This window comes from Lithobates pipiens, unplaced genomic scaffold (genome assembly GCF_037356315.1).
Source record: "Lithobates pipiens isolate NorthernLeopardFrog02 unplaced genomic scaffold, aLitPip1_a1.2 Scaffold_22, whole genome shotgun sequence".
NCBI classification, from domain to species: Eukaryota; Metazoa; Chordata; class Amphibia; order Anura; family Ranidae; genus Lithobates; species Lithobates pipiens.
The window spans coordinates 326,661,195-326,733,283 of NW_027507784.1; the positions used below are offsets into that span (position 1 = coordinate 326,661,195).

The following is a 72,089-nucleotide window of genomic DNA, read 5'->3' on the forward strand; positions in this document are numbered from 1 at the left end:
CCAGAAAAGGAGGATTGGGGCTGCTCTGTACAAAACAGAGAGGAGGCAAGTATGACATTTTATTTTAACCACTTAAGGACCACCCCACACCCCATGAACATATACTGCGTCTAGGCGGCCCTTAAGCACAAAATCACATACCTGTACGTGATTGCTCTGGGGCACACACACGTGCCGCTGGAACCCCGCTCTCAGGGCAGCCATCAGAAATTTTTGGGCCCCTTACATGGCCTGGGGCCACCTCTCTTCCCCCGCCTGGGCCTGACCACTAACATTCCCCACGGCCTGCCCATGGGCCATCTCACCAAATCCATACTCAGCCCCCCCCCCCCACACACACACACTTTTACGCACTTGGCGGCACCCCCCCCCCTCACTCCTGTATATATGTCAGCCCCCCCTAATATACACAAATCAGTAAACACATATAGCTCTGGCTCCTCCCTGAACACAAACAGCCCCCCCCCCCCCTTACAACCCCTAATTTTTCTTTTTTTTCTTTTACACAACTTTGCAAGACAGAAGAGAAGGCCGGAGCTCTGCTGAACTCTAGACAGATATAAAATACACAACTATTAATACATCATTAAAGCGGAGTTCCACCCAAAATAGAACTTGCTCTTTCCAGGGCACGCCCCTCACAAGGTATCCACGTGCATCTATTTTATGGTTTGTTGCCCAGGTCTCTTATAGGGCATGTCTGGTTTATTTAATGCAGGGGGGTCTCAAACTGGCGGCCCTCCGGCTGTTGCAAAAACTACAAGTCCAATCATGCCTCTGCCTGTTGGAGTCATGCTTGTAACTGTCAGCCTTGCAATGCCTCCTGGGACTTGTAGTTTTACAACAGCTGAAAGACCGCCAGTTTGAGAGCCCTAATTTAGCGTCTGAGGTGCGAATGATAATTTTACGATACAAGCTGTAAGCCTTTCTAAGTATATTTAACAATAAATAGAACCTACACATGATGCACAAGGCTGGAGCGTCTTTTTTTTTTTGCCGTTTGGATCAGAGATCTGACCTTGTACATACACGGCCCTCATCTTTCGGAGAGCTCCCTATGGATTATTCCTCCTAAATATCGGACCTAGTATTCAACCAAGATATCTATCTGAATCAAGTGATCCAACGTCCCCCCGTCACCTTCCTTTTCAGTACGCTCCAGATTTATATCATTGTCACAGGCATGATATGACTTCACAGAATATATACTGTAGGTCTTTCAAGCACAATAGCGCTGCTCTCCAAAAGATCAGGTATAGACAATTAAGGACTTGGCAGAGATATCACAGAATCTGTAAATGCATGAAAGAAAAAAAAAAACCCCATGCACACACCAAAAGATTTTTTTTTTCCACTTTTATTATTCAGATTATGCATAAAATGGACAAAAATCATTTAAAAATGTTCAGATTTTCTCAATTTCAGTATAATTCTTTGTACAGTCAGTAGATGTGTTCCCGCCAATGCTGCAGGGTAAAGACAACCGTCTACTTTAGTGTTATTCATTTAAAATGGGCCTTTTCAATAACAGTGCAAAGATCAGCAACCCAGATAAACCAGATTACCCCGGTCCGTCATGTCAGTGAGAGGGAAATTACGACTGGTTTGCTTTGGGTTACCGCATACCGCAGTTTGTCTTAAAAAAGGAGCAATGGGCAAAATTTTTTAAATAAATACATTAAAAAAAAAAAAAAAAAAAAAAAAAGGGAAGGAGGACATATTATAAAATACGTCACCAACATTAACAGCGGTTTTTATTTCAATCTACCTGCAGATTTGTTTATTACCTTTCGTCAATGCCAACAGACGCGTTATTTTAATTCCCACTTACCATAACTTACCATATAGCTGACCTGGTTGTCAGCTATAGATTATTACTATACTGTAAGATCAATCAGAGAAGAAAAAAAAAGAAAAAAAAAAAAATCGATCATTTATCAAAGTGTGTTTGTATGGCCACCATAGTGTTCAGCTCTCGCCTCTGATAACACTATACAATTTTGAGCAATTGTTACACTTCTGCTATGGGCGCCTTTACTTAATAACTTTTACTTCTTATAAACAAAGTAATAGATCATGTTTTATTTTATTTTTTTGGAAAACCCAAGCTCTCTTTTGGCAATAGTGTCTTGCATTATTTTTTTATTGTTTTTAGTCTCTAGATTTGCATAGAAAAGTTTTTTGATTTTTTTTGGACTTTAATCATTGTTTAAAAAGAAATTTGTATCACTGTAGATAAAAAGTATACATTTTATTGTCCGTTTAAGGACATTAAAGCGGGTTTCCACCCTAAAGTGGAACTTCCACTCATCGGAAAACCCTCCCCCCCTCCGGCGTCACAGTTGGCACCTTTCTAAGACAGGTATTTGCACCCACTTCCGGGCATAGACTCCCACGGGAGTCTATGCTGTTTCCTGTCCCAGTGCGCTGTCTGCTGGGGGACACACACACACACGTACGTGTCCCAGAGACAGCGCGGACCATTCCCATTGTGCTGCGCGACTCGCGCTTGTGCAGTAGGGAACCAGGAAGTGAAGCCACAATGCTTTACTTCCCGATTCCCTCACCGAGAATGGCGGCTGCAGCAGCCGAGAGCCGAGCCGATCGATTGATCGCCCTCGGCTGCCGACATCACTGGACCCTGGGACAGGCGAGTGTCCATTTAGTAAAGTCAGCAGCTGTAGTATTTATAGCTGCTGGCTTTTAATATTTTGTTTCCAGTGGAATCCCTCTTTAAACAAAGTAATAGATTAAAAAAAAAAAAAAAGTTTTTTTTTGCGATACCGTCATGCAAAAAAAATATTTTCTATGCAATTTTATTTATTTTTTTAACTTTAAATGGTGTTACTGTAGATATAAAATATACATTTTATTCTATAATTTTTTTCCTATTTTATAATGACACTAGGATTACATTTCTGGCACAAATTATTACAATGTTATTTATAAATGAAAAAAAAATAAGGGTTTGGCATTTTTGTAACAGCAGAAAAAAAAATATATAATAATAATTTTAAAGCCGGCTATACATGGATCGACTTGGGTGCAACCAGCCCATCAGATTTTTTACATGTGATTAATGCCAGTGGCTATAGCCTCCAGCAGTGATCATTGCATTGATCAATGTATTCTTCCAGTGGCTATAGCCTCCAGCAGTGATCATTGCATTGATCAATGTATTCTTCCAGCGGCTATAGCCTCCAGCAGTGATCATTGCATTGATCAATGTATTCTTCCAGTGGGCAAGACTCCCCGCCGGAAAAATACAAATAGCATTGTGGAAGACTTTCCCTCATAAAACACAGTCTGTTGATGGGGGAATTGAATAATTTTCTTTCCTTCATCTATGGCTTGCCTTAGGCAGCTACAGCAACTTTTCTTTCCCCAAAATGTTGCAGTAACCACCTAAGGCAAGCAATAGATGAAGCGATTTAGTTTTTTTAGTTTTCCCAAAAAGGACTGGTTTTGTTTAAGTGTGGGTGTTAGGGCCGGTTCACACTATTGCAATGTGAGAAACCCGCGAATCAACTGCAGGTTTCCGCATCGGACCCGACACGCACGGCAGTTCACACTGCCATATGCGAACTGCTGGGGAGTGTCATATGTTAAACCACACCCCCATTTCAGCTCACATATCGCACTGCGAACTGACAGTTCGGACATGAATCGGATCATATGTGTGAACACACGTGCGATCCGATTCTGGTCCGAACAGAAAAAGAGACCTGTGCGTGTTTGCACTGAATGCGGTGCGATATCAGCCATACTATCTGTATGGCAGACATTCAATATAATGTGAACAGCAGTGTGCTGCGAATTACACGCGATGTCTGAAATCGCAATAGTGTGAGCCGGCCCTTATAAAGGTTTGTACTAACCCCTGAAACTACAAATTTTCCTGTTACAGGTAATGAAAACAAAACAGATCTACTGGTAGGATCAACAGGTAATACAATGTGATTATGGGGGACTCAACAACTTGTGTTAATGTTACTGACAGACCACATCATATGTCATTTGTTATTTTGCCCGTAGATCCACCTTAATAAGCTCATCCATATAACCATCACCATGGAAGGCAATCGCGGTAGAAGCCCCTCTGCCAGAAAATAGTTACAAAAGGAAAACTGTCATGACAGAAATATGGTGACTGAATTTATGAAAAATACCAGTTGCCTGGCTATTCTGCTGAACCCCTGGCTTTAAAACTCCAGACCTGGGACAAGTATGCTAATCAGCAAAGTCAGACGTTGTTCTGGGTCAGCGATTCAAAGCAGCCAAAGTCAGCATGAAAGCCAGGGAGACCTTGTCTGATCAGGAGAGGAGAGAGTATAGTGTCAGACTTCAGATCTATTCTCTTGGCGGGTTTTCTTTAATAGAGGCCTCTCCTAACAACTTAAAGCGGAAGTAAACCCAAAGATTTAACAGTTTAAAAAAAAAAAAAAAGTTAGCAAAATTTGGGATGTGCCAGAAATGTAACTGTCACATTGGTTGTGCTCGCAACCAAACGGTGAGGCCACCCAGGGGCTGGTGTCATAACTGTCATACTTCATATTCCCATGGCACACATTCCTGGATGAGCTCTCAATTTTAGGTGATGCAGCAATAACCAGCTGGATACTGGTTCAAGTCACAATGAAGATATTTGCCAGCACACCATGGAACGACAAATAGCTTCCAAACAGATAATTTATTGCATGATCACAAGGAGAGTGCAACGTTTTGGAGGACCCCTTCACCAGGCATGTGATGATGAAGGGGTCCTGCGTGACTCTGAAACGTTGCCCTCTCCTTGTGTTGTGATCATGCAATAAATTATCAGTTTGGACGCCATTTATGTCGTTCCATTGTGCGCTGGCAAATATCTTCATGGTATCATAACTGATCACATGTGCAGCACCACTGTAGTTGAAGATTAAACACGAGGCCAAGATGGCAGCTTCCATGTCTGAAAACGATAGGAGGAATTACTTCCACTTGTTAAAAGGTGCACAGGGACCAATTCTCAAAAACTGTTGCTTGCATGCTTCTATATGTAAAATGGAACTTCAATCATGAACCTATTCAGTTTTGGATAGGAGGGAAGGATTGGAACCGTCAGCTTACCATACAGGAAGCCATTGATCTCCCTTCACTTCCTGTCCTGGTAATAGTTAATCGCCATGACAGGAAGTGAAGGCAAACCTCCCAAAATGGGGACAAAGACGGCAACAAAACCCAGTCTTCTTATATGGAACTTCAAATAAAGTTCACCTTTTGTAAACACGTTACACCTATATTCAAGGCGCAACATGTTACAATCGCACTGGCCTCCTGGTCGCTGGTACAATGCTGTAGGCTAGTAAAAAATATAAAAAAACGTATTGGGGGGCGGGGGAGGAGGAGCAGGTAGGTGGGATCCAGAGTTCTAAGACTGAGACTTTCAACCTGAAAATTAGATTTAAATAAGTGTAATTTACATATTCCCCTCTCATGCTCCTCCCCCACCTCTGGCTAGTGGAGTGGAATGGACCAGCCCTTTAAATGTCCGGGCCAATGTCTGCTATGTACCGTACAATATACACTGGGCTGTGTGCAGAATATATAGGTGGGTGTCATAACGATGCAACGACCTTGTAAAATGTGGCGTTTCACTCTGAAAAGTCCCCACAAAAGGAGTCAGCGGTCACTCTGTCCCCATCCAAAAGGACAGAGATCTGAGCCTCAGATTAACATATAAAATACACACAGCAATGCGGACATGCAGGCCGGCACACAGCTGCACACATAAGGCTGGCACAACACACACTGCTGCTGCATGGCACATCAAGCTGGCACTAAACTGACATATATATATACACACACACGTGGCCTGGCACGGCGTAGTGTAGCATCGCTAAAAAAAGGCGACCACAAGTTGGGGACAGGACGCACGGGTCTCTCTGCCGCCCTCTCCTGGAATGTAAATGATTGGAGAAGAAGAGGAGAACTTCCTTTTCTCTTCCCCTCTCTGGAATACCCAAATGTGTTCAATGGGAGGGATGGACAGGAAAATTTGTTCGCTCGTCTCATTTGTGAAAAACGACCTGCAAAATAAGAACAAACAGAAAATTACAAAAACAGATTAAAGTGAACCTGTCACTAATTCAACGTGTTTAATATTTCAGATTCAAAAATGGTTTACAAAGTTAATGTTGACAAGACTCAACACTGTCCTATTCCAAAAGGTGTCTGGGGGCCAACTTTCTGTCTGAGAATAAAGACTGCCCTTCTTTACAGATTCCCCCCCTCCCTTCCTTACTTGTGACACTAAAGCCGGCCATAGATGGATTGAATCTCTACTGGTTCAGTGAGGACCAGCCTGAATTTTGATCCATCTATGGGCAGACTGGTTGTACTGAAGTTGATCAATTGGTCTACTTCAGTACAAACCAGCCTGTCTGGGTTTTTATTTTTATTATACAATTGCTGCCATCGGCTATAGCCCCCAGCAGTGGTCATTGTGCTCTGTTGGCAGGGAAGGCTCCCCACTGGCAGAACAGAATAGCGCCGTGGGAGGGATTCAGTGGTGTCGATGGGAAAATCAAGCTGTTTTCTAAGAAAGAAAGAAAGAAAGAAAGAAAGAAAGAAAGAAAGAAAGAAAGAAAGAAAGAAAGAAAGAAAGAAAGAAAGAAAGAAAGAAAGAAAGAAAGAAAGAAAGAAAGAAAGAAAGAAAGAAAGAAAGAAAGAAAGAAAGAAAGAAAGAAAGAAAGAAAGAAAGAAAGAAAGAACGAACATAAAATCAAGTCTATGACTTGCTTTACTCGATGGCCATCGAGTTGCCACTTTATTAGGTACACCAAGCAAAAACGTAATATTGCAGCTTACTAAATAAAATCATGAAAACCTCTTTTTAGAAGGTCCCAGCTCCCACTTCCTCCCGGCGCACCATGGCACCAGAAGGGAGATCACCACCCCCCTCGGCAATCATCTGGGACATGTCACAGGTCCCCTGCGCATTGCCTAACCGCAGTGGACAAAAATTAGGTCTTCAGCCTTGCTAGACAGTGCTGTGTGGCAGAGTTGTGAAAATCTCACAGCTGCAATGACAAAAAAATAAAAATAAAAATCTCCTATAGATGGGGTTCACACCGATGCAGGTTAAAATATGTTTATCAGGTATATATATATATATATATATATATATATATATATATATATATATATATATATATATATATATATATATATATATATATATATATATATATATATATATATATATATATACATATATACACACACACACACACACACACACACACATACATATACACACACATTATATATATATATATATACACACACATACGTGTGTGTGTGTGTGTGTGTGTGTGTGTGTGTGTGTGTTTTAGAAGAACGATATAAGTTTGATTTATTTGAACGGTTGTCATTATTTTTTCTTTCTATTTGTATATATCTGGAGAAGATGTGCTCTGCGTTTTATGAAATAAATAAAAGATTTGAAAAAAGAAACAGTTCAGCTTAACTCGCACGATTTCAACCCATCAATGCAGTCCGACTTCGGGGGCGAGTTGACAGACGTCTGTGAGGGTTCATGTACAGATGTCTATTCAAAAACGGCCCCTAAAGTTGCCAAAAGTAGTACAGGAACTACTTTTGGGAATCGGTGTGGCGCTGCAAATTTGGCGTCGCACTGATTCGGACAGTGCCATTGCTGGGAATAACCACCGATTTGGCATGCGATTTGACATGTCAAATTGGCCCAATGTGAACCTGGGCTTAGATGGATTTCATCTACTCATTTAACCATTTTTCTGGAGTTCAGCATTAAATTGTTTGTAAACCTCTGAAACTGAAAAATGAACAAAGCATATCCTTCTACATAGTTAGTAAGGTTGAATAAAGACGCCAGTCCATCCAGTTCAACCCAAGGGATTCAAACCAGCGACCCTTTTTACTGCTAGGCGAGAGCGATACCCACTACACCACTGTGCCGCCCTTAGTGTGTACTTGCCTCTATCCAAAAAGCACAGAGTGTGATTTCTGTGTCTTCTCTCATTCCCCCACAATCTGCATGAGTCACTTCTGACAGTCTACGGCAGTGATGATGAACCTTGGCACCCCAGTTGGTTTTGGAACTACGATTTCCCATGATGCTCATGCACTCTGCAGTGTACCTGAGCATCATGGGAAATGTGATTCCAAAACATCTGAGGTACTAAGGTTCGCCATCACTGGTCTATAGCATGGAGAGGGAGAGAGGGAGAGAGGGAGAGAGGGAGAGAGGGAGAGAGAGACCAAAGCAAGCAGCGCTGAACAAATCAAATAGATATATATATCTATATGTCGATGTGCACTTTGATTTATCCTCCGCATTTACCATGGTAATCGTTTTCTTTCTAAAATGGACCTGTACCAGACTCCGCAAGAGGTACTAAGGTTCGCCATCACTGGTCTATAGCATGGAGAGGGAGGGAGAGGGAGAGGGAGAGGGAGAGGGAGAGGGAGAGGTAGAGAGAGAGAGAGAGAGACTTCCCTACACTCAGCTCTGTGCGGAGTGCTCTATTCTGTGCATGTGTGACATTAGATCCCACACTCCCTGAAACTCAGAAATTCGGGACTTTGAATGGTTGTGGAGGAGAGAGGGCTGCAAATAAACAGGTACAACTTATGTAGAAGGATTTGCTTCATCTCTAGGTAGCATATTTTCCTGGGTATATGTAAGGGTTTACCACCACTTTAAAAAGCTTATTTTGAAGACTGCAAAATATCCTTTAACTCCAAGAACAGGAAGCTGACACACACACACACACAAACACAGAAAATGGTGAATGTGAGAAACTCTCACCCGTCATTCATCAATGCCAATGGAGCAGGAGTCTGGTCCCAGCGCTGTAGGAAAGGAAGAATGGAAGCAAAAAGTTAGATGTTTGTGCAGTACAGCAAATCACATTGGCAAACACAGATGGAATTAGCTGCAGTAGAACTGTCATCTAATATGCAAATATTATTATGTTTTGCAAATAAAGTCGCTTACCAGTTTTCCCTCTCACATAACTTTCCATTAGTAAATAAAACCCAAGTGGAAGGAAAGAGCCAAACCTCACCAACAGGGACATATACATTTGCACAGGTTTATGGTTAACCACTTCAATACAGGGCACTTAAACACCTTCCTGCCCAGACCAATTTTGAGCTTTCAGCGCTGTCGCACTTTGAATGACAATTGCGCGGTCATGCTATACTGTACCCAAATGAAATTTTTATCATTTTTTTCCCACAAATAGAGCTTTCTTTTGGTGGTATTTGATCACCTCTACGGTTTTTATTTTTTGCGCTACAAATAAAAAAATACCGAAAATTTTGAAAAAAAAAAAAAGGTTTTTTTTGTTTCAGTTTCAAAACTTTGTAAATAAGTACGTTTTCTCCTTCACTGATGGGCACTGATGGGGCTACACTGATGGGCACTGATGTGGCACTGATTAGGCGGCACAGGTGGGCACTCATAGGCGGCACAGGTGGGCACTCATAGGCGGCACAGGTGGGCACTCATAGGCGGCATTGGTGTTATACTGTACTAATGGATGCCAATCAGTGCCAAACAATAATGCATGCCAATCAGTGATGCCCATTGTGGGCACTGATTGGCATCCATTGTGCTGACTGGCATCCCTGGTGGTCTAGGGAGGATTACCTTTTCCCTGGTGGTCTGGTGGCATCCCTGGTGGTCCAGTGTGGGCATCCTCGGGGGGGGGGGGGGCTGTGCTGATAATCGATCAGCACAGACCCCCCCTGTCAGAGGAGCAGCCGATCGGCTCTCCTCTACTCGCGTCTGACAGACGCGAGTGAGGAAAAGCCGATCACCGGCTCATCCCATTTACACTTTACACTTTACTCTTTACCGAGATCGTAGTTGCCGGGTGTCAGACTGACACCCCGCAACAACGATCGCCGCGATGCGCGCCCCCGGGGGCGCGCAGCGGCTCATAATCCTGATCACGTCATATGACGTCCGATCAGGATTATGAAACCACTTTGCCACCGTCAATTCCCTATAGGGCGGGCGGCAAGTGGTTAAATAACAAAGTGGGGGAGGGCTAGGCATGGCTGCAGGTTTTATTTATTTTGGTAATCTTGTTGGGGAGACATCCTCACTTCCTGTGTAGTCACTGGAACAAGAAATTAAATCTCCCCAACAGGGATACAGACAGCAGTAAACCCCCCCCCTAACTCTCTTGCGCCCCCCCCCCCCGAGTTGAGCAGTCTAATTACAACCAGAAGAATGAAGCACAAAAAGAGAACCTGTCACATCCTGGGCATCGTCATCCTTGAGCTCCTGGGATTCAGGACTTTCAATCTGTTCACTGAGCTGAGACTGAGATCGGGACCCTGAGAAATCAGGAAAGAGGAGGATTTTATTAGTTTCCAGGGACGTTCACAGAGATAATAAGGATTGCAATGTGGACTACAGCTTCTCACCTTGATGTGCGGAGACAATCTCTGGAGTGTCAGCGGATGAGATTGTCTGCAAGACAATGAGAGTGTCAGATAACAGTCCTAAAAAGACCCCCTAAGAGGAGGACACAAAACTAAAACACCCACCTCTGTGTGTGAGGGGTCTCGGCTGAGCGATCCAAGCAGGGCCGGCCTCTCGCCATCACACCCTCCAGACATGTCCTCGTCCTCTTCATGGATAGGAGATGATGGTGATCGCAGACCACTGCATTACATAAAACAGGCAGAACATAAAGACCAACTCAAGCCAAAGCCTTTTCTTTAGTTTCAAATAGAGCGGGTTTAGATAACACTCAGGTGTCTACCTTTCTAGTATTAAAGAAAAATCGCAAACCACTGATGGATAAAGTCCAAAGATATTTATTGATCTCAAAAAAAAAGAAAAAATAAATAAAAAAGGAAGAAGGACCATAAAGAAGCCAATGGGTTTCTGTAGACTCTGAAGGACTCCCTTCATCAGGGCTATATATATATATATATATATATATATATATATATATATATATATATATATATATATATATATATATATATATATATATATATATATATATATATATATATATATATAGAGAGAGAGAGAGAGATATTTTTTATTATATATATTTTTATATTAGACTTTTACCATTGGTGTGGTTCTCTCTCTCCCCTATACCTTAGAGCAGTCAGCTAGTGCCACATCAATTTGAGGGGTCTCAAAATTTAAGGAGTCCAAACTTTCCTTCTTAGGGGGGGATCAATCATTTTAGGACCCAGCACCCCCAAGCCACACCCGCCATAGGTTTTTACTTCTGTAAAAGGAAGAAATCAGAAAAGCTTTTTTCCCCCCCTTCAAGAAAAACAGAAATGGAAGGTGCGCACACCACCTAGTGCGCCCCAGAAAGCGCGTTAGCTGTACCCCATGCTCTGTGCATGTCCATGCATTGTTTTTATGGCCTTTCGTTAGTTGCATTTTGCGAGAACCCACTTTTATATAAAAACATTTTATTATTAAAATTATCTTTGGTAATGCACTAGGTGCGCACGCCTTCCATTTCTGTTTTTCTTGTAGTTCCTTTCGGATTACCCCATCTACCCCATCGGATCACCTATATATAGTCTGTTACTCCACACCTTGGAAGACCTATTAGCGCTGGAAGGGATTTTTATTTATTTTTTTAAGCCTTTTTTCCCCTTCTTTATACTTGATGTGATTGTAGCCATATTAGTGCAATTGTGACAGAGAAAACTAAGTACTGTCTGTGATACTTTTATTATTTGCACCAACATACAATTTTTCAGGACAAGCTTGTATGTTAGTGCAAATAATAAAAGTATCACAGACAGTACTCAATTCTCTCTCTTCCTTCTTTATAGTCAGGAAGGGTTAGTGTCAGGCTTCCTAGTAAATCAACCCCTGTGGCAGAAATGTCTCCAGTGGGCACATAATAGGATAATCCTTATTTTAATAGAGCTGTAAGGGCCGGTTCACACAGCGAGCCGCGGCGAGGCGTCTCCGACTTACCTCGCCGCGACTTGCGGGGAGCTCAGCGGCGACTTGCAGAGGACTTCTGCATAGAAGTCAATGCAAGTCGCCCCCGAAGTCGCCCCGAAGTAGTACAGGAACCTTTTTTCTGAGTCGGAGCGACTCGAGTCGCTCCTTTCAGAACGGTTCCATAGTACTGAATGGGGGCGACTTGCGGGAGCGAGGCGAGGCGAGCCGTGTCGCCTCGCCTCGCGTCGCAGTGTGAACCGGCCCTAAATCTTTTAATGTGACCTTTGATCCAGTTGAGAAGGTTTTCATCAATTTCTTTGTGATCGCCGAAGACAAACACTTCAACAAACGCCTGGTGAAGGTTTCTAAACACTTCCCCACTATCCAAAATAAAGTGGTTGTAAACCCCTTTTTAGAATGTGTACCTATAGGTAAGCCCAATTCTAAGCTTACCTATAGGTACTGTAAATATCTCCTGAACGTGCGCCGTTTAGGAGATATTTAACTTGTAGTGTGCGATAATGTCATTGGCGCATTCGCTGTGAACAAATGGTCCTTCCGAGCCGTTTCTTCGCGAGCGAGTGCCGCGATTGTCGGCTCCGGCACACATGCGTGGGATTGACGTTATTGTGGCTCCGGCCAGCCACAGAGCCGGAGTCCGCGGCCCCTGGAAGGAAGAGGGGCGAAGATGGATGCGGCCACCAGCAGGGACAGCGCGGGCTTTGTGTGGAGGCAAGTGCCACATAATATTATGTTTTTACTTTGCAGGGTACAAAAAAGTAGTAAAACCCATCACGGTTTACGTCCTCTTAAAAAAAAACAAAAAAAAAAAACAAACACGTTTTTAGTAAAAAGTACAGGTCCTTTTACACGGGGCAGACTCCGGCTGCAATCCACTTGCTCAGCAGGGGATCTGGCTGCTGATCCTCACTGAGCAGGCGGATGACAGGACTATGTCTGTGTCCTCTCTGCATAAGCGGGACAGACATAGTCCGCTCCTCTCTATGGATGCATCGGATTTGATTCTCAGTCTGGTGAAGTGGGTATGGGGATATAATCAATTGAAAGTCTGATTGTAAAAAGTTTGTAAATCCCCTCCAAAAAAAAAAAAAAAAAAAAAAAAAAAAAAAAACAATAAGTAGAAAAAGTATCCATCCTGAAAAAAATAAAAATAAAAACTTCCCTGTTGAAAATGTTTAAAAGGAACTTTAGACAGAAAATTCCTGCTAAATCACTTCATGCTGCCCCCTCTTGCATGTATAGCTATGTAGAACACACAAAAAAAATAAAAAAAAAAAAATAAAAAAAAAGCCTATACTGTTTAAAATCCACCCTGCACATGCTCAATTTTGCTCAAATTTTTGGCATTGTGCCAAAAATAAGAGCCACTAGAGGCCGATCTGCAGACAGCCTAAAGATTTGCTGCTGCTCAGGGGCTCTGGGCTTCAGCAAAAAGGGCAGCAATTAAGAGAAGACACTAATGTTGGTAGCATAATTAGTAATAAAGGAATGTAGGTTCCTTGCTAAGGAACATTATTATTTTTTTTTTTTTATCTAGTTGTAAAGTTCCACTTTTTATTTTATTTTTTTTAGATTATTAGAAGAAAAGGCCGAAAGCTGACGAGAAGGGCTGAAGGCGGCCGAGAACTACTAGAAGTTTTTTTTACCTTTAATTTCCATCCTAAACTTGGGGTGCGTGTTATACGCCAATTAATACGATATATATATATATATATATATATATATATATATATATATATATATATATATATATATACACACATATACATACACACACACACACACACACACACACACACTCAATAATAAAAAAAAATTTAAAGAGGGATTCCACCTACAAAAAAAAAATTATTAAAAGCCAGCAGCTCGCTCGGGTCTCGGCTGCTGCCGCCATTCTAGGTGAGGGAATCAGGAAGTGAAGCATTGCGGCTTCACTTCCCGGTTCCCTACTGCGCATGCGTGAGTCACGCAGTGCACTAGGAATGGTCCGTGCAGTCTCTGGGACCTGTGTGTGTCCCAGCAGACAGCGCGGCGGGACAGGAAGTGGCATAGGCTCCCGTGGAGTCTTAAACAGTTATCTGCACCCCCCTCCCAGGTGCCAAATGTGACACCGGAGGGGGGGGGGGGGGTTCAGATGAGCGGAAGTTCCACTTTAGGGTGGAACCCCGCTTTAATCACTTTCTTATAGTGGCAATGATCTGCTAGCTGATAAAAACTCTGCAGCATTGCCATCAAAGTGCACATGCTCCAGTTTTGCTCCCAGCATTTTTTCTCCTTCCCAGGAATACACAACGGACAGCGTCTCCTCCGGGGAGCCTCGCAATCATAATACTACAAAGTTTTTTTTCTTGAAATTATGTGATCCCTTTTATTACACTCTGCTCAGGGGGAGAACAGGAATAAGCCACAGTGATGTCACCAGGACATGTTACAAGCCACAGCTTAGACCCATCCACCAACCTGCGCCGTGTAGATCAGAAAAGCCGTCAGATGATCTGAACAAAATAAAACCTGGGCAATGAACACTTCATGGTTTTGATTAAAAAAAAAAAAAAAAAAAAAAAAAAATGAATGATTGTGGGTTTGGAGCAATTCCCAAGATCTGTGGAGATCATTTAGGTTTACCATCCACTTCAATAAAGTGAAATGGATTCTATGGCTGCTGCTACCTCTTTCTTGAACTAATAACCAAGCGAGTTGCAGCTGTTCCTTTTCTCATGTATTTCCCCAGAACGAGCAGCAATAAAAGAGCAGCGCCAACCGCCATACCTGTCAGACGTCTTTATGTGCTTGTTCTTGTTGTGGGAATTGTCGGGGGGCACCCGAGCCGGCAGGCTTTCACTGTACGGTATTTCTTCATAGAGCGGGGCGCTGGAGGGAGGGGCCTGCAGACCGTTCAGAGCCTCCAAAAGAGAGATGGGTTCAAACCCTGGAGGGATGTTATCTGCTCCCTAAAGCCAAAAACAAGACAGGAAAAGGTTCTAAAATGACAAAAACTACTGAACCCCAAGCTGCTGCCAGAAAGGGCCCCACACAGACACACACACACAGGAACAATATTTGAATCCCTGTACACATGCTCGTCAGTGCGTATAAACTATCGCCGACATTACTAATAAAAAAATTTTTTAGTCCCCCCCCCCCCCCCCCCTTTAAAAGTCCATAAATTATATACCATAACCAATCAATATACGCTTATTGGGAATCAGCTTCTAACTTCCGCTTGTTCAATTAAGCTTTAACAAAAAGCCTGGAAGCCGATTGGTTTCTATGCAGAGCTGCACCATATTTTGCACCCTCCAGTTTTAGTAAATCAACGCCAATGCTTGTATAACAGAGGCCCCTCCAATACTGGTCTTGCCAGCATTTGCCTGCAATTCCTACTGCTTGAGCCGCTAAATATACCGCAGTGCTCCTGGGTATGCGGGTGCATGCAACTTCCTCCTATGTGCTAGTGCTTGGGACTAGCAGCCAAATGTTAGACTCGATCATATTTACCCATCAAAGAAAGTGGTGTCACCGATTTACTTTAAAGCCTAATTGGAGTTAAATCTTTTTTCCGCCTCTGACTGCTAGTCTCATGATATTTGATAATGTCACCACTGCACTGTTCACCGTTCTCCTTGCTGGAGATGAAGCTGTACTCGAGGACCTGCAGTGCAAGAATCCCCCTGCTTAATTCATTCTGTGCTTGCTCTACCTTTATTGCTACTTCGTGCAGTACCCTCATAAACAAATCAGGTCATCAGGGGGCAGCTCTGGAATAAGGAAAACAAAACCCCGGCCCTACCAAGTAGGCCACCTCCACATAGATATACAGTGCAGAGCAAGACATGGCAAGTCAGTAGTGGGAAAAGAGCGTCCACAGGGAGACAACTGGCAATACTGGTGACTAGTCATTTGTCCTCCGCTTGTCTTTTTTTTTTTTTTTTTTTTTTGGGCACAGCTTCCACTATCCAGGTTCTCTAAGCAGGTCCTATTCGTTCGTATAATATATACACACACACACACAGTTTTTAAAAAGGGAATGATTTTTATAAACGGTTCCCTTTAATATAAATCAGACAAGGTCTTTGGTGTCTCCTTTTTACTACTCACAGAGTTGTCATCATGGTCCAGGCTCTGGGCCAGCACAGGGCTGAAGGAGATGGGTGGGAGAGGGCCAGGCTTCCGCCGCACAGCTCGGATTTGTAGAAGAGCGCGGAAAGCTGTGCAGTGCAAAAAAGATTAATATATTAGTACAACAAGGATCTGATCAAATACAAGGAGGTACAGCAACACCATACCCACTGAAAATCAGGCGAGATACTCACGCAGCCTGCAGATAGGGCAGTTGTTGGCTTGGTAGCGCAGAGTGTCAGCACACGAGTTACATAGACACAGGTGACGGCATGGTAGGATCAGGGTGTCCCTCAGGTCAGAGAGACACACCACACATTCATTACTATTGTCACTGTTCTCATCTTCGGAGGGCTGTAGGAGCAGAGAAAGAAAGTTATGAAAAAGGAGACACAGTTTACTGTAAGAGGGTTTTCTTTATTTTAATTCAGCAATCTACTTTTTAGTTTTTATCTATAAATACGCAAAGGATTCCAACACACTCCTGGGAGGTACTTCGACAATCCCCTTTCCTGTTGTATACTCCATTTCTTGTACTGCCTCTAATATTTCATTTTCTCCAACAAAACTAAAATATTGTAACAGAAACGATGCAATACATGAGACTGTAGATTTACCTTGGTCTCTTGGTTGTTCTTGTTCTCAATGCCATAGATTTCCTGCAACAGATAACTGACTCGATCCACCTGTAGGAAAACATATAGCTTGTAAACGGGGCTAAACGTCATTGGGATTGCTCACTAAGGGCTCTCACACAGGTGAACTCTGCCTGCCGATTCCCACTGAGCAGGCGGGTGACAGGTCCGTGTCTGCTCCACTTATACAGAGCAGACACAGCCTGCTTGCCTCTATGGGCAGTCGGATGACAAAAAAGGCTAACCGTTTACATCCAAATGACATCTGATCCAATTTGCCAGATGGATGGGCAACAGATACCACATCCATAGTTTTTTTTTACAGGATCTGATCGGATGTCGTGGGTGTAAAAGTGTGGGTGGGTGCTTACAACCTGCAGCTCCATTGGGGGCAATTGATGGTCCAATCGGGTTCACCATTAAAAAAAAAAAAAAAAAAAACACCCCCACACACACAGGTGGAACCAATTGGCTCGTCCGTGTGAAAGAGCTCTAGAGGGGGGGAAAAAAAATAAAAAAATAAAATAAAAAAAAGAAGGAAGAAGGGCACAGAACTTTGTAAAAGCAATCACCCTCATGGTTTATTTCCTGTATTGTTGCATTACCTCTTCCTGTCTCCATGTTGGTCCTTAAAGCAAACCTATAGCTTGTTTTATCTCCCCACCCCCAGTAGTCTTTTCTCTGTTCCCCCACCTTTACATTCAGTGCTTGGGAGCTAAAGAAAATACCCGGAACCTCAAAAAAAAAATAAAAAAAAAAAAATAAACACGCAACAATACAATACACACTGCGCCAGGTAGGTCTGCCACAACAAACACTGAGCTGCTGATCAGGTGCCCAGCCGCCTTGTATCATAGAAGATCAGGAAGGCAAAGATGGATGACCACACACACCGAGGACAGTACAAGTTCCAGCTTCTTTATTACTAATGTTTAAAACATCCATAGAATCACAGCACAAACATAAGGAGCAAATGTTAATGAGTTTTATGCCACGGGTTTGCGTTAATGCATGTCATGAGCTTAGTCATAACATACCACTGACAGGTCCAGAGCAATTTAAATCACATTATACCCAATCAGAGCTTACACTCCATGCAAGAGAAGCTTACTGGTTCTTCCAGCTTTCAGATGTGTCATAAAAGGAGTGACATACCACTCATAGTTTGAGTGATTGGGGTTTTTCTTCCTCTCTCTTGCGGAGTCTGGTACAGGTCCATTTTTAGAAAGAAAACGATTACCATGGTAAATGCGGAGGATAAATCAAAGTGCACATCGACATATAGATATAGATATATATATCTATTTGATTTGTTCAGCGCTGGTTGCTTTGGTTTTTCTCTCTCTCTCTCTCTATATATTATATATATACACATATATACATACACATATATACATACACACACACATATATACATATACATATATTTTGTGTATAATATAGATTTAAAACAAATCTAATCAGACCTATCAGTGGTATGTTATGACCATGCACCCATGACATGAAACGTGTTAACATGTTCTTCTTATATGTGTTCTGTGGATATTTTAAACATTAGCAATAAAGAATCTGGAATTTTTTGTCATCAGTGCAAGGTCATCCATGTGACAGTGTTGGCCCAATCAGCATCGTTACACAAGGAAAGTCAGAGACCTAGAAGTTATAACTCCCGCAAATCATGGCTTACATGCGACTATCCTTTGCTTCCGATGGCTGGCAAGGGAGCATAAAATGCCAAGTAGAAGCTTCAGGGAAACGTGTAAAAGCAACTAACTTGCTAACTTTAGCAACACGTTACACCCGTATTTAGGGTGCGACATGTAAAAATGTTGCCAAGCACCACCACACCCCCAGAGATATGGTGTGTGGATTCTTCACCCCCAGCAGCCATGCCATGCGGGGCTCTGTCTGCACAGCAGGGTTATACATCCACAGAGATCTACAAATGAATGAACTACAAGTCTCATCTGCCACCTCAGCAGACGGATCAGTAGTTCCCAATGGAATACAAGTACGGTGATCAGCGCACTCATAGTCCATTGACACTTCATCCAGCTTTCCAACTGAAAGCCTTGGGGGGGTCTCCTGTGAAAATAAAAATAAATGCACTTTTTTTCCTGCAAAATATGTGCATTCATCTTTTTTTTTTTTTGTTCTTTGTTTTAATGTGAACAGTCTTTAAAATATGATAAACTTCCTCAATGACCAATAGGAAAGGTCAGGAGGTGAGACCAGGCACACCAAAATGAGATCTGGATACAGAAACGTCTGCCTCTTTCTCTGGATCTATGGAGAGTTTTGAGAGGCTGCCTTCCCTGATCCCCATCATGTCATCAGATTGAATGGCTGGGTTAGGAACACATTGGGGGTTATTTACAAAAGGCAAATCCACTTTGCACTACAAGGGCACGTGATATTGCACTTGGAAGTGCAGTCACTAGATCCGAGGAGGACATGCAAGGAAGGAAAAAAAATAAAAAATAAAACACACACACACACACACACACACATAGCATTTTAGCTTGCACAGGATTGGATAATAAAATCAGCAGAGCTTCCCCTCATTTCAGATCTACCTCAGATTTACAATTTCAACTGCACAATGCACTTGTAGTTAGCACTTCTAGTGCAAAGTGGATTTGCCTTTAGTAAATAACCCCCATTGTCTAATGCACCCAGATTTTACATGTCCCATAATCTGTGGGAGCAGACGCCAAATCTTTGGTTAACATAACACACTGAGGTTGTTGTACTAAAACTGGAGAGTGCAAAATCTGTTGCAGCTCAGAAAAGTAACCAATCAGCTTCCAGGTTTTATTCTCAAAGCTTAATTGAACAAACTGAAGTTAGAAGCTGATTGGCTTCCATGGACAGCTGCACCACATTTTGCGCTCTCCAGTTTTAGTAAACCAACCCCAGCGTCTCCCGGTGGTCCAGTGAGGAAACAAGGCCCATCACTCTCTTTGGAGACACCAGTCATCCTAGGTTTGATGGCTGCAGGGCATGCTGGGAATTGTAGTTCCCCCATCTAACCCCATTAAAACTTCAAAATGTGCTTATTTTTGGATTACGGTGACAAAACTAAACAGAACCAAGACCCAAGAGAAGCTTCTACTCACAATCTGCTTCTGCTTCAGAGGCTTCACAGAGTAGCTGCCATCCACATGCTGCAAAGACAAAAACAAAGTGTCATTGCAGGTACAATGCTTTGCAGGATCATATGCAAAAAAATTAATAAATGCACATTTTTTTTGCATTCATTTCTCTGTAAAAGGGGGCTTGACCTTCAAGGGTAGATTAAAGTCTCTTACCTTTTCAAAAGCAGCTAAAAGCACGTGAGCGTGTCCGGACCCCTCTGCAGAAAACACACAGCGTGAGACATCCTTGGCACTTACACAAGGCTTGCTTTAATACGGAGAATGAATCACACACAGGAGGGCACAAATATAAAAAACGAACAGCATTGTAGACATACCTCCTCCCTCCGCAACCACGGCCTGAACGACAAGTGGAATAACCCCTTTATCCAGATCAAAGTTCAACTGAGGAGAACAGAAAATAAACACAGAAATCAGGATGCCAGCTACAACTACTGGATAGCAGGCATAGAACCAACATCATAGAAAATATTAACAGAAGACAAGAGTTCAAAAATATTCTGAGAAGGAAGCAATACTTAAAGGGGACGTAAGGTTTGTTTGTTTTTTTAACTGCTGACAGGTAGGGTTTTATGACAGAAATAACTTTGTATGCCTCTTCTGGCATAATCGCTTCTCCCTGCCTGTATGTATTGAGCCATTTGTATGCAGCTTAGTGTACAATTGTGGCCTGGGTTTGTGCAAAGATGAAGAAACCCCTGTATGCATGCATGGAAGTTCCAAAGCCTTTTTTTTTTTTTTTTTTTTTTTTAAAGAGTCAAGGTTAGAAGCTGATTGGTTTCTATGCAGAAGAGAGCCTGATTTTGCACTGTCCAGCTTTAATAAATGGGGGGGGGGGTCTGATATTGCAGTGCTAGATGCTATCACATGGAAGATAAGTATGCCATTTTGCACTAAAGTGCATAACTAGCACGTTATGGCAAACTGCTCCCAATAACCCAAAATGTATCTTTTGTGGTGGTGGTTTACTTCCGCTTTGAATTAATTAGTTTTAAACCGTGACTGTATAATATATCTTCCCCTTTAGCCCCATTGTACCATGAACAACTGGCAGGTTCTTCAGCTGTATTTTATCCCAAAGATTTACAGTCGCCCGCTCAAAATTTGTGTAGCCTGTTCTATCCTTGCGGCACTTTCCTGAATCTTTGGATCCGGGAGTCTGCCCCGTTCACACTACACGTGCCACGATTCCTTCCTCCCAGCCTCGCTCTCAGAGCTTCATCCGATCCCCTTTTCCCCAAACCAGCAAGTAGGTCACAGTGGCTTCAAGACGACCCCGAATTAGGGCTGCACCAATAATTTGCACAAGTATCTCGCAAATGCTCGTGCAAATGCACCGATACCTGAAACGGATACTTTCAGGCTCGGTTATTTGAGCTGTCAGTGGGGATGAACAAATGTTCCTCTTTTTAACCCCTTATTAACCCTTCATTTGCTTTAATCAGCCTTAATTAACTCATTATTCTCCTTCTCCATTTAACTATTATTTTCCTGCTTTTTTTTTTTTCTCTCATTCGCGTCTATTTTATAAAAACGATAAACAAAATTAAAACTTTTTTTTTAGTTCACTTTGTTAGTGAATATTTTAACATATATTTACACATTTGACATAAAAAAAAAAAAAAAAAGCGCAAAATTAAAAAACAAAAATCTATTAAATTTGTAAATGACTTTTCAATGCTTTGTACCATTGCTGACAGCTGAAGTGTAAACAAAACAGTTGCAGTAGGTATCAGTAATTGGTATCGGCGAGTACAAAAAAATAAAAAGTATTGGTACTCGTAAATCCAAAAAGGTATCGGTGCATCCCTACCCTGAATAGTAGCATAACCAACTGTAGGTGGAAGTAACAGGACTATATAATGTTGTTGCAAGATTGTGCTGCAAAACACGTCACAGTCTGTCCTGGATATGCAATAGATTAAAGCGGATTCAAAGTGTTATTAATATCCCAACTCCAAAAAACACAGCTTACAGTTGGTAAGGGTAATACCAGAAAACATATACAAACACTATACATTCACTTTAAAAAGGACAAAAACAAAGAAAATCTGCTGTACATACTTCTTCATCTTTCCAATCGTTGAAGTCGATTTTAAACACTGGCAGAGAGAATTGCTGGGACAGTCCTCGCTTATAATACACCGTCTGGGACTGCATGGCTGTAGTGCGGGGAGTATACCTGTAGGGGGAGCCAGAGTCTTCATGTTATGCATCACCACAACCTGAAATACTGTCAAATATATATATAATTTTTTTTCCCCCCCTTCATTATAAAAAAGAAGAGGGGATCACAAATTCCCGAACATAGAGGCTGTCTTCCTGTTCTACAGCTTAGAACACAACTGGATACACCTTACTGTATTACACTATCCCATATTCCCATCAGTGGGTGTGTTGTGAAACAAGAGACTTACACAGCCATCCCTCCAGCAAACTCTTCACTGGCCTGACAGTAAACCGTAATCGCAACCCGTGCGTCAGCATCAAAGGTGAACTCCAAACCGTACAAGACTTTTGGCTTCCCGCCATCCTCCAGGGGGCTGTCCGTACCTTCTTTGTACCTGAAAGTACACAAGGATTGACATTAAAACAAACAGAACTAGTGTATGGGAAGGCAGTAGAGTACAGAGGTCTAAGAAGCCTGTTCTAATCTTTACCGGATGAGTCGCAGAGAATCCTTGCGGATGTTCACCAAACTGCGCAAAGTCTTCACCGGTTCATGAGGGGCCGGGGTCAGGTATGGGAACTACAAAGAGAAGATGATGCCAAATACGGTGTGAAGGAAACAAGTCACATCAATGGAGAAGTCCTATGTACTGCAGATCCTGTACATCACCAGAGCCCAAGTACAGGCAGAAGTCAGGAAGACAATGAATAGCTTGTTTTATTCTGGTGAAACACTTTAAAAGCAGACCTAACCTCATGTTCACACAGAGAGACATTAAAAGGTCACGCAAAGATAGGGAAAGAACAGAATAGCTGAAACATTTATCTTTCTAGGAGAAAATGGATCCTTCCCATGGTGGTCACATGGTCAAAGGCATCCCTGTTTGGTCCTGTGATTTATGTTTAGGGAGGAGCAGAGTTCATTTGACTCATTCTCCCCTTCAGTGAAGCTTGTGACCAAAGATCCATGGTATTATTGTTTATCAACTCCAGTCCTCAAGGCGCACCAACAGGTCATGTTTTCAGGTTTTCCATTATTTTGCACAGGTGATTTGATCAGTTTCACTGCCTTAGCAATTACCACAGCTGTTTCATCTGAGGGAAACCCTGAAAACATGACCTGTTGGGGCGCCTTGAGGACTGGAGTTGAGAAACACTGATCTAGAGCAACCTTTCTCAAATTTTTCGACCCTTGAGATAAACTTTCCAGTCTCAGGGAACTTCTAAAAACACGACTAGATATACAACTCAGGATACGCAAGGCCTCATGTACACGGCTGCTGGTAAACGGATGTTCAGAGGCAGTTGGATGCTTTTTTCCGCTGCCCCTGAACTCGTCCAATGTTATCTTATGTGTACATGTACACAGGTTCGTTTAATGTCGTTTTTAGGCAGTTGAGTTTAGAGGCCTTTTTTTGGAAAGCAAAAAAAGGAGGAGTTCAGAAGGTGAGCTTAGATGCATTTCAAGCACCAAGCGCTTCTAAACGCGTCAACTCGCATTTAGTTTAATGGGGTTTTTGATTTTTGGCTATTTTGAAAAAAAACTAAAAATAAAAAACGTTGTATTGCTGAACCACATCACTAAAGAGGGCACCACACAAAAGGTCTAGAGCCACACACACACACACACACACACGTTTTTCCTTCAGATTTACCAAAACCATATAATGAGGTCAAACCTTAGGAGTTTGAATGTGTATGCAATCAGGCAGGCCCTTGCACTACAAGGAAAAAAATTAAAATAAAAATCAGCAGAAAATCTGATAGTGTGTATGGGGCATAATGTCCCGTACACACGATTGGACATTCCGACAACAAAATCCATGGATTTATTTTATTTTTTTCCTGACGGATGTTGACTCAAACTTGTCTTGCATACACACGGTCACACAAAGTTGGTTGGATATTACAAACGTCAAGAACGCGGTTGATGTACAACACTAACGACGAACCAAGAAAAAAAGTTCAATAGCCAGTGCGGCTCTTCTGGCTGATTCGATTCCGAACTTTGTGTTGGAATTGTGTACACAGGATCGGAATTTCCGATCCAGATCTCAAATTTTGTGTGACGGAAATTCTGATGGAAAATGTACGAATGAGCCTGCACACAGTCGGAATTTCAAACAAAAAGCTCCCATCGAACATTTTCCGTTGGAAAATCCAACCGCGTATGGGGCATAATAGTGCAAAGTATTTTAAATATTAGTAATGGTTCACTACAAAACATAGAACATCCAACACATTTCGGGGGTTACATATCCCCCCCCCCCCCTTTCTGTAGAAGAAATGTAAGGGGGAGGTATGACCGGGGAGGGTTTGGAAAAGTTGTATGAAAAACATTGAGATATGAATTACAAATTGTAATAATAGATCTGATTTAACCAAAGTCCTGAACCTTAAATCTACTGAGGGTGGTAGAGACTGAGCAACAGAGTCTATACATCTTTCTTGGCACCAGCAAATTGCTATTCTGGAGGAAGGGGGTCCATAGGTGTTTCCTAGGCATTAAAAGTGAGGACCGCCCTGCTAGTGTATTGTATGTACATCGGCCCCTGTGGCTTATTCCCAGATGGACAAGAAGCACCCCAAACGACACTGGAAGATATCCAAGCCCACTCCAACTGACTCTCCTTTGGGCCTCCATTCTCACAATACTGTTATAGTAGGTGTCCCATTTAACATTCTCTCACAGACTTACCTGGACAGGCCGGTTCCCTAAAAAATTGAGGTCTGTGTTTTCCCCAAACAGGTACCCCTCAGGGTGCGGGGTCTCAAACTTCTCTCCACCCATGAAGAAGTGACTAGCAAAGTAATTTCCTAAAAAGAAGAACAAAAAAATTTAATAAAAAATGTAGACAGCATGCACACCATACTATTAAAAACAAAACACTACACAGTCAGTCTCTAGCTTGGGGCAGGTAGGTGGGACTAATGGCACCAACCCTTGTAACCATCAACCAACTGGTACCCGATGGCAACAACCCCTATAACTGCCTGGTACCGAATTACTTGTGTTTGCCAAGTGGCCATGGAAGTCTCTGCCAGTTAAACCTATTAGGTGTTCACTGGACAACAGTAGGTTTCTAAGAAAAAACCCTTTCAAAATGTTTGTTTTTGCTTGTTTAGCAAAATATAAATATGTCATTTGGGTACAGGGTTGCATGACCGCGCAATTGTCATTCAAAGTGCGACAGCGCTGAAAGCTGAAAATTGGTCTCGGCCAGGAAGGGGGTGAAAGTGTCCAGTATTGGAGGTTAAAATTTCCATTGATTGTTTTATCTTCTTCTGCATTCATCTATCTATATACAGTGCCTTGATAAAAGTATTCATACCTATTGAAATTTCCCAAATTTTGTGATGTTACAACCAAAAACATAAAAGTATTTTATTGGGATCTGATGTGATAGACCAACACAAAGTGACACATAATTGTGACGTGGAAGGAAAATGATAAATGCTTTTCAATGTTTTTAACAAATAAAATATGTGAAATGTGTGGGGTATATTTGTATGGCGCCCCCCTGAGTCAATACTTTGTAGAACCCCCTTTTACTGCAATTACAGCTGCAAGTCTTTTTGGGGGATGTCTCTACCAGCTTTGCACTAGAAAGAGTGGCAATTTTTGCCCATTCTTCTTTGTAAAATAACACAAGCTCTGTCAGATTGGATGTGAACAGAGATTTCCAAGTCTTGCCACAGATTCTCAATTGGATTTAGGTCTGGACTTTGACTGGGCCATTCTAACACATGAATATGCTTTGATCTAAACCATTCCATTGTAGCTCTGGCTGTATGTTTAGGGTTGTTGTCCTGCTGGAAGGTGAACCTCCGCCCCAGTCTCAAGTCTTTTGCAGACTCCAATAGGTTTTCTTCTAAGCTTGTATTTGGCGCCACCCATATTCCCATCAACTCTCACCAGCTTCCCTGTCCCTGCTGAAGGAAAACATCCCCACAACATGATGCTGCCACCACCATGTTTCACGGTGGGGATGGTGTGTTCAGGGTGATGTGTAGTGTTAGTTTTCTGCCACACATAGGCCAAAAAGTTACATTTGTATCTCATCTGTCAAGAGCACCTTCTTCCACATTTGCCATGTCCACCACATGGCTTCTCACAAACTGCAAACAGGACTTCTTATGGCTTTCTTTCAACAATGTCTTTCAACTCACCACTCTTCTTTAAAAGGTCAGATTTGTGGAGAGCACGACTAATAGTTGTCCTGTGGATAGATACTCCCACCTGAGCTGTGGATCTCTGCAGCTCCTCCAGAGTTACAATGGACCTCTTGACTGCTTCTCTGATGAATGCTCTCCTTGCCGGGCCGGTCAGTTTAGGTGGACGGCCATGTCTTGGTAGGTTTGCAGTTGTGCCATAATCTTTCCCATTTTCGGATGATGGATTGAACAGAGCTCCGTGAGATGTTCAAAGCTTGGGAGATTTTTATTTTTTTTTTTATACCTATACCCTAACCCTGCTTTAATCTTCTCCACAACTTTATCCCTGACCTGTCTGGTGTGTTCTTTGGTCTTAATGATGCTGTTTGTTCACTAAGGTTATCTAACAAACCTCTGAGGGGTTCACAGAACAGCTGTATTTATACTGAGATTAAAATTACGCAGTAATTACTTACTAATTAGGTGACTTCTAAAGGCAGTTGGTTCCACTAGATTTTAAGGTGCCTGAATACAAATGCACACCACACTTTTCACATATTTGTAAAAATTTTGAAAACCATTTATCATTTTCCTTCCACTTCATTTCAAGGGGGGTATGAATATTTTTTCAAGGCAATGCATCTATCAGAGATGGGTAACACAATGCTCTTTTCTACCAATGCAACTTCATATTGGCTCTGTACTATTAGAACATGTACAAAAAAAAAAAAGTTCTGATAGAAAGTGGGAAAAAGAAAGATTTAGGCCTGGTTCACACCTATGCAGGTGCATTTTTCAATACACGCTTTTGATCCATTGAAGTGCGTTTTTTGCAAAACGCGCTATTAAAAAAAAAAGAAAAAAAAAACGCATTCGATGTAAACTAGCTTTAAGACCCCTTTCACACCGGGGCGCTTTGCAGGCACTACATCGTTAAAAATAGCGCCTGCAAAACGCTCTCAAAAAGCCGCTGCTGTCTCTCCAATGTAAAAGCCCCGGGGGCTCTCACACTGGAGCGGTGCGCAGGCAGGACACAAAAAAAAGTCCTGCTAGCCGCATCTTTGGAGTGGTGAAGAAGTGGTGTATACACTGCTCATGCCCATTGAAATCAATGGGGCAGCACGGCTATACCGCCGGCATAGCGCTGCTGCAGCAGCACTTTGCGGTGGTTTTAACCCTTTCTGGGCCGCTACTGGGGAGGTAAAAGTGCCCCGCTAGTGGCTGAATAGCGCCGTGAAATTGACGGTAAAGCACCTACTGCCCCAGTGTGAAAGGGACGTTAGGGTTGATCTGCAGATCAATATAAGAGTAGATTGATACAAACTAAGACTGCTGGAGAGCTTGTTCTGTTGAAAAAACAGACTCAGTGGCCGGATCAACAGGTAAAAATAAAAGAAAAGAAAGCCCAAAAATGAAAATGAATGCAGCCGTCACATCGAAGATTTGGCAAGCTGCTTTGGGGTTCAATACCAGTTAAAAAAAAAAAAAAAAACGCAACTGTGAGGATATGCTAAGTGCAAGGCAGATGTACTACACATGCCCACATTTTTTTGGGCATGTGTAGTACATCCAGTGTCCACAACTAGTTAACGTGTACTACCGTGTTTCCCCAAAAATTAGACCGGGCCTTATATTAATTTTGGAAACAAGAGACACAGTACGGCTTATTTTCGGGGTAGGTCTTATCATATAATGTGTATTTGCCAGTTCCTGTGCCCCCCAGTCTTCTATCTCCCTCTCTCCCTCCCTGCCTGTTAGCTCAGAAGTCATTAGCATTGCAAGGTAAAATGCTTGTAAAATCCTATAATCCACTCTATTCGAGTATTATATAATGTACAATGTGTGTGTTTCTGTAATATAAAATGGTATAAAATACCTTCGCTGCAGCGCTGCTCTTTCATGATGCGCTGGAACTCTCTTTCCCGCTCCATGCACTCCCCCCATCCCCCGCTGACAGCCGAAGAGGAATAGAACAGCTGAGCGCCGCTGTAACAGGTGTTTGGCACAATTATATTACAGAAACACTCACATTGTACATTATACAATACCGTAATAGGCTGAATTATAGGATTTTACAACCACTTCAAACTAGGGCTTTTTTTGGGGGGTAGGGATTATATTGCAGCCCTCCTGGGAAAAATAAATAAATCACACTAGGTCTTATTTTCAGGGGAACCTGGTAATTACGAACAATGGGGAGGGGGGGAAAAAAGTGGAGGGGGGGGGAGAAGGACGACCGTGGAGTCCTCACCAGATTTGGGTGGATAGCGGTAAGCAGAGTTGGCCTGGATATCGATGTCTTCCACACCGGCAATTCTTCGGCCCCACACCGCCCCCATTGTCTGAGGAAGGAACACAACAAGCAATAAGTGATACATCCAACTGTACTTTTTTTTTTTTTTGTTAGTGTGTCTTGCATTGAGCAGGATGGTTGCCCAACCTGTGGCCCTCCAACTGTTGCAAAACTACAAGTCCCATGAGGCATTGCAAGCCACTGACAGTTACAAGCATGACTCCCAATGGCAGAGGCATGATGGGACTTGTAGTTCTGCAACCGCTAAAGGGCCACAGGTTGAGCAACCATGTTATGAGATTTCCTCATTTCTTCTCAGAACAAGAGGCGTTGGAAGATCTCTCTACTCAGGGCCAAAAAAAAAAAAAAAAAAAAACAACAATTTAGGTCCCTTTCACACGGGGCGGATCAGTAATGATCCGCCCCGTGATGATCCGCTCGCTTAGCGGGGATCGCTCCGTTGTCCCCGCTGAGCCAGCTGCGGACAGGGCGGTCTCCGCACACTGTGCAGGGACCGCCCTGTCAGCTCTCCGCTCTCCTCTATGGGGATTGGACGAGCACGGACCGTCTGTCCGTGTTCATCCGATCCGCTCTGCAGATGGATAGAAAAATAGGCTTTTCCTCCGTCTGCAGAACCGGACTGTTGCGGAGGCGGACAATAGCGGGTGTCTGCGGATGTGCATCCGCAGACACCCGCTGTCCCATAGGGATGCATGTATGTCCGTATTTCATCCGCAAATGGATGGATGAAATACGGACATACTGTCCGCATGTGTGAAAGGGGCCTAAGTACAGTGATGGAGGGTTAAAAAAATAAATAAACGTTTCTGACTGCTTTTAGGGCCACCTGTGCCTTTCTGCCCTGATGACAACAATTCCTCCCATTTCTTGTACAGTTGTCACAGGGACAGGAAGTCATTAGAAAGTCTTCCCAATGGGGTCGCAGGCAGAAATAAATACATGACACATTTTAAATTTTCACTAAGCTATTCAAAAATAATACAATTATAATTTAATAATAAATATACAGAATTTGTATAGCGCTATCAGTTTGCACAGTGCTTTACAATATAAAAAGGGAGAGATCACAGGTACAATACAAGAGGGTGAGGCGATCCCTGCTCATAAGAGCTTACAATCTCTAGAATTCCTCTAGAGCAGGGGTGTCCAAACTTTTTTCAAAGAGGGCCAGATTTGATGAAGTGAACATGCGTGAAGGGCGATTGTTTTGCCTGACATTCTTTGAACCATTAAAATTCGGTCTGTGTTAGTGCGAGCACAAATACACGGCCCAACAAGAATTCTCTTGCCTTTATGGCTGTGTGTGAGTAAAGAGATGAGATCGGGAGTGTTATTTGGATATACCGTATTTATTGGGTGTATAACACGCACCGTCACGTTAAGAGGGAAGTTTCAGGAAAAAAATAAAATTTAAATAAAAGAACTGTGAAGCAAAATAAGGGTCAGTGCCCATCTGCAGCCTCACAAGTGCCCATCTGCAGACCCACCATTGCCAGGAATGCAGTGCCCACCATTGCCAGGAATGCACTCCCGAGCGCCAAAGATTACCTACAGGAGAATCTCCTTTTTACATGGTGGCCTCTTTAATAGAAAGTCCCGCCTCCTTTGATGAACAGAACAGTCGTCCAATGGCAGCGCTGAAGACGGGACTTCCTATTACAGAGGCCGCCCATACACAGGAAATTCTGCATGTACGGTGCTCTCTGTCCCCTCCAAGGCATATACATCTTTTGTGGCCCTGGCAGATCATCGGGGGGGGGGGCACAGAAGAGATAGAGATATATAATGTACAAATAACCAGGTGGGCCGCTCAAAACCGAAACGCGGGCCACGATTGGCCGCGGGCTGGACTTTGGACGTGCCTGCTCTAGAGGAACTAGTGGTACAAAAAAATAAGGTCATAATTGTGGGGTGTGAGCTGATGGAATGACATTTAATTAAAGGAAAAATGTATAAAAATAATGTAAAATAAAAATAAAATAATGTATGGCCAGCATTAGTTGTTAGGTAGAGGCGGGATAGACTTTGCTGAAGAAAGAGGAGTTTTCAGGGATCTCCTACAGATGGAAAGAGTTGGAGATGGATTGGGGTAGGGTGTTCCAGAGGATGGGAAAGACTCTGAAGAAGTCCTGGAGGAGAGGAGGTGACGAGGAAGCCAGAGATCAGGACATCCTGGTCACATCACACAGGTCTTTTGACCTTTTAAAATCAAAAGAAGATGGTACAATCAGACTGTCTGGTGTATGGCCGGCTTTAGGACCCCAGTCAGGTTGTGGTGGAGTCTTTTTCCCCCATCATTTTCTGCCCCAGTGAACCCTCCCCCCCAGTTACCAGAACAGGAAGTGAGCAGAATCTCCCCAAATGGAAACACAAGGCGCAATTAATTTTCTTTGAGTCCATCTAGAGACATCTCCTGTACCACGTCCCCCAAGTCTCTGACCATCTCCTGTACCACGTCCCCAAGTCTCTGACCATCTCCTGTACCACGTCCCCAAGTCTCTGACCATCTCCTGTACCACGTCCCCAAGTCTCTGACCATCTCCTGTACCACGTCCCCAAGTCTCTGACCATCTCCTGTACCACGTCCCCAAGTCTCTGACCATCTCCTGTACCACGTCCCCAAGTCTCTGACCATCTCCTGTACCACGTCCCCAAGTCTCTGACCATCTCCTGTACCACGTCCCCAAGTCTCTGACCATCTCCTGTACCACGTCCCCAAGTCTCTGACCATCTCCTGTACCACGTCCCCAAGTCTCTGACCATCTCCTGTACCACGTCCCCAAGTCTCTGACCATCTCCTGTACCACGTCCCCAAGTCTCTGACCATCTCCTGTACCACGTCCCCAAGTCTCTGACCATCTCCTGTACCACGTCCCCAAGTCTCTGACCATCTCCTGTACCACGTCCCCAAGTCTCTGACCATCTCCTGTACCACGTCCCCAAGTCTCTGACCATCTCCTGTACCACGTCCCCAAGTCTCTGACCATCTCCTGTACCACGTCCCCAAGTCTCTGACCATCTCCTGTACCACGTCCCCAAGTCTCTGACCATCTCCTGTACCACGTCCCCAAGTCTCTGACCATCTCCTGTACCACGTCCCCAAGTCTCTGACCATCTCCTGTACCACGTCCCCAAGTCTCTGACCATCTCCTGTACCACGTCCCCAAGTCTCTGACCATCTCCTGTACCACGTCCCCAAGTCTCTGACCATCTCCTGTACCACGTCCCCAAGTCTCTGACCATCTCCTGTACCACGTCCCCAAGTCTCTGACCATCTCCTGTACCACGTCCCCAGTCTCTGACCATCTCCTGTACCACGTCCCCAGTCTCTGACCATCTCCTGTACCACGTCCCCAGTCTCTGACCATCTCCTGTACCACGTCCCCAGTCTCTGACCATCTCCTGTACCACGTCCCCAGTCTCTGACCATCTCCTGTACCACGTCCCCAGTCTCTGACCATCTCCTGTACCACGTCCCCAGTCTCTGACCATCTCCTGTACCACGTCCCCAGTCTCTGACCATCTCCTGTACCACGTCCCCAGTCTCTGACCATCTCCTGTACCACGTCCCCAGTCTCTGACCATCTCCTGTACCACGTCCCCAGTCTCTGACCATCTCCTGTACCACGTCCCCAGTCTCTGACCATCTCCTGTACCACGTCCCCAGTCTCTGACCATCTCCTGTACCACGTCCCCAGTCTCTGACCATCTCCTGTACCACACGACCCCAGTCTCTGACCATCTCCTATACCACACGACCCCAGTCTCTGACCATCTCCTGTACCACGTCCCCAGTCTCTGACCATCTCCTGTATAAAAATATATATTTTTTTAAATATGTTTCAGTATCGGTTTTTGGCCTAGTGTATTTTTCGTTTTCGGTATCGGCACCAAAAAACCCATTCGGTGCACCCCTAGTTTACCTGCTTTGATCAGCTGAAGAAAAAAAATAAAAAATAAACAAAACACAACACACACAAACGATCCATCTATGGTTCATATAAAGGGGTTGTAAACCCTCATGGTTTTTCACCTTAATGCATTAAGGTGAAAACCTTCTGTAGTGCTGCAGCCCCCCCCCCCCCCCCCCCCCCGTTTTACATACCTGACACGGATCTTTCTCTGGCCGGGAACGAGCACACCATCTGTAGCTGGTGTCTCATGTCCTGATTGGATATATTGATAGCAGTGCATCCATTGGCTCCCGCAGCTGTCAATCAAAACCAATGACGAGGGGCCGAGTCCTGCATTCTGTGAATGGACACAAATGCGGGACTCGGGAGACCACCAAGGAGAGCGCTTCTACAACGTGGGCACTTGATTCGGGTGAAGGAGCCCCAGCAGGAGGAGGATCGGGTCCACTCTGTGCAAAACGAACTGCACAATGGAGGCAAGTATGACATGGTTGTTAGAAAAAAAAAAAAAAAAAAAACACATACAACATGTATGTGTGCATGTGTATTATTAAAAAAAAAAAAATATTATATATATATATATATATATATATATATATATATATATATATATATATATATATATATATTTTTTTTTTTTTTTTTTTTTTTTTTATTATAAAGTGATTGCAAAAGGTTTGTTTAAAAAAAAAAAAATAATGAACATGTTGTACTTATCTTGCACAGAGCAGCCCGATCCTTCTTTTTCTGGGGTTCCCCGGCGGTGCTCCTGGATCCTTCTCCTCAATGAGTGCCCCCACAGAGAGCAGCATTCCATGGGGGCAATCATGCGGGCATGCTCCTAAGTCCTGCTGCTGCGTCCATTGACACAGACAGCAAGACTCAGATCCACCCCCCCCCCCCCAGCTCCCATATCACTGGATTTGATTGAGACCAATGGCTCCCGCTGCTAACCAATGAGGACAGAGACAGCAGCAGGAGCTGCTCTGCTCATCCCCGCTGCTGGGTCTGACTCAGGTAAGAGACGACGAGAAGAAGAGGAGAAGACAGAGACGACGAGAAGAAGAGGAGAAGACAGAGACGACAAGAAGAAGAGGAGAAGACAGAGACGACGAGAAGAAGAGGAGAAGACAGAGACGACGAGAAGAAGAGGAGAAGACAGAGACGACGAGAAGAAGAGGAGAAGACAGAGACGACGAGAAGAAGAGGAGAAGACAGAGACGACGAGAAGAAGAGAGAGACGAGGAGAAGAGAGATATTTTTCTCCATAATGCATTAAAGCGGTGTTCCAGCCGCAATTATTATTTTTTTAATTCAGCAGCTACAAACTCTGTAACTGCCGACTTTTAATAAGGACACTTACCTGTCCAGGGAACCCACGATGTCGCCACCCCAAGGCTGATCTGTCCATTGGATCGGGTGCCAGCGCCGCCATCTTGGCAAAGGGAAACAGGTAGTGGAGCCTTGCGGCTTCACTGCCCGTTTCCTACTGCACATGCGTGAGTCGCATGTCGCTTTGTGAATGGCCCCATTGTTTTCTGGGACACACACACGCCCCAGAAGACAACGGGGCCATTCACAGAAGAGGAGGAAGCACTGCGGAATAGGCAGATTAGGAAGACTGCCTAGCAACAGGGGTTTCTGGTAAGTAAAAAAAAAAAAATATATATATATATATATATATATATATATATATATATATATATTTTTTTTTTTTTTTTTTTTTTTTGGTTTGAGAATGTTAACGTTACTTTTTATTTTAGGGTGGCAATCCGCTTTAAAGGTGAAAAGCCTTGAGAGACTTTACAACTCCTTAAAGAAAGGATTTCCTCTCCTCACTTCCTGTGCTGTCTCTGGGACAGGAAGTGAGAGGGAAATCTCCCTAATGGGACACAGACAGCAAAACAATACCCATCGTATACTTCATCCATGTGTTGGGTTTACACTACAGATCAAGAATACAAAAATACCACCAAATATACAGAGACTGGATCCTGACCACACATCTCTCAGCATTCCTTCACTACTGGAGAAGTCCGATTATAAAGTCTGATCACCATTATTATAACCCGGGGGCCACCACCTGTGACATCACACCCCCCACCACCTGTGACATCACACCCCCCACCACCTGTGACATCACATCACACCCCACCACCTGTGACATCACATCACATCACATCACACCCCACCTGTGACATCACACCCCCCACCACCTGTGACATCACACCCCCCCACCACCTGTGACATCACACCCCCCCACCACCTGTGACATCACATCACACCCCACCACCTGTGACATCACATCACATCACACCCCACCTGTGACATCACACCCCCCACCACCTGTGACATCACACCCCCCACCACCTGTGACATCACATCACATCACACCCCACCACCTGTGACATCACATCACACCCCACCTGTGACATCACACCCCCCCACCACCTGTGACATCACACCCCCCCACCTGTGACATCACACCCCCCCACCACCTGTGACATCACACCCCCACCACCTGTGACATCACACCCCCACCACCTGTGACATCACCCCCCCCCCCACCACCTGTGACATCACATCACATCACACCCCACCACCTTTGACATCACATCACACCCCACCTGTGACATCACACCCCCCCCACCACCTGTGACATCACACCCCCCCCCACCACCTGTGACATCACACCCCCCCCCACCACCTGTGACATCACACCCCCCCCCCCACCTGTGACATCACACCCCCCCCCCACCTGTGACATCACACCCCCCCCCCACCTGTGACATCACACCCCCCCCACCTGTGACATCACACCCCCCCCCCCCCCACCTGTGACATCACACCCCCCACACCTGTGACATCACACCCCCCCACCTGTGACATCACACCCCCCCCCCACCTGTGACATCACACCCCCCCCACCTGTGACATCACACCCCCCCCCCACCACCTGTGACATCACCCCCCCCCCCCACCACCTGTGACATCACCCCCCCCCCCACCACCTGTGACATCACACCCCCCCCACCACCTGTGACATCACACCCCCCCCCCCACCACCTGTGACATCACACCCCCCCCACCACCTGTGACATCACACCCCCCCCCCCACCACCTGTGACATCACACCCCCCCCACCACCTGTGACATCACCCCCCCCACCACCACCTGTGACATCACACCCCCCCACCACCTGTGACATCACACCCCCCCACCACCTGTGACATCACACCCCCCCACCACCTGTGACATCACACCCCCATCTCAGGGTAACAAAGTAGAATTCCAGTGTAGATAGACTGGAGTGTGGATGAGAAGTAGATTGTTACATTGTATCCCACAGACAGACACACCCCCTATAGATGTACACAGGGGAGGATGGAGTCTCCAGGATTTCATGAATCGGGAAATAGATACATTGTATCACATAGAATGCCAGATCCCCTCCCCCTCAGGAAGTACACAGACATTATATAGATATAGACCGGCCTCACTGTATACGGAAAATAAATTGTTACATTGTATCATATTGTATCCCAGCCCCGCCCCCACACGGGGTACACAGACACTCGCATACAGCTCTACCCCCCTCCCCCTCCGCACACCCGCACAGTCCGCATTCCGGGAGGAATCTACCTACAGCGTCTTGTTGTCTCCCTCCGGCCTCCTTCTTCCCGTCCGCTCCCGGGAATCCTCCACTCCGCCGCACAGCCTGCCGGGAACTGTAGTCCCCACCTCCCCTCCCCCAGCACTCCCACACAGCGCCAGGACTACAATCCCAGCACCCCCCGCGCCAGGCTCCCAGCTGACTGGCCTCAGCATGGAAAACAATGGCGGGACTGTACCAACTGACTAGACGGAGGGGCGGACGTGGAATGGAAGTGATCCGTCCTAAGGCTCTGCTTAACCCTTGCTATGCAAGGTAAAGGAATGTAACATTTTCCTATCTTCTGGTAATAATAATAATATATAATAATATACGAGAACAATAATAATAACAGTAATAATGTATAATAATAATATAATTTCTTTATATTATGATGATTATTATATTATACATTATTATTGTTATTATTATTATTATAAATGAGTATTGTTATTGTTGTTATTATCATTATTATACATTATTATTGTTCTTATTATTATAAATTATTATTGTTATAATTATTATTATTATACATTATTATTATCCTTATATATTATTATTGTTCTTAGTGTTGTTATTATTATACTATTATTATTATTATTATTATACATTATTATTGTTGTTATTAGTATTATTATTAGTATTATTATACATAATTATTGTTATTATATATTATTATTGTTATTATAATTATTATTGATATTATACCGTTGTGCTCATAAGTTTACATACCCTGGCAGAATTTATGATTTCTTGGCCATTTTTTAGAGAATATGAATTATAATAAAAACGTTTCTCACTCATGATTAGTGATTGGCTGAAGCCATTTATTATCTGTCAACTGTTTTTTACTCTTTTTAAATTATAATGACAACAGAAACTACCCAAATGACCCTGATCAAAAGTTTACATACCCCAGTTCTTAATACCGTGTATTGCCCCATTTAACATCAATGACAGCTTGAAGTCTTTTGTGTTATTTGTAGATGAGGCTCTTTATCTTCTTTTATAGTATAAACTATACATATATTTTGCTATTAAATAACATTTCTAATCATATGAAGTTAATACAAGAGTTCCCCCTTTACATCTGAACTAAGGGGGAACACAGTGGCCTCTGGTGTAAAGAGGAACTCTGATATAAGGGGTGCTCTGAGAACCCTGATTTGCCTAATGCCTCGTACACACGACACGACCAGACTTTTTGACAGCAAAGGTCTGACGGAATGAGTCCGTCGGACAGTTCGATCTTGTGTGGGCTCCATTGGACCTTTGCTTGCCAAAAATCCGGCGGACTTTAGAAATAGAACATGTTTTAAATTTTTCCACCGGAACTCCGCCGGACAGAGAAATCCGCTCGTGTGGATGCTAGTCCGACGGACAAAAACCGACGCTAATACAGCTACTGGCTACTGGCTATGAACTTCCTTATTCTAGTCCGGTCGTACGTCATCGCGTTTGAATCCGTCGGATTTTGGTGTGATTGGGTGTGGCCAAGTCCGTTCATTCGGAAAGTCCGTCGGAAAGACCGTCGTACCTAGTCCCTCTAAGCCCTTGTACACACGATCGGACATTCTGCCAACCAAATCCGTCGGATTTTGCCTGTCGGATCTTGTCCGAAACTGTTGCATACACACGGTCGGACTAAGTTGTCGAAAAATCCAATCATTCAGAACGTGATGACGTAATTTCGTTACGATGGGACTACGTTCAGGCTAGTAGTCAATAGCTTTGATGTAGGAATTTGATCTGAGCATGCGTGGCACTTGGTCCGATCAAAATTCTCTACACATGATCGGAGTATGTCCGACCGGCCCAGTTGGTCGGGAAATATTTCCAACATGTTGGAAAATTGGGCCTGACGGATATTCGGACGGAATCAGTCCGATGCATACCACACACATAGTTTCATAGTTAGTAAGGTTGAATAAAGACACCAGTCCATCCAGTTCAACCTGAGTGAGTGTCTACCCCTATCCCTGTACATTGCACACTCACATTGGTCCCTACCCTCAAGGAGCCCACAATCTAAGGTCCCCATTCATATACTAAGGCCAATTTTGGTCAGAGGCCAATTAACCTACCTGCATGTCTTTGGAGTGTGGGAGGAAACCGGAGTACCCGGAGGAAACCCACGCAGGCACAGGGAGAACATGCAAACTCCAGGCAGGTAGTGTTGTGGTTGGGATTTGAACCAGCGACCCTTTTACTGCTAGGTGAGAGTGCTAACCACTACACCACTGTGCCGCCCCAAACACAGTCGGATTATCCGACGACACGGTCCGATAGGACGCATTTTGACGGATTCTCTGACCGTGTGTACCTGTCGTAGGTCCGACGGTCTTTCCGACTGAGTTTCGGCGGAGTTCTGACGGACTTTCCGAATGAATAATAATAATAATAATAAAAAAAATAATAATACCATACAACTACTACTACTAATAAAAACAATAATAATACTAATAATAATATTACATTACAACTGCTGTTACACAACTACTAATAATAATATAATAATTATAATAAAAAAGACTAATAATAATAAAAAAAAAAATATAACTACTACTAATAATTTTACTTAACAAAATTACTACTAATAAATATAGTAATACAAGCATAAACATAATAAGCAATAGGACTATAACTAATAATAAATATAATAAAAACCTTACATGTATATCTTACCAATGAAGTGCTTGTATCCTATAATTATAGTGTATCCATTCATTATAAAATTAATAAAAACTTGTATGTATTCCGCCTCATATTGTTTTCATAACAAAAATAAATAGACTCTAAATTAACATATATACAACATGTATTACAAAAAAAGTTTTTGCACATGTTTGACATCATATAGCTAATAATCCCACAGTATGATTCAGGTTGTTGATGTACAATAGGCTCTGGTCAGGGGAAGTGGAACAATATGGCACAACGCGTTTCGTCGGCCTCCGATCCCACTTCTTCAGGTTCTGTGCATCTATAGATAAATGTCATTATTATTATAGACAATATGATGGGTGTATACAATACATACTGGTAATATGCTCCACCTTTTAGTGAATAGCCATCCAAAACTGGGAACAGGAGCCTGTGGACTTCGACCACACCAAACTTTCCGCTGGGAGGAGAACCCACTGTAAGGACAAAATATAAGGGAGTTTTTTTCTTTACAAGTTGTTCCTCCTCCCAGAGGTATTATTATTATTATAATAATAATAATTATTATTATTATTATTAATAATAATAATAATAATAATAGTATTATTATTAGTATTAATAATTAAAATATAACAGCAGTGGATTTTGTCCCTAAAGTATCCCAGCACAGAGGTGCTGAACATAATGTGTTATTACATTTTATTAGAAGTACTTTTTATTTTAATACAAATACTGCAGAAATGTTATATACTTTAATGACAGATCCAGAAGACAAATCATTTTCATCTTTCACTTTTTCTTCCATCATTGGAATGGTGGATAGGTGGGAGCCAGGTGGCCTGTCAGTCCGGAGGAGTCAGGGGACACACCCCCCACACTGTAGCTGTCCCCCTATGATCTATATATGTATGTTGTAAAGCACTGCGCATACTGTTGGCACTATATAAATTCTGTATAATAATAATAATGTATGTATTGAAGTATGTATGTCTATGTATGTATGTATGTAGTATATATGAGTATGTTAGTGCCGCACACTGGGGGGGTGTGCCAGGCCGACGTCGCCTGCTGTGTCAGCTTTCATTTGAATAGCCAGTTGCCTGCCGTCACACAAGTCTCGCCTTCTGGTTTTCTCCTTTGACAGACAGCACACTTGTCCAATGCGGGGACATGTGCTGTCTATCACAGGTAGAAACCAATCCAGGAGGCGGGACTTGTGTGACGGCGGGTGATGCTGGCAAATTAAAGCTCACACAGCGGGCATGATACCATGATAACATCAGCCTGATAACCCCCCCCCCCTGCCCCCCGTGTGTGAGACCAGGGCAGACCACCCTCACCCCACCCCACCCCCACCTCAGCACCCACCCAAGATCTGTGTGATGATCCGGCTCTCCTTTCTGATCCCCTGCACTGGTGAGGCTGCATAGATGGGCACCGGGCAGGTTGCATTGCTGGGCACCGGTGAGGCTGCCTAGATGGGCACCGGTGAGGCTGCCTAGATGGGCACCGGTGAGGCTGCATTGAAGGGCACTGGTAAGGCTGCCTAGATGGGCACTGGGGAGACTGAATCCTTTATGTAGCATGCTCCTTAGCCCTGCACTTTGTTTTTTCTCTATCTTATCTTCATAACATTTGGTAGTCATATCTCAAAAAAGTATCTTTTTTTTTATCTTTATGCACAAAATGTGAGAAATAAAGTATATATCATACAATCATTCCAAAAACACACACCACATACACTGCATACATCATATAAGGGGAAATATGCTTATAAAATACTTTACCATTTGCTGGTAAAAAAAATGTCCCCGGATTTTATCTTAAAAATCTGTTCTCCTTATTGTATGTATGTCTATGTATGTAGTATGTATGTATGTCTATGTATGTAGTATGTATGCATGTAGTGTGTATGTCTATGTATGTATGTAGTATATATGTATGTATTTATGTTTGTCTATGTATGTATGTATGTAGTATGTATGCATGTCTATGTATGTATGTATATCTATGTAGTATATATGTATGTATTTATGTTTGTCTATGTATGTAGTATGTATGTATGTATGTTTATGTATGTATGCATACCTCCCAACATTGTGAGATGGGAATGAGGGACACCTACGAACAAATGTATGTAAGCATAGGACACGCCCCCTGCCACACCCCCTAAAAAAGGTTAATTAAATCCACAAGGACTTTTTTTTACCACTACTTTTGCTTTATATTCACTTTTAAAATGTACAAATGCAGCAATTTAGAAATCAGATGAAAGGTTTAGCACTGGGAATCACTTTTTGAAAGATAAATAGTGCATTTTATATACAATTATATAGATCAGACCAAAATGAGGGACAAATGAGGAGGAATGAGGGACATTGCTCCAAATCAGGGACAGTCCCTCCAAATCCCAAAGTTGGGAGCTATGTGTATGTGTGTAGTATGTATGTCTTTGTATGTATGTACTATGTCTATGTATGTATAGGATTATTATGGGACATTCGGAACACACCGCATAGCATTCCACAGAGATCCCTCGGTGGTTCCCACACTGTAATGACGTCACCACTGTCCAGGAAACTCCAATACACAGAGCTCTGCCAACCTGGCCTGACCCGTCCATCACCAGGAAGCCACACCCCATCCCTCAACCCTGCTCTGCCATTGGCGAGCGGGATGTTTACCTTATATGGTCTGACACTGCCACAGCTCGGGGGACCATTGGCTGGAAGCGGAGCCGCTGTTGGTGACCTCACAACACAAACAAAGCGGGGCATGCCGGGAGTTGTAGTTCCCAGAGCAGCCGAGCCATGTGAGACGGGGATGTGGGGGTTCTCTGGCTGTGTGTACGGGGGGAGGGGAATCAGTCACGATGGTATTCTCTGCAGGGTGGAAGTAAGATTATTGTGAGGATAGAGATGTCGAAGTGCTTAGATTATTTTATTTTGGGTTCTTCTGCTGCTGCGGGACTACAAATCCCAGCATGTCTGTGTGTGTGCATTATATCTGTACAGCCACAGGGTGCAGAATTATCATCTATATTATTATTACATTCCTATTATCATTATTAAATAAAATATTATTATAAATTAATTATAATATTACATATTTATATATGTGTATTTATACTTATTATTGATAATACAATAACATTATATATCATACTATACCATTATAATGAATTTGATTATTTGATATTCTTGTTTAATACTATAAAGAAATACTTTGTCGGCATGCTGGTATTTGTAGTTCCACAATACACAATAATTGGCTCCATCTGGTTTCCGGGGTCAGTCTGCTTCTAAAAATCTTATCCTGGAAGTTTTTGTCTCCTGGAAATATATTTAATTTCTCTGCTTTATTTCAAATGAAATTTATTATTATTATTATTATTATTGGGGTTTGTCAAACGCTGCCCTTTGCTTTGGAGCTTAGCGTCGCTCAAGCGAATGCGTTAAAACAGAAGATGCAAAAATAAATAAAATCTGCCGCCTTGTGTTTGAGGTGCGCTTTAAATATCCGACTACATTGATTCCAATAATTGCTCCAAATTAGTGTGATCGATCGATCCCTGATAATTGCACCGTGCTCCAAATGTGTGCAATCAACACTGCGTAGTATTGATCGATTCCCAATAATTGCTCCATGCTCCAAATGTGTGCAGTCAACACTGTACATTATCGATCGATCCTTGATAATTTAACCATGCTCCAAATTTGTGCAATCAACTCTGCGTAGTATTAATCGATTCCCAATAATCGCACCTTGCTCCAAATATGTGCAATCAACACTGTGCGTTATCGATCGATCCCTGATAATTTCACAATGCTGAAAATTTGTGCAGTCAACACTGTGTGTTTTCAATCTATCCCTGATAATTGTACCATGCTCCAAATTTGTACGATCAACACTGCTTAGTATTCATCGACTCCCAATAATCGCACCTTGCTCCAAATGTGTGCAATCAACAATGTGCGTTATCGATCGATCCTTGGTAATTGCACCATGCTCCAAATTTGGACGACCAACACTGCGTAGTATTAATCGATTTCCAATAATCGCACGATGCACCAAATATGTGCAATCAACACTGTGCGTTATAGATCGATTCCCTGATAATCGCACCTAGCTCCAAATGTTGGCAATCAACACTATGCATTATCGATCGATTCTTGATAATTGCACCATGCTCCAAATTTGTACGATCAACACTGCGTAGTATTGACTGACTCCCAATAATCGCACCTTGCTCCAAATGTCTGCAATCAACACTGTGCATTATCGATCGATTCCCTGATAATCGCAACTTGCTCCAAATGTGTGCAATCAACACTGTGCGTTATCGATCGATTCCCTGATAATCGCAACTTGCTCCAAATGTGTGCAATCAACACTGTGCGTTATCGATCGATTCCCTGATAATCGCAACTTGCTCCAAATGTGTGCAATCAACACTGTGCGTTATCGATCGATTCTTGATAATTGCACCATGCTCCAAATGTGTGCAAGCAACACCACGTAGTATCGATCGATCCCTAATAATCGCACTACGCTCCTGTGTAAGCGATCACTGCTACATGCAACTATATGTGCAGCGAGCAGTAGCAATTAATCCCTGGCGATTTTAATAACGCCACTACATTGCCAAAAATCGCTGCGTGCGTCCAACCTTACACCGCGTTGGCGTTCGTATGGTAAGTACGCGTTTCTTATTTGGAAATTTCATGCAGAACGCCCGAACAAAATTAGAAGTTCAAGGAAAGCAATGCTGTGCGACTTCTCATTTTGTAGTGCGATGACGTGGAATTTGGTGTTTGCAGTGTGCACAGTGGCAGGTGAACGCAGCACAACAACACGCTGTGACCATCCGAGGCTGACAGCAGCTGTGCTCTTCCCCCATCTCCACAAAAAAAAAAAAAAACTCCATTTCCCATCATGCCTTGCTCCTCCACTCCTCTGTGGGGCTGGAGCTGGTTGATGGGCAGCTTTGCAGGGAGGCAGTGAGTGAGCGGTGTGCGTTTTGTTTATGAATGTCTCTCTACATGTCTACGTGTGAGTGTGTGCGGTCCGGCGGGGGCTCTCACCCGTCTCTATAGGCAATGGGCGTCTGGTGCACGTGTGTGTGTGAGTGCGCACACCGTCCGATCCTCCGCACCAACGTGTTTACATGTTGCAACGTGCAGCACACACACACACACAATGCCTTTATTGTATTTGTTTATGTCTGGAGGTGTGAGTGCTGGAAGTCACCTACTGATTTATTATATATGTATATACAGGACAGGGTACTGGGCACATGGCTTGTGTGGGATCGTGCGTCCAATCGCAACGGAGACTGCGTGTTTTATTGTGAAACATCGATGTGTTGTACCGAACAAGATGGCACCCCTCCTGCTCTGTGTTGTGTCTTTGCTCCTCTTGCTTCCATGTGTTATCTCTGCTAACCGTTTGTTTGTTCTCCACTCGCAGACTGTTAGGTGTCACTGAGCTGTCACTTGCGCTGTTGGTGTGACGTCCGTCGGGATGTCTGGTGACATAGAGCAGTTGAAGCAGCAGCTGCTGGTGTCCCAGTTTGTGCTGACGGCCGGCTGCGCTACGGACCAGGCTGAGCAGCTACTGCGGGCGGCACACTGGCAGTATGAGGTGAGAGGAGAGCGCCGGGCTCTGGGGCCCTGGGATCCCGAGAAAGAAAATGTTCACCTTTCTGTCCTTTAATCCACTCTCACTTACCTTCAACCTATCAACCCTCTACTTTCCCCTCTCTCCCGCTGTCCCTCTACTTTCCCTTCTCCCCCACTGTCCCTCTGCTTTCCCCTCTCCCCCACTGTCCATCTACTTTCCCCTCTCCCCACTGTCCCTCTACTTTCCCCTCTCTACCGCTGTCCCTCTACTTTCCTCTCTCTCCCACTGTCCCTCTGCTTTCCCCTCTCTCCCACTGTTCCTCTGCTTTCCCCTCTCTCCCACTGTCCCTCTGCTTTCCCCTCTCCCCCACTGTCCCTCTGCTTTCCCCTCTCCCCCACTGTCCCTCTCTTTCCCCTCTCCCCCACTGTCCCTCTACTTTCCCCTTTCCCCCGCTCTCCCTCTACTTTCCCCTCTCCCCCTCTGTCCCTCTGCTTTCACCTCTCCCCCACTGTCCCTCTTCTTTCCCCTCTCCCCCACTGTCCCTCTTCTTTCCCCTCTCCCCCACTGTCCCTCTGCTTTCCCCTCTCCCCCACTGTCCCTCTGCTTTCCCCTCTCCCCCACTGTCCCTCTGCTTTCCCTTCTCTCCCACTGTCCCTCTGCTTTCCCTTCTCTCCCACTGTCCCTCTGCTTTCCCTTCTCTCCCACTGTCCCTCTGCTTTCCCTTCTCTCCCACTGTCCCTCTGATTTCCCTTCTCTCCCACTGTCCCTCTGCTTTCCCTTCTCTCCCACTGTCCCTCTGCTTTCCCCTCTCCCTCTGCTTTCCCCTCCCCCCCTCTGTCCCTCTGCTTTCACCTCTCCCCCTCTGTCCCTCTGCTTTCCCCTCTCCCCCACTGTCCCTCTTCTTTCCCCTCTCCCCCACTGTCCCTCTGCTTTCCCCTCTCCCCCACTGTCCCTCTGCTTTCCCCTCTCCCCCACTGTCCCTCTGCTTTCCCCTATCCCCCGCTGTCCTTCTGTTTTCCACTCTCTTCTGCTGTCCTTTCTCTCCCACTGTCCCTCTGCTTTCCCTTCTATCCTGCTGCCCCTCTCTCCCACTGTCCCTCTGCTTTACCCTCTCTCCCACTGTCTCTCTGCTTTCCCCTCTCTCCCGCTGTCCCTCTGCTTTCCCCTCTCTCCTGCTGTCGTTCAGCTTGCCCCTCGGTTGATGTCTCCCTGCTCACCCCTCTCTCCCGCTCTTACCCTGCTCACCACTCTCTTATGCTGTTTCTCTGCTTGCCCCTCTCTCCCGCTGTGTCTCTGCCCATTCCTCTCTTGTTGCCCACTGTCTCCCTGCTTGCCACTCTCTTTCTCACCATCTCCCTCCTCTATCTCACTGTCACTCTGCATGCTTTACTCTCTCTCTTGCAGTCTATCTGCTTGCCTTTCTCCTTTGCTGCTGTCCTGCTCCCCGTTTTCTCTTTTGCTGTCTCCCTATGTGCCCCTCTCTCTTACTGTCACCCTGCTCACCACTCTCCCATTCTATCTCCCTGCTCACTCCTCTCACTTTCTGTCTCCCTGATCACTTCTCTATTTTACTGTCCTTCCCTACCATTCTTCTTACTCCTCTCTCATCACCCTCTGCATTTTTTGTCAATGTTGATACTCAGCCTTTCTTTATCTCTTTATCTGTTGACTTTCTCACCTGTCTCTTACTATTGACCTGCTCTTTCTCTCTCTTAATGTTGACCTGCTTGCCCCTCTCACTTACTGTTGATCTGCTTACCCTTCTCTTTTACTATTGATCTGCTCACACCTCTTTCCAGATGTTGACCTGCTAGCTTCTCTACCTTGGTATAACCTTTTCTCACCCCCTGTCACTTTCTCACCATCACTCACCTTAGCAACTCTTTGTCGATGTTGACGCTTAGCCCTTTCCTGCTGTTGCCCCACGTGATCCCCTTTCTCACTGTCACCCTACTTTTGCTAATTCTGTCTCTTCCCCCATCACCTCATTCTTCATTCGCTCACACTGTACACCTTCACTGCCTCTTTCAGCTCCACTACTTTTCAAATCCTTCTTCTTTCCACTCCTCCAGTAACTCTTTAGCTTTTCTTCGCTCCATTATGGTTTTGTAGCTCCATTGTAGCTCCATAGTTCTAGTGTATGCCCATCATTGTGTTATATCTGTCTCTTCTCTCCACAGACTGCGCTTAGCGCCTTCTTCCAAGAGTCCAGTCACCCCTACATCCCGCACCACCAAATGGTAAGACACCGGGAGGGGTCTATTGTCTAGTTTTGCTGAAAATGTTTATATTTGGACAATCTTCTATTTTCTGTTCTTTGGATCACAAGATTAAAGATTCTGCCAAATGCAATGCCTAGTGAGTGTAATTGGCAGGTATCATCCACCTTACCAACCACTTAGCTTTCACACTGCCGCGCCCATAGCGTTGGCGGTAAAACAGCGCTATTTTTTGCGGCGTTTTACCGTCGGATTTGCAGCGCTTTTACCCCCCGCTACAGGCAGAGAAAGGGTTAAAACCGCCTGCAATATGCTGCAGTGGCGGCGTTTTGCTGGCGGTATAGCCGCGCTGCCCCATTAATTTCAATGGGGAGCAGCGGTGGAGGAGCGGTAAACACACCACTCCTTCACCACTCCAAAGAAGCTGCTGACAGGACTTTTCCTGACTTCCAGCCAGCACAACGCTCCAGTGTGAAAGCCCGAGGGCTTTCACACTGGAATGAATGGAGCAGCAGTTTGAGGGCGGATTGCAGGCGCTATAGCCTGAAGGGATTGCACCCCCATCTGGCAATCCCTTCACTGGCTATTGCACACCCATCAAATAAAATTCAGAATACTGACAGCATAGGAAATCATTCACGACTCTGCTCCCAGCTACTTCACCAACCTTGTTTCAAAATACCAACCAAGCTGTACTCTTTGCTTTTCCCAAGACCTCCTGCATCCACCTCCTCCAATGCTGGCTTTTTGGTCTTCTTCAGAGCCTTTTCCTTCCTGTGGAACTCCCTACCACAGTCTAATCTGTCCAGTTATTCTCTACTCTGTCTGCATTTAGGTGACCTCTGTATTGCAACTGTAATGTCTTGGCCTCCCTTTGTATTGTACAAACTATTAGCACTATATAAATCCAGTTTTATAAAAATAATATACATAACCATTACCATTCAGTAGTGTGGACATGAACATGCTAGAGCTTCTTAAAGTGTTTGTATACCCTTAATCTATTTTATTATGTTTGTCTTCATGCCTCATTGTATTCAGTTTTCTTAAAGCAGAACTAAACTCTCCTCCCCTCTCCGGCCCTGACATCCTCACCCGGTCTTCCTCTGGGTTCAGGATCTTCGGCTATCTTGACTGGTTGGGCCAAAATGACGTAACTTCCATGTATGGACATGGGAGTTCATTCATTCTGGCACTGTGTACATTGAGCTGTGTATGTGCAAATCAGTATACATTGCGAACAGGAAGATAGGTTTGTTTGTTTTTCTTTTTTTGCAGAAGAGACATAGCGTGGCCTCTTTCCATTTGCATTTTTTTTCTTTTTCAAGTCCTCTTTTTTTAATTAAATATTTTTTTGTAAATCTGTTACAAAGTTTCTTACCTGGAGGTCCTGCCAGTAACAGCACTTCCTGTTGCAGGCTAATAACACTAGGCCACTGCCTTACAATTAGCAGTTACTTATTAGTGTTGTCAGTCTCCATGTTCACTCCGATAGTTGTCCATTGGGCTTCCTATCAGGTCCATGCATACCCCCTGCCATGAGAAAAATATGTAGTTTGCCATATTTGACCCCCTTCTGACAATTATAAATACTTGGCTATCATATGAATGTAATACTTTGAGTTTATGCATTTGAACAAGTATTGAATTCACACAACAGCTAGTGCACCAGCATTTTTAGAGGATCAACCATAACAGCCTACATATAACTTTTATTTGTTTTGGACAGAGCACAGAACAGTTAGAAACTCTACTAGGTTATTATTGAAGTGTTTGTACCCATTGGGGATTTCTCCTCCCCTAATTTTCTCCTTCAATGGCAAAGCCAGTAATAAAACATAGAGTGAGAGGATGAAAGGACCTGCATCGTGTATTTACTGCCCTGTTGGGAAGATCTCTTGACTTCCTGTATTCCAGGGACACAAACAGGGCTTATTATAACCCCTAAGGCCCCTCTCAGATGGGTGGACTCCACCAGCGAATCTGTCCGCTGCTCCCTGCTAAGTAGGCTGTGTCCGTGTCCTCTCTGCATCAGTGTCCTCTATGGGCGGTCGAATGAAAACGGACCGCCTGTCCATTTTTTCCATCTGACTGTCATCCAATCCCCCCCCCAGACGAATGGAGAACGGATCCTCCATCTGTCTGTTTTCAGTGCATAGGACTGGATCTGATGTCGGCAGGTGTCAATGGCCACCAGCCGCTCCAAAGAAGGTAATGGGTGATCCGATTGGTCTGCCTCTGTGAAAGGGTCCTAAGGAGGACAGGCCTTAACAGTTACTTGCAACAGTAAACCGGGTACAAGACATGGCCACCCAGGAACAGTCCAAAGGGCAGCAAACACAGTTTGCTTTAGACAGTAGGGTCATAGGAAAAAAACCCGCCAGTTCCTTACTAGGAGGGTGCCCGCTAATGGGTTCCCCAAAACAAACCAGCAGCACATGTAGTATATTAGTGTTCTTTCAGCAGGTAGTCTTTTCACCCAGCAGAAGGCTTCCATGACAAAGAGAAAGAGAGAGCCCTGAGCATCAGTCAGCTCACATATATAAAGGCCTGTGGGCAGCTATGATTATTAATGGGATTTGGTTACTAGGTATGATGCGGACCTAGAAATGGAGGCTTTATCCAAGTCAAAGCTCTACGAAGCTTCTGGGCTCCAGGACCAATAACAGAACTCATTGAGATCTGAGTAAACAAAAACTTTGTTTTCTCTATAACAAACAAATTCAGGTGTAGGTGTGAAACTTGGTGACACCATCCAAAACTGAGTGCCTAACAAACCCTTTCCTAACCAAAGTAAGAAATAAGTTTTGGCAGGAGCTGACCTTTGAAACCCATCTTGCAAAGAAAATAACCGTGACTATGAACATCTCTCTCCCAGACTTATCATTCTGCATTTATCTACCAATAAATTATCACTTTTAAATCTCTTAACACCTATTGTGTTTATCCCTTTTCTTTTAAATCAGAAGTCCTTTTGGGAAAGTGTTTCATTATTTAGGGTCCAAAGTTTTGGCCTCCTTGTGTCCTTTGTTTAGTTTTGCAGAATGTTTTGACTTTATAAAAATTTAAGTGGAACTTCACTCTCCCATTCAACATTGATTGATTCTTTTTAATCCTTATTCTGATAGTGAGCCATCTGTCACAGTTGAGAACAGACCTCACTGCATCCATATTCTGTTTTGCTTTTGACCGATGGCTCGCTATCAGAATTATTGCAGAGGAAACGGGATTACCAAGTCAACTGTTCATGAAATTGTGAATCAGGATTTAAACACAAGAAAGGACACCATTTTGGTAGTGTGGATAACATCCAAAGAGCCACTATGCAGGCTCTGAACACCATCCCACTTGAAGACTTCCTTGGATGCTATGGGAGGCCACTGGGAGAGTTGTGTACACTCGCAAGGTGCATACTTTGAAGGAGACAATGTTCAATTGTAAAATTTTTCTCATTTCTTCCTGAACATACCTCGTATTTTGGATATATTATATGGCAAAACATTTCTGGACACTTGACCACACCTATATGAGTTTGTTGGACACCCAATTCCAAAAACATCAGTATCAATATGGATTCAGCCCTTCTTTGTGACTATAACAGTCAACACTCTTCTAGGAAGGCTTTCCAAATGATTTTGTCTGAGGGATTTTTTGCCAGTTTGGCCAATCAAACATTCATGAGGTCAGGTACCGATGTTGAATTCAAAGACTTGGCTCACATGCAGCATTCTATTTCATCCCAAAGCTGTTCAGTAGGGTTAAGGTCAGGGCCCTGTCAAATCCATTCAAGTTCCTTCACAACAAACTGGTTAAACTATGGGGTTGATTTACTAAACTTGGTTGGAGAGTGCAGAATCTGGTGCAGCTGTGCATGGTAGCCAATCGGCTTCTAACTTCAGCTTATTCAATTAAGCTTTGACAATAAAACATGGAAGCTGAATGGTTTCTATGCAGAGACGCACCAGATTTTGCACTCTCAAGTAGAGCTGCACAATTAATCGTCAAGAATCGTTATCGTGATCTTGACTAAAGTGTTTCACGATTCTTTCTATGCAAAGAATTTTGTCTGCTCTTCTGAAGCCACAGCCATCAAAAGGAAGGAAGAGAAAAACTGAGCAGTCTGCCAAGAATCAAAACATTCTTTATCAGTTGAACTTAAAGTGGTTGTAAACCCTTATAACCAACTTTGACCTACAGGTAAGCCTAGATTAAGGCTTACCTGTAGGTCCAAGAAATATCTCCTAAACCTATATGGTTTAGGAGATATTTACCCGAAGACAGCCACCGCTGTCTACGGCGCATGCGCCGTATACAGCGACGCGCAGGCGCACTGGGGCAGGCCTTTTTCTGACATTTGTTGGTTTCAAGTTAAAATCTTTTTTTTTTTGCTAGAAAATTACTTACAACCCCCAAACGTTTTATATATATATATATATATATATATATATATATATATATATATATATATTTTTTTTTTTGTAGACACCCTAGAGAATAAAATGGTGGTTGTATCAATATTTTATGTCACACTGTATTTGCGCAGTGGTCTTTCAAATAAAAATAAAAAAATAACCAGTAAAGTTAGTCCATTTATTTTTTTTTTTGTATAATGTGAAAGATTTTACGTTGCGAGAATCGTGATCCTTTTTATGCTAAGCAAAAAAATTGTGATTCTCATTTTGGCCAGAATCGTGCAGCTCTACTCTCCAGTTTTAATAATTCAACCCCTATGGAGCTTTTTTATTGCACAGGAGCACAGTCATGCTGGATCAGAAAAGGACCTCCCCCAAACACAAGGTTGTCACAAGGTTGAAAGAACAGAATTGTCCAAAAGGTCTTTGTTGTAGCATTAACACTACCCTTCACTGAAAATGCCCCAGCTCAAACATTTGAAGGGTTGTCCACATACTTTTGGCCATATAGTTGGCCATATATATTTTTTTGCTGTATAGCATAATTCTAATAACCTCATCTTGTGTGATCTAGTTTTGAATTCAGTAGGATGTAGTCTTATAAAAAAAGTACACATATTAAAATAAAGTTTCACGCTTCTTCTTTCAGATGGGCACCCCTGCCAACACTCCCGCCACCCCTCCCAACTTTCCTGATGCTCTGACTATGTTTTCCCGCCTGAAAGCCTCAGAGAGCGGCTACCTCTCCTCACTGGCCACATCCCCGCCCCTCCAGCAGGGCAGCGCCCATTTCTCTCATGATCCTAGAATGCAGCAAACGGGTATGGGCTTCGGCTGCCCCGGAGGTGCGCAGAACTCCAATGGCAATCGAGGGGCAGAGGCAAACCCAGCAGCGGAGGCTGAGAGATGAGAAACGGAGGACCGAAGGACAGCACGAAGGGGGCAGGATGTGGCATGTAGACTTTATATAGCCGGCTGAACTGCCAAAAGCCTTCTAAGTATTGCTCCATACAGGCGCCCGGTGTCTCATCCTTAGCAATACGGCAGTGGCGGAAACCTACTTTCGGATAATCTCCTTTACCTCACTTGCCTGCAGAGCATTGCACCAGCTCCATCTTCCACCCTTACTAACACTCACTACAGAGCTGCCCGGTCTTCAGCCATACCTCATACTGCATCGTATGCTGGTGCAGAGTATTTTCCAGGCTTCGAAGCCTTTGCGGAGCTTACCGAAAGCGGTGTAGGGATGCGTTTGTCTTTGATGTCATTTAACCCCAGGGATCCCCAATTAATACGGACATTCCTGTAGCGGTTTTAAGAGTTGATGACAATAAATATTTTAAACTTTTACACATGACAAAAGGGGAAAGATGTCCTTTTTTATTATTTTGGTGTTTTATTTTTTATTTTTGAGCACTTACCTGGCGTTAGAGGAATCTCTATGCATTAATTCTTCAAGACAGATGATCAGAAAGGGTAATCTGAAATGGGTGCAGGGGCGTACCTACAGGGGTCGCAGGGGTCTCAATTCCGACCCTGTTCCATGCTCCAGAGGGCCTATGTGGCTCAGCCGTACACCTAGATAGGAGGAGCAGCGGGGGCGGCTGCACATAGACAAATCAATCTCTTCATTTTCATCCTGTAGCCGCTGAATTATGGATTCTCCTTATCTTCCTCCTGCAGGCATTCAGTGGCTACAGGAGGAAAATAAAGAGGTTGGGTCCTCTATATGCAGCCACCCCGCCGTTCCTCTTATCCATCTTCTTTTTGCTGCCCAACATTTGCTCTCCTGTCCCCCTAAGCTTGTTCCTGGCCCCCAACCCCGTGCTCTCTCCTGCCCCCCCTCATCCTCCACAGCTCTGAGGGGTTCCCCTCTCCTGCCAGCTGCTGCAGGGGATGTGTCAGGATGCAGGGCGGGGAAGGGCTGGTAAATGTGTCATTTATTGATCCCTTCCTTGTCTGAATGAATAAAGTCAGTGATCCGTATTGATCACTAACTCTGTCCATTCACAGCTGAAACATAATTAACGGTTTACTATGCTTTGGTTTGTGAATGAACAGGATGTTCTCTACAGAGCTATTCCTGTCCATTCATTCTGTGAAGCTGCAGAGATGGAGATTGAGGGCTGTGTCCTCAATCTCTTTTCTCTGTCTCAAAGGTGGAACATCAGAGGTATGTTTAGACCCCAGATATCTCACCAAAGCCCTTCAATGAGGCTCCCAAAACATTGTAAAAAACAAAATAACAAAAGTAAAAAACTACTGACACCAGTGGATAAACTACCAGAGTCACAAAGGTCTCACTTGCGATCTGGTCCTGGTGTCCACCACTGGGCTCAGGGGGAAGGGGCTGGGGGTCAGGGGGGCCCTTTATGGTTTCTTGCATCTGGCCCTGAAGTTTCTAGTTACGCCACTGAATGGGAAGTTAGTGTATCCTGTAACCCAGTCTTTCTCGATCCTTTTAATGCAGAGGAACCCTTAAATAAATTTTTCAGGTATTGGGCAACCCCTGCTAAAATCAGTTAATTTGGTTTCACAGTGCTTCCTGGGATTCTCATACCTGCAATACCTCCAAAACAAAGCAGAACTCAAGGTGAATAAAAGCCTCTCAAAAGGTGCAGGTGCTGTAAGCAAGCATGTCATAGACTTCTATGGAGGCTTTAAAGACGCTTGGAAGTGGGTATAGTTTTTAAAGCAAAGCAAGGCAAACACAACATTCGAGCAGGACTGTTAGACAACCGTTTTTTTAGTAACAGGTGCTTTGACTGGAATTCAAAGTTCTTTAAATAAAAAACATGACCAATGCTACATTTTGAAGCAAGTGCAAAACAAGCCCCTACAGTGATGGTCAGAATGCCACTCTTACAAACAGCTATATGGATCATTGGTTTCATGCTGCTTGCTCTGCCAAGTGGTGTTGGACTCACAATTGTGCAGGTACCATCAAATGGCAAAGTAAACAAGCCAAAGTTCAAAAAAAACCCTAGCAACTTCTGAGGAAACTTTAGGGTTCCACAAAACCCTGGTTGAGTTTGGCTGCTGTAACCAGAATGCTAACAATTTAGACCGCCGCTAGAAGTAGTCTTTACACTAGCCGTCACATTCTCTGTGTTCTTTAGCTGAGAGGTCACTTCACAGAGGCCAATCACATAACATTTTGGTCTCTGCTGGATCTTTGCCAAAATGTTTTGTTACAAGTGTTATCTTCTCCTGTTGCTATTTACAACTGACAATCAACCCTGAAGAAGGAAAAGCAGAAACCTAAAATGTGTCGGCTTACTGTTAGATCTTCAATAAAATGTAAAAGAGACTTTAGCTGTGGGATTTGCCCCCTAAATACAGTGGAGCACTCATGACTGAACGGGCCTTCTCTTCCTTCTCTTCAACACATGAGAGGCCTCCAGACTTTGATACTACTACTTTGTGGCCTAGTACCTGGACCTTAAATTAATACAGCCAGTGCCTCCAAAGATTATTTTTTCACTCTCCTATTAGTAATTAGTCATATTTAACAGGAATTGGTTTGTAATGTTGGATATGTTTCACCGCTCATCCAAGTGGCTTCCACAATTCATGAGTCTCAGGCACATGACTGCTGAGATACATCATATGTGACCTTGTTTTTTATGAAATAATGCTCAACACTGTTTTTGTTGTAAGGGCAGTGTCACAACTTAGTCCGACTCAAAAAACACATATTTAATATGCAACTTCTTAGAGAACCAAGAATTTTCGACTGGTCTGTGGCCTGCTTAAGCACCAGACAGGGGACCAATGAACCAAGGCACTTGTAGAGCTCACAGACTGAATGATTTGCAGCTGGCAGCAAACAAAGCTGTAATGAATTCAAAATCAGGAAAGTAGGTAGGAACTTACTTGAGGGCAGGTTGCCTCCAAAGAGGTCTGTAAGAGGCCTGTAACCTCACCCTTTTGCACCTTTTTAGGGTCTCTTAAGCTTTCACACCCTTTTTTGACCTTGACCAGTTTAGACGCTTTACCTCTGTCATTTGAGCAATCTGAGGAGAGGGAAATTATCCTTTGATACCTTTCCTTGTTAGGATGTTTGTAGCAGTCCAGGGCTCTGTCTACTTAAGGACAAAGAGCCTTCATACCCAGCATTTATACCTGCACGAGTAACTCAGTTACCTTAGTCCAATCACTGTGGTATCATGAAATGTGTTAATGCAGATGTTGATTGTCCAAGCACTTGACGGGAGGTGTGACAACCCTAATATACATAAACCAATGACCATTGTGCTGAGGCGTTTGGGACTTTGTTGATTGTGTTGTACATATACAGTAGCCCCCCCTGCCCCAAAGCACCCATCCCCCCATGTTGAGGTCATGCAGCCTGGTAGGGTTCAGGGGGGGGGCGCTCCCTCGTCCCCTCCCTTTCCTGACCTGCCGGGCTGCAAGCTCAGATAAGGGACTGGTATAGATATTGGGGGGACCCCCACGCCATTTTTTTATTTTTTTTTGCCATGGTGGGTCCCCTCTGAATCCATACTAGACCCAGGGGCCTGGTACGGACCTGGGGGGGGACCCCACGCCATTCTTTTTCATTATTTTTTTTTTTGCTGGCAATTTTTTTTTAATTCAGTGGGAAGTCAGCTGACAGCTGATGACTCATCGGTTGCTGAGGATGCGGCAGCCAGCTTCTCAGCCCTCTCCTTAGCAACCAGCTATATATAGTGTAAAAAAATTGCAAAAAAAAATGCAAAAAGCAAATTGCGTGTCCAAACGCTCAAAAGCAACATACATAGATGTGAATCGAGCCTAATACCTGTAGTGCCTACAAGGAGCTCTGCTCTACCACCCTTGATTGAGGCGTCCTAAACCTTTGTACAATCACTGTTGTTTTCTTTAAAGCAGTCACAATCCTGCAGGTTATTCCTCCTCATCCTTTCTCTATGGCCAGAGATGGATCATTCACACATCAACCTGGGGACAGGAAGCTAAACAGAAATGGCTGCTGCCCCAATTTATAACTAGTTGCACATGGAAGGACTTTGCATGATACAAACAGGAGCCTTATGCCACGTACACACGATCGGAATTCCGGCCAGAAAAAGACAGATGAGAGCTTTTCATCGGAAAATGCGACCGTGTGTATGCTCCATCGCAATTTAGCTGTCCGAATTTCCGCCAGCCAAAAATTGATAGCATGTTCTCAATTTTCCCGACAGAAAAACTTTCTATTGGAAATTCCGATTGTGTGTATGCAATTCCGACATGCCAAAAATCACGCATGCTCAGATTCAACTATGAGACGGAAGCTATTGGCTACTGGCTATTGAACTTCCTTTTTGTAGTCCCGTCGTACGTCACTGCGTTCTAAACTATTAGAATTTGGTGTGCCGTGTGTAGGCAAGACAGCTTGAGCGGAATTCCGTCGGGAAAACCATCAGAGCTTTTTCAGATGAGAGTTCCGATCGTGTGTACGCGGCATAAGGCCAGAGGGCTGTCTAAAGCAGTGGTTCTCAACCTTGTCCTCAAATACTCCCAACAGGCCATGTTTTGGGAATTTCTCTTAGATAAAGTAGCTGTCCAAAATACCAAGCCATAGACTCTGATTTAAAGCGGGAGTCCGCCGTTTTTTTTTTTTTAAAAGCCAGCAGCTACAAATGCTGCAGCTGCTGACCTTTAAAATAATGACACTTACCCTCCCAGCACGCCCGCGATGTCGGCACCCGAAGCCGATCTCTCGATCGTCTCTCGGGTGCTGCCGCCGCCATCTTGAGTATGGGAATCAGGAAGTGGAGCCTTTCGCCTTCATTTCCCGGTTCCCTACTGCGCATTACGCGAGTCGCGCTGCGCAATAAGGATGGTCCCCGCTGTCTCTGGGATCTGTGTGTTTCCCAGCAGGCAGCGGGGGACCTTCGGAAAGGGGCGTCGATTCTGCGGAAAGGGGCGTACCTTCTGCAGAATCTACACCGGAAGTGGGTGCAAATACCTGTACTGAACAGGTACCTGCACCCCCCTCCCCCCTGAAAGGTGCCAATTGTGGCGCCGGAGGGGGGGAGGGTTCCAATGAGCGGAAGGTCCACTTTAGGGTGGACCTCCGCTTTAAAGCACCTGTGCAAGATAAAGGAAAACCTGCAAACATGGCCTGGGGTACTCGAGGACAGGGTTGAGAACCACTGGTCTGAAGGACCCAGCTAAATTTTTTATGCTTCTGGTCAACAGTGTGTATCTACCTGTCACTTTACAATGGAGGATGTACTTTGTAGGCAGTGGGCATCTAATGGGGCCATACTGGCAGAGACAATGCAATAGGGGCAGCTTATCTGTGCCTACTGCACTCCTTATCAATGTCAAAGAGTCAAAGATGCTACTTTTCCTAGGGCCCCATTCTGCCTTAATTCATCCCCAGAGGGTCTAGAGCAGGGGTCTCAAACTGGTGGCCCTCCAGCTGTTGCAAAACTACAAGTCCCATCATGCCTCTGCCTGTGGGAGTCATGGTTGTAACTGTCAGCCTTGCAATGCCTCATGGGACTTGTCGTTTTGCAACAGCTGGAGGGCCACCAGTTTGAGACCCCTGGTCTAGAGCATAATGTGTGTCCACAAACATGACTTCTTGATCCTCTTGCAAGCGCATCCAACTTTGTTGACATTGATTTCTATCATTCTGAAGTTGTCCATTGTGTAGTATCCCATTTCCACTGTGCATGTGACATAGTAGAAAGAAGGGGAGAATGAAGGCATCTTTGTCAGCTAGAGGAGAGGGAGGTTGGGGAAAAGAAACTGAAACACAATATGTCTTCTCAAAACTGAAGTTTATTCTGCATAGATTTTGCCTTTCCTGGTTCCTCCCCCACCCTTCATGAACATGCTAATGACATTTTTAAATAAAACTTTTCCATTTTCCTTACATACCTTATTTTAGACCCAGTGAGGTCATAGTTACATAGTAGGTGTCTACTAGTAGTAAAAGTCTAGTAAGTCCATCAAGTGCAACCTATGTGTGTGATGAGATGTCAGTATAACATTGTATATCCCTGTATGTTGCGGTCGTTCAGGTGCTTCTATCGGGTTGAGGCCAGGACTGTGCAGGCCAGTCAAGTTCCTCCACCCCAAACTCACTCATCCATGTCTTTATGGACCTTGCTTTGTGCACTGGTGCGCAATCATGTTGGAACAGGAAGGGGCCATCCCCAAACTGTTCCCACAGAGTTGGGCACATGAAATTGTCCAAAATGTCTTGGTATGCTGACGCCTTAAGAATTCCCTTTACTGGAACTAAGAGGCCAAGCCCGACCCCTGAATAACACCCCCCCCCCCCCCCACCAAATCATTTAGACCAGTGCACAAAGCAAGGTCCATAAAGACATGGATGAGTGAGTTTGGGCTGACCTCAACCGATAGAACACCTTTGGGATGAAATACAGCTTGTGGACGGCCTTCCCAGAAGAGTTGAAGCTGTTGTGTTCATGTAAAGGCAGGTGTCCCAATAATTTTGACAATACAGTGTATATGCAAATTAAATGCATTTTGAACCACATACGATTCACATATCATGTGAACCGGACAGACTTGCACATATCTAGGGTGGCTGCAGTCCATTTTTAAAAAGAATCCTGTATGATTTTTGGGTCTGGTTCAGGAGCAAATTCAAGTTAAAATTCACACCTGAATCGCACCTGAACAGGAGAATAAAATTAGATTCCTTTTAAAAATGGACTGGAAACTGCAGCCGGACATGTGTGAACCTAGACGTCCTCAGTACTCCTCTCAAGACATCTCAGCCCTTATGCAAGCAGTGAACTGGCTCTTGGGAGAAGTTATGCATATATTAAAATTTTAAAATACATTGATGGGTGTAAGTCTGGGTGAGTGGGATTGCCTAGAAGGTCTGCAATTGCATGAAAACCACCCTAGGTAGTGTCCATGTACAATGGTGGTGCATCCATAAGGGAGCGCGGGTGCCGCCCTCTCTACAGCCACCCCTCTAGCACCAATAGATAGATTCAAGCAATGCATGGCCGCCACTGCCAGCCCTATTCAGGCGCTCGGGCCCTTTTTGGGTGCTGTGCGACTGCATTACAGCAGCAGGGTTTTTTTTTTTTTTAAAGCGGGAGTCCACCGGGACTCCGCGTTTTTTTTTTTTTTTTTTAAAAGCCAGCAGCTACAAATACTGCAGCTGCTGACTTTTAAATAGTGACACTTACCTGTCCAGCGCGCCCGCGATGTCGGCACCCGAAGCCGATCGCTCGCTCGGCTGCCGGGTCCCGCCGCCATCTTGGGTATGGGAATCAGGAAATGGAGCCTTTCGGCTTCATTTCCCGGTTCCCTACTGCGCATGCGCGAGCCGCGCGGCGCAATCCGGACGGTCCCCGCTGCCTCTGGGAGCTGTGTGTTTCCCAGCAGGCAGCGGGGCACTTGCTGAAGGGGGCGGGCGCTTGCGGAACGGGGGCGTAACGTACGCCCCGTTCCGCAGAGAGCTAGCCCGGAAGTGGGTGCAGTTACCTGGATTATCCAGGTAACTGCACCCCCCTCCCCCCTGAAAGGTGCCGATTGTGGCGCCGGAGGGGGGGGGGATTCCGATGAGCGGAGGTCCATTTTAGGGTGGACCTCCGCTTTAAGCACCTGATTAGAGCCATAGGCCATGCTGGGCGCTCGCAGGTCACTCAGCTGTGTCAGAAAAGCGAATGAATATTCGCTTTCCTAACACTAAACCAGCTCTCCACCAATCAGGTGCTTGGATCTGTTACCCGTCACCTGATTGGTTGAAACAACAGGCGTTTGATTGGTTGCCTATCAGGCGCCCAATCATAGCAGAGGATGGGAAGAGAGGACTAGAGAAGACATCGAGGAGCTCTTCCATCCCCACGAGACAGGGTAAGTACAGATGGCGGGCAGGGGGCACACTGGCAGCATTTGATATGGCACAGTGGCTGCGTTTGATGGGGCACAGTAGGAGCATTTGATGGGGCACAGTGAGGCTGCATTTGATGGCGCACAGTGAAGCTGCATTTGATGGGCACAGTGAAGCTGCATTTGATGGGCACAGTGAGGCTGAATTTGATGGGCACAGTGAGGCTGCATTTCATGGGCACAGTGAGGATGCATTTGATGGGTACAGTGGCTGCATATGATGTCACAGTGGCTGCATATGATGGGCACAGTGGCTGCATTCGATGCTGCACAGTGGCATTTGATGGGGCACAGTGGCTGCATAAGATGGGCACAGTAGCTGTATTTGATGGGGAACAGTGGCAGCATTTGATGGCACAGTGGGAGCATTTGATATGGCACAGTGGCTGCTTTTGATGGCACAGTGGTGGCAATTGATGAGCACAGTGGCTGCATTTGATGGCACAGTGGCTGCGTTTGATAGTACAGTGGCAGCAATTGATGGGCACAGTGGCTGCTTTTGTTGGCACAGTGGCTGCGTTTTATGGCACAGTAGCGGCAATTGATGGGCACAGTGGCTGCGTTTGATGACACAGTGGATGCGATTGATGGTACAGTGAGGTTGCAATTGATGTGGGTTTTTTTTCAGTTTGTTTGCCCCCCCCCCCCCAAATTTTGAGTACCAGCCGCCACTGTCCATGCCTCGCCTCCATGACTGACAGAGAACTGATATAAGGGGCAGGCCAGGGATGGTTCAGTTGGCGGGGGGGGGGTTGGGGGGGGGGCAAGATGATGTTAGATGTCCTCCAGCCACAAGATGAGGCGGCTCTATCTGACTTGCTGCAGCTTCTAATGCACATTGTGGGAAGCTCGGAATAAGCAATGTCAGTACAGGAAAGAAGAATGTAATATGTAATAAGACTGAAGGGAAATGGGAGTTCTGGTTTAAGCCTAAACTAAGTGAACAGTTTTAGTTTGAGGCTTGTACACAAAACATCTGTAACATTCTCTGATTAAAAAGATATCAAGATATAAACTTTGGATTTATTGAATATATATATACATAGGAGAGCAAATTAAAAAAATAAAGATTTAAAAGCCACGTGACAGAACGCCCAGTGCCAGTCACATTGGGGTTAATCAGCACATCTGTTGGTCCTCCAGCCTTCTTTAAGGGTCACCCCACTGCCCATCACTGGTAAGTGGGTGCTGGAATAAGTCAGTGGTCTCTGTGGCAGATGGCATATGGAATGTGGGTGGTGAGGTGTCCGGGGTTGTTGGCACTTGTATGGCGGTGCGGGTTGTCCGTGCGGAGTGATATGGTGTCCCTGTCCAAAAAAAAGAGGTGACATTATTAACCTCAGCAAATAAGTGTTCTCTAACCCTGTCTGCCAGGGATTAATAATGCCCAACTGAAGTCACAAAAAAAAAAAAAAAAAAAAAATGCAATCAGCTAGATATTGTACTAACTTCAAATTTCAGGCCTTATGCACACTGGACGCTCGGCCATCTCTCTTAGATGCCGTTCCTCCTGGCTGCAGCATTTTGACAGAAAAAAAATACTTGGTGCATGTACGCATGTAACGCGTCTGGACATGTCAAGCCCTTGGGAATTAATTCATTTCATTGGCCATAAAAATAATTTATTCGGGGCACTGAAATAAATGAATGCTCAAGCGCTAATGCGCACTTAGGTGTGTTTCCACACACCAAGTGTTTTTTTCTGCCAAAACGCCGTTGCTCCTGGACACGATGGTTGTGTTTTTTTTTCTGGCTCCCAAAAACTCCTCTAAACATGTGTATAGACATATAGGCTGGCGAATAGAGTAAAAAAAAATGCCAGATGCCCCTAACAGCAGCATTAAAAACATATAGTGTGCATGAGGCCTCATAGTTGTGCTGGGAGTCTAAATATGGGGGCAATTTTTCAAGTTTTCAATTCAAGAAGCTTGGTGGAATCGCAAAGTCCTGGTCCAGCCGGGGGACGATGTCACCTAGCCTAAGCAGATACAGGTTGGTGGACTTGTGTGTTTCAGGGGACATACCCCCTTCTTTAAGGCTCTGAAGAAGGGTGCATGTCCCCCGAAATACGTAAGCCCACCAACCTTTATCTGCAGATTTTGTGATTTATCATGCTTGCCTTTATTTGTGTTTGAGAGTATGTTTTTGGCTTATGGGTTTTTAATAAAAATAGTTGTGGTAATGCATTAAAGATTTGCACCCTCCTGGGTGTGTTTTTACAGACACAGCAATAAGCTTGTAAGTTGATCAAAAAAGTTATTTTATAGTCATTTTAAATAGTGCTTAGTAGATTGCTTCCAACAATCAGGGGCTTTGACTGGTCATTCACGGTTGGGCCAAATATCGATATCATCTTTTTTGTTGAGCTCAATCATCAGTCCATTCCTGTGCATGGCAAACGAGTTATTCTTGTCTCTACTCACGTGAGTTGGAGGCGCTGTGACTTCTTAAGTGCGGGGCGGCAGAACGGGCCCTCTCTATTGATGTCCTATATGGTGGCTGAGGCGTTTTCACTGCCAAATAGAGTAAAGGAGTCACTCAGAATTCAAGGGGTAAAACAAATGAAGACTGGGCTGCAAAGCTCACACTCACCTGCTGCTTCCCTTTCTAGAATGTTATTAGTAAAATTTGCATCCATTCGGCCCTTGTACATGACGCCATCAATTCCCATCAAGTCAAACGCACTCTGCAAGAGTAAAAGAGTACACAGGCCAATGCACAGACCATTAAAGTAATCAGCTGATAAATATTTGAGACATGTGGTGAGACAGAAACAAATATAGTGGACCTGAACACAAAAAATCTAAATTTTTCTATTTTATAGGGAACATGTAGAAAAGGTGCCTAACAGAATGAAAAATGTACCCTTTTTCTTGAACTCCTCCTGACTGATAGCAGTGCACTTCTTGTGCCTAGGCACTCCTATTTCTTTAGTCTCATAGCTGTATATCTGCAGCATGAGATCATCTAAGGCACTGCTGCCTCTGAGCGCTAGTCTTACCAGATTTGCAGTGAGATTTATTGACTGTGCTGATCTTTGTTCTCCTTGCTGGAGCGGAAGCTGTATCTGAGGACCTGCAGGACAAGGATCTCCCTGGTTATATTTCATGCACTCTGTAGATCTGTGCTTCCTCCATCTCTTTTATGTTTTCATCATTACCACCTGCCAGTCATCATAACTATAGTAACTATCTCATCCATGTCTTTATGATGGACTTTGCTTTGTGCACGGATGCACAGTCATGTTGGTACAGGAAGGGGCCACCCCCCAAACTGTTCCCACAAAGTTGGGAGCATGAAATTGTCCAAAATATCTTGGTATGCTGACGACTTGCATTGGACTTCCAGGTTTTTTTTGTTTAAAAGTCAGCAGCTACATAAGTATAGCTTCTGACTTTTAATAAACAGACACTTACCTGTTCCACAGTCAATCGATGCAGCCACATGAGCCCCGCTCCTCTCCCCCTCCTTTCCTCTGCGCCTCCATTGAAACTGTGGGCACCCGACAGCTTTCGGCTTCTCCCAGTGGACAGGCAATCTTCTGAGACCTCTCACGTGTCCCAAGAGATTGCAGAGAGGGGGGGCTGTCTAGGGGGAGAGGAGGAGTCGCCAAGGTGGCCTGTAGGTGGAAGCAGGAAGTGGGACAGGAAGTCCCACTAAAAACTAAGCACCCACTTCCCCCCCAAAAAATGACATGCCAAATGTGGCATGTAAGAGGGCAAGGAGTGCTTAAAGTGCTTTATGGCTGGGTTCACACCATTGTGAACTGGATGCAGGCTCTCCAATAGCAGGAGGTGTTGACCGGCTCTCTATGGAGCCGGTTCACATATCTCAGCTGCGGCTCTGGTGCAAATTTCAAAATTCAGGCTAAAATCTGACCTGAAACGGCGAACCGGGAATCACCGTACCCCTGCTGGGAGCCGCATGCGGGGATGGTGTGAACCCAACCTAAGAGTTCCCTTCACTGGAACTAAGAGGCCAACCCCAACCCCTGAAAAACAATCCCACACCATAGGAAGTTGGCTGGCCTTGAGAGTCCTGAACTCAACCCGACAGAACACCTTTGGGATGAATTAGAGCAGAGACTGCGAGCCAGGCCTTCTCGCCCAACATTAGTGCCTGACTTCACAAATGCGCTTCCTGGAAGAATGGTCAAACATTCCCATAGACACCCTCCTAAACCTTGTGGACAGCCTTAACTGAAGAGTTGAAGCTGTTATAGCTGCAAAAGGTGGGCCAACTCAATATTGAACCCTACGTACTAAGACTGGGATGCCATTAAAGTTCATGTGCGTGTAAAGGCAGGTGTCCCAATACTTTTGCTAATATAGTATTCTAAATTTATATTGTATAGTGCAAGGGGCTCCAAACTTTCTAACCAAGGAGCCAGTTTCAGTGGCGGCTAGTGGTATTCAATGCACCTACAGCCACCACCCACGGCCGGTTGGATCACCTGACACTACTCCCCCCCCCCCCCCCCGGTCGCACTTACCTCATCTAGGTCGCAGTCTGCGCTTCTTCCAAGCGGCGGATTCCCCTGCATACTCCTCCTCCTCGGCAGCCAATAGGTCGAACATTCAAACATTCCCATAGACACATGCCTAAACCTTGTGGGCAGCCTTCTCAGAAGAATTGAAGCTGTTATAGCTGTAAAGGGTGGGCCAACTCAATATTGAACCCTATGGACTAAGACTGGGATACCATTAAAGTTCATGTGCATGTAAAGGCAGGCGTCCTGATACTTTTGGTAATATAGTGTAGTTCAGTCTTATCCATAGCCACACATTGAGCAACATTTGTAGCAAACTGAAACACATACAGTATATGTGCTACATTCACTAAGTTATAACATGTGTCATTGACCATTATGAATTTTTGTAACCACACTCTGGGACCTTTAGACCTACCTAATGATATGTAAGTCTAGGAGACATTTCATTTGTTAAAGAAAGAATAGGAAACATAATGGGAAATTCCTGAAACACTGGGAGCCTCCCAGTTCAGTGACCATCCTTACATTTTTGTACTGGATCTGTACCGGGTCGCCATAGGGGAAAACAGTGGACAAGTTCTGGCTGCGGGATGTCTTTCTGTGGAGGGAGCAGGAGGTGTGGGGCCTTGGTGGTTCTACGTACTGGAATTCTGGGTCTGTTATCTGTTGGGGGTCACTGAAAGCAAGAGAGACACAAATTTAAAGGGTAACTCAACTTCCGTGGGGGAAAAAAAATAAGAAATAAAGAAAAAAATGATATAGCATGTACAACTGCGATACAAGTCATATTGTCATTGAATGTTATTAAAAATGGCCTTTCCTTTTCAGCCTGCAGGTGTAAAATGTTAAATTTTCTGTAAAATGAAAAGCAATGCAACAACCTGGAGGTGTTCTGTATATAGATGATATACAGCACACCCCACGGATATGTATTTTCCTGCGATTCCTTATTATTGGCTACTCTGAGTGATAGCACTTAAAGGGTTAGCCCACTCAAAAATTATAATTTAGATATAGGTGTAGCCTGACGTTTTGAGTCAATCCCTGGCATCTTCAAAAAAAAAAAGAGCTTCTAGCCATAATTTCAGACTGTCTATATCCTCCTGGGGATTTTGAGTGCTCTTGTCCACCTTTGTGTGTTCTAGGTCCTCCTGCTATATTCTTCAGAGATAAAAATGAATAAAGCAATAGCATTGATGGTGGGAACCCCTCATAATGGTCACAGAAGGTGTACAGACTCAGAAACTCAGCTCAGATTATGGTAGGAACCCCTCAATAATGGGCAAAGCAGGTGTGCAGACCTGGGAACCTAACACAGGGATGGTGGGAACCCCCCATAATGGGCACAGCAGGGTGGGAAGCCCTAGTAATGGGCACAGCAAGTGGACAGACCTGGGAACTGATCACAGAGATAGTGAGGGCCGACACTCACAATTCTTTAAAAACCCTTCTGTCTGAAATTAACACCTTTGGTGACTACTCTGGCTTCCGGGTGAATTGGGACAAATCAGATCTTTTCCCTTTGGATCAAGCTGCGATACCTATGGTTCACTCAGACTCCAGACTACAAATTGTACCTTCCTTTAGATACTTGGGTGTTATAGTTCAATTCCTTTTATCTTCATATATTAATAACAATTTGTGCCCCCTATTATCCCAATTGCAAACACAGACTAAGCAATGGATGGATCTATATCCCTGGACCTTATGGGAAGGGCCAATGTCCTTAAAATGATCTATCTACCCAAGCTACTACACATTATGGCCAATTCCCCCTGCAAAATTCCCAAATCAATTTTTAAACGTATTGATACGATATGCATGGCATTCTTATGGAATGCCCATCCACCTAGGGTGGCACTCAAAACGTTACGGCTCCCAACACACCTGACAGGTTTAGCGTTTCCTAACATTTATCTATACTACCTGGCATCCCAACTGGTCCATAACCATGACTGGTTACACCCGAATGTTGCAAACACTTGTACTGCTAAAAAAGGGTGCTATCGCCTCCTCCTTAGTAACCCTCCACAATGTTATATATAGGGGTCATGTCCTGGCTTGCCCGGGCATATCAATGTTATGCACCGCCCTCTCCTTATATCAATCGGTTGTTATGAAAATCTCCAAAGACTCATGGTCGAATTCCCACATAAACCCCTTGTGGTTCAACCCTAACTTGCAGGAACTATACTCCCTGCCTTATCCACAGCGATATTATTCTAAGCCCTTGTACACACGGTCGCACATTCTGACAACAAAATCCGTCAGATTTTATCCGAAACTGGTGTTGCATACACACGGTTGGACAAAGTTGTCGGAAAATCCGATCGTTCAGAATGTGATGACGTAATTTCGTTACAACGGGACTACGCTCAGGCTAGTAGCCAATAGCTTTGGTCTAGGAATTTGATCTGAGCATGCGTGGCACTTTGTCCGATCGGAATTCTCTACAAAGGTCCGATCGGATCATGTTGTCGGAAAATTTAATAGCCCAGCTCTAAACCTTTGTCGGTCGGATATTCCGACGGAAACAGTCCGATGGAGCCCACACAGGGTCGGATTATCCGACAACGCGGTCCGATCGGACATTTTCCGTTGGAATGTCCGACCGTGTGTACAAAGGCTAAGGGGATTAAATATCTATGCCACTTATACACTGCACAGGGTTTAAAGTCCAATTACCAATTGTGTGGGGACTTTCACCTTCCATGCACCTACCTGTTTTACTAGTACCAACTCCAACATGCCATCCGTGTGCAATTTGGTTCTCTGGATAACCCTATTAGAGTGCCTTCACTGCAGAAAATGATAAGACACCCAGATCCTACCAAACCTATCTCCACATATTATGCAGCTCCCACCACAGACTGTAACCCTAGATTCCGGGTTTCTCAGACAAAGTGGACCTCCCTGGACATTCCTCTCATGGAGGCTGACTGGTCTGAATTTAGTGACACGTATAAGTCCTCAGTCCCATCCTCTAGAGACCACATTACACAACTTAAGATCTTTCACCACTCCCACCTTACTCCTGCCAAGTTATATAAAATGGGGTTGTCCCTCTCCGCTGAAAGGATGTGGCCAAACTTCTGATTTCCTTCACGGCTTCTGGACCTGCCCCATGGTTCAAGACTTCTGGATAGATAGACAGTAGGTTCCTTTATTTCCTCCACGTTAGGTCTGACAAACATCATGAATCCCAAGAACTGCCTCCTTGGCATTTTTGGGGACCTGCCTATCCCCTCTCATGCTAAGAAACGACTCTGCATCTTATATTTTTATGCAAAGAAGTCCATTTTATTATCATGGAAGGGATCAAAGTCCTCAACGAGATCCCCATGGTTGACATTAATCAACGATTGTTTACCATTGTATAAACTCACATTTGAGACTCGGAAAAGAGCTAAAACATTTCATAACATTTGGATCAGATGGATAGCCAGCCCTCTGACTCTCACCCCAGTGTCAATATGCTAGCTATATTATTCTTTGGTTGTGCTAACCACCCTATTTATTTTAATTACTATTTACTTGACTCGAAACTCTGCTACCTGTATAGTCCCTTATAACTATATATTTACTAACCACAAGAGACGTGTGTGATGTTAATCGATTATTATTGTTTACTGTTTATTGCTTGTTTGAGTGCATAGCCCTTTTCTGTGCACTGCATTGGACAACAAAAGTTTTTAAATTTAAAAACATTTTTTTTATGTGCATGTAAGTTTGTCTTAAAAATCAATAAACATATCTTAAAAAAGATAGTCAGGGCCCCTCATAATGGGCACAGGAGGTGTACATACCTAGAAACTAAGCATAGAGATGGTGGGAGCCCCTTATAATGGGCACAGCGGGTGTACAGCCTCAGGAAACATAGAGCAGGGATGGAGCGAACCCCTCATAATGGCCAAAGAAGGTGTGTAAACCTGAAAACTGAGCACAGGCATGGTGGGAGCCCCTCATAATGGGCACAGTATGGGTGCAACCTTGGGTACAGGGATGGTGGAAACAATTCATAATGGGCACATCCGGTGCAAATATTTTATCAACAGAGTCCCCAAAAGATAGAAGGTTAGGTAGGATAATGCTTCAGTGTACCAAAAACTAAAATAAGAGTTTACAGTGGATTGACCCTTAAAGAATTAGCATTTTGCTGCTTGCACTGTTATTGAACGTAGCTGTGATGACCCAGCATTCTGTGGTAATGCCTCATGTGCAGTAATAAGGAACTAGCAATGGTTAGCTAAACAGCCGGAGTGCATTCTGGGTGAAGGAAAAATCTTCGGCAGGTCAGATCTTTCATTTATGCACAAACAGAGCCCTCTGTGTCTGTAGTCAATGATGAGGCTGTGGATTCTCTACACCCATGAAAGGGAATATATCAGACCCAGTGTGAAAAGTTCATAAAACTAGTAGGCCTAGGTAATAAGACTCTGACGCCAAATATACACGGTGAAGGAGAGCATACGGATCCTGAGTGCCTTACTGGATCTTGTTTAATCATCCGTGGAGGGGCGCCAGGCTACTAGGCTGGGATGGGGGGAGTAAAGTAGGTTTGTGCACTTGCAGTAATAAGTCAATGTTTTACTTTTAAAGTGCATGAGCTGAGCCATTCAACTAAAAGCATAGTGTCTGTACCAATTTACTAAGCTGCACTATAAAGCCGGTCATACATGGATCGAATTTCAATCGGATCAGCAGGGACCAGCCAAATATCAAACCCTGTATGAGCAGGCTGATGATTGTACGCAACTCATTCTATTAATTGACATGTGTACAACCAGCCAACAGTGGCAGCTGGTTCTCACATTTTTTTTTTGGGGGGAGGGGGGGGGGGGCGCAAACAAATGGAAAAATCCTGAAAAAAAGCCATCAATTGCAGCCTTACTGTGCCCATCAAATGCAGCCACTGTGCCATCGATTGCAGCCACTGTGCCCAATACAGCCACTGTGCCATAAATTGCAGCCACTGTGCCATAAATTGCAGCCACTGTGCCATCAAATGCAGCCATTGTGTCCATCAATTGCAGCCACTGTGTTCATCAATTGCAGCCAATGTGTTCATCAATTGCAGCCACTGTGCCCATCAAATGCAGCCACTGTGTCCATCAATTGCTGCCACTGTGCCCATCAATTGCAGCCATTAGGCTGCTTTCACACTGATCCGCGGGTGCAGCACAGTTCTCCTGCGGCTTTCCTGCGATTAGCTGCACTTAGCCATAGACTTCTATTATATCCTGTGGGTTTGGTACGCCTTCTGAAAATGCACCAAAACTCCTGAACGCGGGAGTTTTGGAGCACTTTCAGAAAGTGTGCAAGCTGCCTTATAGGGGGCTCAGGACAGTTTAAGTTGGCTTCTTCTTCTCTCCCTCCCGCCGGAATTCAGCAGCTACAGGAGGCAGTGCTGGGACAAGATTATCCAGTGCCCAGGGCCAAATGCAAAATTGGGCCCCCCCTTTCCATTATGCGTGAGCTTATGAGAAGTAGGGAGGAGAGAGCACAGCCTGCACCTCCTCCCATCTCTCTTCTCATCTCCCTCCCGCTGGAATTCAGCGGCTGCGGGAGGCAGTGCCGGGACAAGATTATCCAGTGCCCAGGGCCAAGATACAAAATTGGGCCCCGCCTTTCCATTATGCGCAAGCTTATGAGAAGGAGGGGGAGAGAGAGCACAGCCCGCACCTCCTCCCATCCCTCTTCTCCTCTCCTTGCCACTTCCAGCACTGGGCTGACAAAAATAGTGATGCCACTGTCACTACTCCTGTCAGCCTTATAGTAGAAGGAAATTGTGGCGCCCCGATCCCTACAATACATGCTGTGCCCAGGGCAGCCTTCCTTTCTGCCCACCCCTTGTCCTGGCCCTGGCAGGAAGAAAATGTTCATTATGCTATTCAAAAAAAAAGTGAAATTCTGAACCATTTAATTTCATCGTGGCCTTTGACTGCTTACCAAATTTGGCCCTCGCTCTTCAAAAGGTTGAGCACTCCTGCCTTAAAGGGTTAATTCCCTTTTACAAAAAAAAGCGCAGGAAAGGGGTGTCTGTAGATAGAAACAAACTGTTAGATCTGGCTACCATTGAATAATGCCCTTGCTATAGGTGTAGGCCATTAACATATTTCATGAAGCCTTACTGGAAGACTCCCAGGACGTTGCTAGGGCGTTGCTAAGTGAGGCCTAGTCGTCACGGCTCACCTCCGCCATCGCAGGATTGAGCTTTCAATCACTAAGCTCAGAGCTACTGCATCAGGGGAGATAAAAAAAGCATGTGAGGGGGTTTGAATCAGAAAAAAAGCTCACTCCTGTGATAGTGGAGGTGAGCAGTAATGACTAGGCCTCACTTAGCAACATCCTGGGAGTATTCCAGTCAGGCTTCCTGAGGTACTTAAAAGGCCTACACCTATAGCTAGAGCATTATTCAAGTTTAGTCAGAGCCGCACGGTTTACAGAAACCCCTTACCTGCATAGGGAGTTTTTTTTTTTTTTCTAAAGATGACCTAACCCTTTAAAGGGAGCTTGTGGTAATGAGTTCCACTGACAGATTATGCGCTAAAAAAGGAAGGCCATCCTTCTCTCACCCGCCGTTATGCTCCTTGCCGAATTCTCCTTGACGGTTCCGGGGGATCAGAGTGGCTGAGCGAACTGTGACAAGGTGCCTGAAAAATTTAAAAACAAATGGCAGAGACCCTAAAAATCATCAATATTCCAAGATAGGATGATGGTGATATCAGGGCAGAAAAAGGGAAAAACAGGAGGTGACACACTTACATTAGACAGAGGTGACAACACGGGAAGAATTAGCAGGGGGGCAGCTTAGCAGCAATGTGTTTGTTTACTCACGGCCCTGTTGCCATGGTGACCGGCCGATCACAAGAAATGCACTTGACTCTCTCGAACAGTTTCCTGCGGAGATCAAGATTAAACAAGCCTTTAGTTTCACTCTGGAACAAAATGCAAAGAGTACCTGTCACGCCTCCCCTTGGGTCAACTGAACCCGTCTCCGTGACGATGCGGATCACTGGGGATTAGTGTCCCTGCGGGGAGGGCGCTCCAACGCTTTTGTTTTTGGCCTTCTTATGGAATTAAATATAAAGACTGAACAAGTCTGGGCTGCATCTGATACCTGGGGAAGTTACAGGGCTGACCTGGAACATATATACAGAAAGTCAGAGGTGTTCTGGACCTGGGACCCAAATACCGAAATCAGACGATCGGTGTAGGGGCCAGGAAACGAGAATTTACTCAGAACCTCAGAACCTCTGTCAAGCTGATATTGTCCCCATTTCCACATTCAGGTCATTTCCCCTCACTTCCTGTTCCGGTGACACCAGAATAACAAATATAAAGATGCAGGTGTCACCAAGACAGGAAGACCGCAATACAAACCTGGCAGATGGTTTAACCCCCCCCCAATCAAATTAGCTGAACGCAAAACCTGTTTTTCCTTTTGGTGCCAGTTTTTGTTTTTTTGCCATCTGTGTCCTATAGTATAGATTAAAGTTATATTGTATATATATTGTATAGTGTATTAATGCTTTATAATATATATATATATATATATATATATATATATATATATATATATATATAAAGTTAAATACAGTTATATTAAAGTTATATTATAAATGATATTAAATTGTAAATTATAATTTAATTAAATTATAATTATTAATTATATATTATATTATAAAGTTAAATTAA

General features: G+C 44.3%; 3 protein-coding genes across 6 annotated transcripts in view; 1 reads left to right on the forward strand and 2 right to left on the reverse strand.

Annotated features, from left to right (window-relative positions):
• Positions 1–1,339: 1,339 nt before the first annotated feature.
• Positions 1,340–36,233, reverse strand: MGRN1 (mahogunin ring finger 1). Of its 2 annotated transcripts, none has more exons than XM_077449583.1 (18): positions 36,103–36,233; positions 28,480–28,570; positions 24,772–24,890; positions 22,565–22,653; positions 22,322–22,468; positions 21,969–22,086; positions 20,222–20,288; positions 20,058–20,101; positions 19,866–19,913; positions 16,729–16,797; positions 16,306–16,465; positions 16,091–16,200; positions 14,762–14,943; positions 10,585–10,702; positions 10,462–10,507; positions 10,285–10,371; positions 8,831–8,874; positions 1,340–6,065 (listed from the first exon to the last, which is right to left on the reverse strand). In XM_077449583.1, the coding sequence occupies exons 2-17, from the start codon at positions 28,565–28,567 to the stop codon at positions 8,834–8,836; spliced, it is 1,533 nt and encodes a 510-aa protein (XP_077305709.1). In that variant the 5' UTR covers positions 28,568–28,570; positions 36,103–36,233; the 3' UTR covers positions 1,340–6,065; positions 8,831–8,833. The 2 variants fall into 2 exon arrangements, with proteins under 2 accessions (XP_077305709.1, XP_077305710.1); XM_077449584.1 differs by having other exon boundaries at positions 36,099–36,162.
• Positions 36,234–41,648: 5,415 nt separating this feature from the next.
• On the forward strand, positions 41,649–52,387 carry LOC143925016 (UBA-like domain-containing protein 1). Of its 3 annotated transcripts, none has more exons than XM_077449587.1 (4): positions 41,649–41,667; positions 44,242–44,415; positions 46,575–46,634; positions 51,675–52,387. In XM_077449587.1, exons 2-4 carry the CDS (start codon positions 44,296–44,298, stop codon positions 51,933–51,935), a joined length of 441 nt encoding a protein of 146 aa, XP_077305713.1. In that variant the 5' UTR covers positions 41,649–41,667; positions 44,242–44,295; the 3' UTR covers positions 51,936–52,387. The 3 variants fall into 3 exon arrangements, with proteins under 3 accessions (XP_077305713.1, XP_077305712.1, XP_077305711.1); XM_077449586.1 differs by lacking the exon at positions 41,649–41,667 and adding an exon at positions 43,623–43,772; XM_077449585.1 differs by lacking the exon at positions 41,649–41,667 and adding an exon at positions 43,645–43,785.
• An 8,515-nt stretch (positions 52,388–60,902) lies between these two features.
• Positions 60,903–72,089, reverse strand: part of CUNH16orf96 (chromosome unknown C16orf96 homolog) — a 48,138-nt gene continuing 36,951 nt past the window's right edge. The window contains exons 12-17 of the mRNA XM_077449588.1: positions 71,229–71,291; positions 70,967–71,044; positions 64,917–65,067; positions 62,492–62,585; positions 62,323–62,412; positions 60,903–61,206 (exon numbers count right to left, since the gene is read on the reverse strand). Coding sequence (XP_077305714.1) covers positions 61,049–61,206; positions 62,323–62,412; positions 62,492–62,585; positions 64,917–65,067; positions 70,967–71,044; positions 71,229–71,291 — 634 coding nt within the window. The 3' untranslated portion in view covers positions 60,903–61,048. The remainder of the gene's footprint in view (positions 61,207–62,322; positions 62,413–62,491; positions 62,586–64,916; positions 65,068–70,966; positions 71,045–71,228; positions 71,292–72,089) is intronic.

What these genes read in the sequence shown, in the direction of transcription:
- MGRN1 (XM_077449583.1), bottom strand. Translation starts at nt 28,567, where the DNA reads ATGGGGGCGGTGTGGGGCCGAAGAATTGCCGGTGTGGAAGACATCGAT. An exon ending in TTTTAGCTGCTTTTGAAAAG is followed by an intron (nt 19,914 to 20,057) that starts GTAAGAGACTTT and finishes TTGTCTTTGCAG; the next exon opens with CATGTGGATGGCAGCTACTC. An exon ending in CGATGCCCAGGATGTGACAG is followed by an intron (nt 8,875 to 10,284) that starts GTTCTCTTTTTG and finishes CCTTTCCTACAG; the next exon opens with CGCTGGGACCAGACTCCTGC.
- LOC143925016 (XM_077449587.1), top strand. Translation starts at nt 44,296, where the DNA reads ATGTCTGGTGACATAGAGCAGTTGAAGCAGCAGCTGCTGGTGTCCCAG. An exon ending in CGGCACACTGGCAGTATGAG is followed by an intron (nt 44,416 to 46,574) that starts GTGAGAGGAGAG and finishes TTCTCTCCACAG; the next exon opens with ACTGCGCTTAGCGCCTTCTT. An exon ending in ACATCCCGCACCACCAAATG is followed by an intron (nt 46,635 to 51,674) that starts GTAAGACACCGG and finishes TTCTTCTTTCAG; the next exon opens with ATGGGCACCCCTGCCAACAC.